This window comes from Muscardinus avellanarius, assembly GCF_963383645.1.
Source record: "Muscardinus avellanarius genome assembly, chromosome: 19".
In the NCBI taxonomy this organism is placed as follows: Eukaryota; Metazoa; Chordata; class Mammalia; order Rodentia; family Gliridae; genus Muscardinus; species Muscardinus avellanarius.
In genome coordinates, this window is record NC_137805.1 from 47,199,276 (window position 1) to 47,270,722 (window position 71,447).

Here is a 71,447-nt window from a genome sequence, read left to right on the forward strand (position 1 = left end):
GCGTCCTCCTCTGTCCAGGAGGGATAGGTTCCCAGACCGCAATGAATGTCTGAAACCGTGGACAGTACCAAACTTTATAAACACTTGTGTTTTTTCCCCGGACATACATGCCTATTAATTAATTTATAGATACAGCTCAGTAAGAGATCAGAACGTTGAACACCTGTAATCCCAGTACTTGGGAGACAAAGAGAGGAGGAGCTCAGGTTTGAGGCCAGCCTCCCCAACTTAGTAAAAATCCTAGTTACAAACTAAAAATAAAATAAAATAAGATAAGGATAGCCGGGCGTGGTGGTTCACGCTTGTAAGCCCCGCGCTTGGGAGGCTGAGACAGGAGGATCGCACAGGTTCAAAGCCAGCCTCAGCTACTTAGTGAGCTCTCAGCAACTTAGTGAGACCCTATTTCCAAAATAAAATATAAATGGGTCTAGGAGTATAGCCTGGAGGTAGAAAGCCTCTGGGTTCCACCCTCAGTACCACCAAAAAAATAAATAAATAAAATAAACTAAGGATCAACAATTTTAATAAAATAGAAAAATTATAACAATATAAAAAATATACTGTCCTAAGTTGTGTGAATGTGGTCTCTCCCCAAAAATTCTTTGGTTTTTTTTTTTTAATCTGTGTGGCACTGGTGATTGAACTATTCCGAACTACACCCAGCCCTATTTTATTTTATTTTTATTGTGTGTGTGTGTGTGTGTGTGTGTGTGTGTGTGTGTGTGTGTGTAATTGAGAATTAAACCCCAGAGGCGTTCTACCTCCAACCTACACCCCCAGGCCAATGTTGTTTCTTATTTGGAAACAGGATCTCACTAGATTGATAAGAGTCTCCTACTTGCAGAGGCTGTCCTTGAACTTGTGATCCTCCTTTTTCAACCTCTCTAGTACTAGGATTACAAGCATACACCACCATGTCTGGCTTTTTATTCTTATTTTTAAACAGGTGCTAGCTAGGTTAATGAGTCTCACTATTTGCTAAGGCTGTCCCTCCAACCTGCAATGCTCCTGTTTAAGCCTCCCAGTACTGGGATTACAAGCATGTGTCACCACCTCCGGCTTCATCCTTCTTTTCCTTTTCTTTTTTATTTTTTCTTTCTTTTTTATGGTACTGGGGATGGAACCCAGGGGTATTCTACTTCCAAGAGACACCTCACCTCTATTTATAAATTTTTATTTATTTATTTATTTATTTATTTTTCGGGTCTGGGGATGGAAACCAGGGGCATTTGACCTCTGAGCTATACCCCCTGCCCTGTTTTTTATTCTTTATTTTGAAACCGGGTCTCAGTGAGTTGCAAAAGGCCTCACTAAGTAGCTGAGGCTGTCCTCAAACCACGATCCTCCTGTCTTGGCCTCCTAAATGCTGGGATTACAAGCGTGCGCCATCACGCCTGGCTTTATCCTTTCTTTCTTTCTTTCATTTATTTACTTATTTATTTATTTATTTATTTGTGTATTTATGTATTTATTTTTGTAAGTCTGGGGACGGAACCCAGGGGCACTTGACCTCCGAGCTACACCCCCTGCCCTATTTTTTATTCTTTATTTTGAAACCAGGTCTCACTGAGTTACAGAGGGCCTCACTAAGTAGTTGAGGCTGTCCGTGAACCGCAATCCTCTGGTCTCAGCTTCCAGAATGCTAGGATTACAAGCGTGCGTCACCACGCCCAGCTCTCATCCTTTCTTTTTAATCATTTTAGCTTTCACAAATGTGGCCAAAGCTTCTTCATTAAAACAGCCTTTCTAGTAATTTTTTTTCTTTTCTTGTGGTACTGGGGGTTGAACACCCAGAGGCATTCTAACTCTGAGCTACATCCTCAGTCCTATTTGTTTTTTTTTTTTGTTTTTTGCTCGTAATGGGAGCCCTATTTTTTATTCTTTTATTTTGAAACAGGATCTCACTGAGTTGCAAAGGGCCTCACTAAATAACTGAGGCTGTCCCTGAACAGGGATCCTGTCTCAGCCTCCCAAATGCTGGGATTATTATTTTATTTTATTTATTTATTTATTTTTGTGGTACTGGGGTTCCTGGAAACCCTTCTACCTCTGGGCTACACTCCCAGACCTTTTTTTTTTTTTTTAATTTGGAAACAGGGTCTCTTAAACCAGAGAAGCTGGCTTAGAACCTGCGAGATACTCCTGTCACTGCCCCAAACACAGGGATTACAAGTATCACCACACCCAGCTCCTATTTTTTTGTTTGTTTGTTTGTTTGTTTGTTTTTGTGTTACTAGGGATGGAACCCAGGGGCTTTTTACCTCCTGGCTATACTCCCAGACCTATTTTATATTTTATTTGGAAACAGGGTCTCACTAAATTGCTGAGAGCCTCACTAAGTAGCTGAGGCTGGCTTCAAACCTGTGTGATCCTCCTGTCTCAGCCTCTCAAGCAAAGGGATTACAAACATGCGCCCGGCTCCTATTTTTTTTTTTCTTTATTTAGTCTTTTATTTTGAAGCAGAGCCACATGAAATTGCTGAAGATAGCCATGAACTTATAATCTTCCTGTCTCAGTCTCCCAAATACTAGTATTAGAGGTGCCACCATGGTATCTCCAGGATTTTTTTTGGGGGGGGGGTACTGAGGATGAAACCCAGAGGCATTCTACCTCCAAACTTCACCCCCATTCCTATTTTTTATTCTTTATTTTGAAACAGTGTCTCACTGAGTTGCAAAGGGCCTCACTAAGTAGTAGCTGAGGATGTCTGTGACCTGTGATTATCCTGTCCCAGCCTCCCAAATGCTGGGATTACAAGATTGCACCACCACGCCCGCAGGAATTTTTACTTTTCAATCCAGACCTTTTCCTGAATGTGCCAAATCATCTTCTTGCAGTAAGTGGCAGGATGTCACTCCTTTCAGGAGACCCCCATTGAAGTTTAGTACAGGTGCCTTCTCCTTCTAGGACAATACATTGTTGTCAACAAGATTATCTTTTCATTTATTTGTTTATTTTAATTTGTGGAGCTGGGCATTAAACCCAGAGTACTACATGCTAGGCAAGCACTGTACCACTGAAAAAACACTCTGAACTGTGTGTGTGTGTGTGTGTGTGTGTGTGTGTGTGTGTGTTACTAGAAATGGAACACAGTGGCATTCTACCTGCAAACTGTACCTCAAGCCCTATTTTTTATTATTATTATTATGTATTTATTTATTTATTTTTGTGGTACTAGGGATGGAACCCAGGGGCATTCTACCTCCAAGCTACACCCCCTGCCCAAGTTCTTTTTTTGTGTTGTGTGGTACTGGGGGTGGAACCCAGAGGCTTTCTACCTCCAGGCTATACTCCCAGACCTTTTTTATATTTTATTTGGAAACAGGGTCTCACTAAGTTGCTGGAAGCTTCACTGAGTAGCTGATGCTGGTTTCAAACCTGTGTGATCCTCCTGTCTCAGCCTCCCAAACGCGGGGATTACAAGCCTGCGCCACCACGCCCGGCCCTGCCCTACTTCTTATTCTTTTTTTTGGAACCGGGTCTCAGTGAGTTGCAGAGGGCCTCACTAAGTACTGAGGCTGTCCGTGAACCGCAATCCTCAGGTCTCAGCCTCCCGAATGCTGGAATTACAAGCATGCACCACCAGGCCAGGCTTAATTCTGTATTTTGAAACAGGGTCTCACTGAGTTGCCAAGAGCCATAAGTAGCTGAGACTGGCTGTGAACCTGGATCCTCCTGTCTCAGCCTCCCAAATGCTGGGATTACAAACTTGTGCCACCACGCCCAGCTCTAGGCATTTTTTTTACATTTTACTTTTAATTTTATTTAAAATTTTTTTTTTTTTTTTTTTTTTTTTTTTTTTGGTGGTACTGGGGATGGAACCCAGAAGCTTTTCTACCTCTGGGCTATACTCCCAGACCTTTTTTATATTTTATTTGGAGACAGGGTCTCACTAAGTTGCTGAGAGCCTCACTAAGTAGCTAAGGCTGGCTTCGAACCCGTATGATCCTCCTGTCTCAGCCTCCCAAGCGTGGGGATTACAAGCGTGCGCCCCCACGCCCGGCTTATTTTTTAAATTTTTAAATTGTTATATGGAGCATATTGAAAAGGACATACATTCAGACTATGCTTGGTATCTTTTTTTTTTTTTTGGTACTAGAGATGGAACCCACGGGTATTCTACATCCGAGCTACACCCCCAGTCCTATTTTTTTATTCTTTATGTTGTTTATTTGTTTGTTTGTTTGTTTTTAGTGGTACTGGGGGTGGAACCCAGGGGCTTTTCTACCTCTGGGCTATACCTCCAGACCTATTTGAATACTTTATTTGGAAACAGTGTATCACTAAGTTGCTGAAAGCCTCACTAAGTAGATGAAGCTGGCTTCTAACCTGCCCGATCCTCCTGTCTCAGCCTCCCAAGTGCTGGAATTACAAAGGTGAGCAGAGCCAGGTGTGGTGGCATACACTTGTAATCCCAGCATTTGGGAGGCTGAGACTGGAGGATGCGGTTCACGGATAGCCTCGGCTACTTAGTGAGGCCCTTAGCAACTCAGTGAGACCCTGTTTCAAAATAAAGAATAAAAAATTGGGCAAGGGGTGTAGCTCAGAGGTCAAATGCCTCTGGGTTCCATTCCCAGATGCACAAAAAAAGAAAAAAAGAAAAGAAAAAGAAAAACAAAGGTGTGCCACCACGCCAGGCTTATTCTTTTTTTTTTTTTTTTTTTTTTTTTTTTTTTTTTGGTGGTACTGGGGGTGGAACCCAGAGGTTTTCTATCTCCGGGCCATGCTCCCAGACCTTTTTTTTTATTTTTTATTTGGAAACAGGGTCTCACGAAGTTGCTTGAGAGCCTCACTCAGTAGCTGAGGCTGGCTTCAAACCTGTGAGATCCTCCTGTCTCAACCTCCCAAGCGTGGGGATTACAAGTGTGTGCCACCACACCTGGCTTTATTTTTTTCTTTTGAAACAGGGTCTCACTAAGTTGCAGAGGGCCTCACTAAGTAGCTGAGGCTGTCCAGGAACCATGATCCTCCGGTCTCAGCCTCCTACATGCTGGGATTACAAGCGTGCACCACCACACCGGCTCTTCATTATTATTTATTTATTTATTTATTTATTTGTGTAGTAGAGGGGATGTAATCCAGGGGCATTTTCCCTCCAAGTCACATGCCCGGCCCTATTTTTTATTTTTATTTTATTATTTTTTTTTTTTTTGCAGTACTGGGGATGGAACACAGGATCATTCTACCTCCGAGCTAGACCCCCAGCCCTGTTTCTAATTCTTTATAATAACAAGCCTTGGGAGGCTGAGACAGGAGGATCATAGGTTTCATAGGTTCAAGAACAGCCCCAGGAAGTAGTGAGACTTTCATCAACCTATTAAGACCCTACTTCAAAGTAAAAAAAACCCCAGCCAGCCAGGCGTGGTGGTGCATACTTGTAATCCCAGCATTTGGGAGGCTGAGACTGGAGGATCGTGGTTCGTGGACAGCCTCAGCTACTTAGTGAGGCCCTCTGTACCTCAGTAAGACCCTGTTTCAAAATAAAAGAATAAAAAATTGGGCAGGGGGTGTAGCTCGGAGGTCAAATGCCCCTGGGTTCCATCCTCAGACCGAAAAAAAAAAAAAAAACCTCAAACCAGACGTGGTAACACACGTTTGTAATCCCAGCGCTTGGGAGGCTGAGACAGGAGGATCACACAGGTTCGAAGCCAGCCTCAGCTACTTATTGAGGCTCTCAGCAACTTATTGAGACCCTGTTTCCAAATATAAAAATATAAAAATAGGTCTAGGAGTATAGCCCAGAAGTAGAAAGCCTCTGGGTTCCACCCCCAATACCACCAAAAAAAAAAAAAAAGGGCAGGGTGTGTAGCTTGGAGGTGGAATGCCTCTGGGTTTCATCCCCAGTACTGCAAAAAAAAAAAAAAAAGCCAAGCATGATGACCAATTCTTCTAATCCCAGTTTTGGAAAGCTGAGACCACAGGATTCCAGGTTTGCAGCCAACCCCTGTCCTAAAACAGGGCCTCACTGAGTAGCTGAGGCTGGCTGTGAACCGCTATTCTCCAGTCTCAGCCTCCCAAATGTTGGGATCACAAGTTTGCCCCAGTATTTGGAAACAGGGTCTCACTAAGTTGCAAAGGGCCTCACTAAGTACCTGAGGCTGGCTTTAAACCTGCTCTCCTCCTGCAGCCTACCAAATACTGGGATTACAAATGCCTCACTAAGACCTGAGGCTTGCTTTGAACCTGTGATCCTCCTCACAGCCTCCGAAGTACTGGGATTACAAGTGTGTGCTGCCACGCTGGCTCCCAGCCTGTTTTTGTTGTTGTTGTTATTGTTGTTTTGTTTTGTTTTTGTGGGTCTGGGGGTGGAACCCAGGGGCATTCAACCTCCAAGCTACACTCCTGCCCTATTTTTTTATTCTTTCTTTTCTTCCTTCCTTCCTTCCTTCCTTCCTTCCTACCTTCCTTTATTTTTGTGGTACTGGGGGTGAAGCCCAGGGGCCTTCTACCTCCAGGCTACACTCCCAGACCTATTTTATATTTTATTTGGAAACAGAATCTCACCGAGTTGTTGAAAGCCTCACTAAGTAGCTGAGGCTGGCTTCGAACCTGCATGATTCTCCTGTCTCAGCCTCCCAAGTGTAGGGATTACAAGTGTGCGGCACCACACCCAGTTTATTCTTTATCTTTTTTTTATTTTTTTACTTTTTTGGTGGTACTGGGGTGGAACCCAGAGGCTTTCTACCTCCGGGCTATACTCCCAGACCTTTTTTATATTTTATTTGGAAACAGGGTCTCACTAAGTTGCTGGAAGCCTAACTGAGTAGCTGAGGCTGGCTTTGAACCCGTGCGATCCTCCTGTCTCAGCCTTCCAAGCGCGGGGATTACAAGCGAGTGCCACCAAGCCCGGCATTATTCCTTATTTTGAAACAGGATCTCACTGAGTTGCAAAAGGCCTCACTAAGTAGCTGAGGCTGGCCGTGATCCTCTGGTCTCAGCCTCCTGAATTACAAGTGTACACTACCACGCCTGGATCGATTCCGTTTTCCTTTTTTTTTTTTTTTCTGTGGTACTGGGGATAGAACATAGGGTCATTCTACCTCTGAACTCCCAGCCCTATTTTTTATTCTTTATTTTGAAACAGGATCTCAATGAGTTGCAAAGGGGCTCATTAAGTAGCTGAGACTGTCCATGAACCTGTCTCAACCTCCTAAATGCTGGAATTACAAGCAGGTACCACCATGCCCAACTCTATTCCTTATTTTTTAAAGAGTCTTTACTAAACCAGCCATGGTAGCACACACTTGTAATCCCAACATTTGAGAGGCTGAGACCATAGGATCCAGATTCATGGACAGTCTCAGCTACTAAGCGAGGCCCTTTGCAACTCAGTGAGACCCTGTTTTAAAAATAAAGACAAGGCCAGAGTCGGTGGTGTAAGCTTGTAATCCCAGCATTCGGGAGGCTTAAACAAGAGGATCTGGGTTCCTGGCCAGCCTCAGCTAGTTAGTGAGGCCCTCTGCAACTCAATGAGACCCTGTTTCAAAATAAAGAATAAAAGCTGGGCATGAGCCGGGTGTGGCGGCCCACTCTTGTAATCCCAGCATTCAGGAGGCTGAGACTGGAGGATTGTGGTTCACCGACAATCTCAGCTACTTAGTGAGGCTCTCTGCAACTAACTCATTGAGACCCGGTTTCAAAATAAAGAATAAACAGCAAGGCAGGGGGTATAGCTTGTAAGTTGAATGCCCCTGGGTTCCATTCCCAGACCTTCAAAAAAAAAGCCGGGCTTGGTGGGGCACACTTGTAATCGCAGCATTTGGGAGGCTGAGACAGGAGGATTCGGGTTCGTGGCCAACCTCAGCTCTTTAGTGAGGCCCTCTGCAATTTAGCAAGACTGTTTCAAAATTAAGAATAAAAAAATAGGGCTGGGGGTGTAGCTCAGAGGCCGAATGCCCTGGGTTCCATCCCCCAACCCCCACACACAAAAAAAAAAAGTATATAAATAAAAGTTTAAAAAGCCAGTTGTGAGCCGGGCGTGGTGGCGCTTGGGAGGCTGAGACAGGAGGATCATACAGGTTCGAAGACAGGGAGTATAGCCCGGAGGTAGAAAGCCCCTGGTTTCCACCCCCAGTACCACCAAAAAACAAAAACAAACAAAAATAAATAAAGAAAGAAAGAATAAAAAATAGAGCTGGAGTTAGCTGGGAGTTAGAATGTCCCTGGGTTCCAACCCCAGTACTTGCCAAAAAATAAAATAGACAGCTGGGTATGGTGGCGCGTGCTTGTAATCCCAGCATTTGGGAGACCGAGACAGGACATCCTCAGCTACTTAGTGAGGCCCTTTGCAACTCAGTGAGACCCTGTTTCAAAATAATAAAAAATAGGTCTGTGGGGTGTAGCTCGGAGGTAGACTGCCCTTGGGTTCCATCCCCAGTACCAATAAGTAAATAAATAGGAAAGAAAAAAATCGTTGAATGCATCCTGTTGATTCAGTGCCTCCTGTATGTGGCAGTTCGTTTTCCAGGATGAACACATTTTCCCTGCCATCCCAGGTGTCGTTCTACTGACCGCGGAACAGCTCAGGTCCTGGGCGGATCCTGGCTGCCCTGACCTCGCAGAGGAGGCGGCCGTGGCGAAAGTGCGGCTGCGGATCGCGGCGGCGGCGGGGCGGATCGCGGCGGCGGCGCCATGGGCTGCCTGCACTGCACGCAGGACCCGGTGCCCGAGGCCGTGGGCGGCGACATGCAGCAGCTGAACCAGCTGGGCGCGCAGGTGGGCACCCGAGCTGCACGCGAGCGCGGGGCAGGGGGTGCCGAGGCTGGGCCTGGGGAGCCCAAGGCGGGGCTGGGAGCCGGGAGCCGCGGCCCGGCCAGCCGTGGGTGGGGGCCGAGGAGGGTCCGCAGCCCAGGGGCTGGAAGCTGGCCGCCGCTGTGGGTGTCAGTGAGGGCAAGAAGCCATGCACCCAGTCACAGAGGAGGCCGCAGTCCTGGGTGCCCTGGAGCCAGCGCAGCCTGTTCTGGCCACTGAGACCTCGGGAGCCAGTGAGTCAGGAACCTCGGGGGCGCCCTGCTGGTTCAGACGCCTCGCCAACCCGGCGAGGGGGTCGCACGCCTGTAATCCCAGTACTTGAGAGCCTAAGACAGGAGGATCACAGGTTTGGTCTGGGGATGGAACCCAAGGGCATTCGACCTCCAAGCTCCGAGCTATACCTCCTGTCCTATTTGTTATTCTTTATTTTTTAAACAGGGCCTCACTAAGTAGTTAAGGCTGTCTGCGAACTGGGATCCTCCTGTCCTAGCTTCCCGAATGATGAGACTACAAGCATGTAACACCATGCCTGGCTTTAGATCTTATTAAAAAAAAAAAAAAAAAAAAAAGCTGGGCGTGGTGGCTCACGCTTGTAATCCCAGCATTCAGAAGGCTGAGACCAGCGGATCACAGTTCGCTGGCAGCCTCAGCTACTTAGGCCCTCTGCAACTCAATGAGACCCAGTTTCAATATAAAGATTAAAAAATAGGGCAGGGGATGTAGCTCGGAGGTCAAATGCCCCTGGGTTCCATCCCCAGACTAATAATAATAATAATAATAATAATAATAATAATAATAATAAAATAAAAATGCTTGTGTAGTATAGCTCAAAGGTGGAGCACTCTTATGTCCTGATTCAATCTCACTACCAAAAATGAAAACGAAAACGCCAGGCCTGTACTCCGAGTATTTGGGAGACTGAGATTGGAATATCATAGGTTCAAAGTTAGCCTCGGCAACTTAGCAAAGCTCTCAGCAAATTAGGGAGACCCTATTTCAAACAAAAAATTTAAAAGGGGCTCTGAGAAAGCCAGATGTGGTGGCCCATGCCTGTAATTCCAGTATTTCGGAAGCTGAGATAGGAAGATCCCAGGTTAGAGGACAGCCTCAGCAATTTAGTGAGGCCCTTTTCAACTTAGCAAGACCTGTTTCAAAGTAAAAAATAAGACAGGGCTAGGTGTGTAGTCCAGAGGTAGATTGCCCTGGGGTTCCATCCCCAGTAGCACCAAAATAAATAAAATAATAATAATAATAATAATAATTAAATAAAAGAAAGAGATAGACATGGTGGTGCACACTTGTAATTCCAGCATTTGGGAGGCTGAGACCTGAGAATCCCGGTCCCGGTTCCCTGACAGCCTCAGCTACTTAGTGAGGCCCCCTGCAACTTAGTGAGGCTCTGTTTCAAAATAAAAAGAATAAAAATAAAGCCGGGCCTACTGGCACACACTTGTAATCCCTGCACTTGGGAGGCTGAGACAGGAGGATCGCACAGGTTCGAAGCCAGCCTCAGCTACTGAGTGAGGCTCTCAGCAACTCAGTGAGACCCTGTTTTCAAAATAAAATATAAAATAGGTCTGGGAGGATAGTCCAGAGGTAGAAAGCCCCTGGGTTCCATTCCTGGTACCACAGAAAAAAAGAAAAAAAGAATAAAAATAGGGCTGGGGGTGTTGCTTTGCGAGAGAATATCCCTGAGTTTAATCCTCAATACTGCGGAAAAGAGAATAAAATACAGGGCTAAGGGTGTGGTTTGGAGGTAGAATGCACCTGGAATCAATCTCCAGTACAGCAATAAAATAAAAGATCTGACTACTTGCTTTGGTAGCACATATACTAAAATTGGAACAATACAAAAAAAAAAAAAAAAGATTACCATGGCCCCTTTGCAAGGATGACATGCAAATTCGTGAAATATCCTTTTTTTTTTTTTTTTTTTTTTTCGGACCTGGGGATGAAGCCCAGGGGCATTTGATCTCTGAGGTACACCCCCTGCCCTATTTTTTATTCTTTATTTTGAAACAGGGTCTTACTAAGTTGCGGAGGGCCTCACTAAGTAGCTGAGGCTGTCCACGAACCACAATCCTCCAGTCTCAGCCTCCTGAATGCTGGGATTACAAGCATGCGCCACTATGCCAGGCTATCCCATATTTTTATAGGGCTGGGGGTGTTGCTCCTGGGTTTAATTCCCAGTACCACAAAATAAAAATAAAATAAAATCTGAGCCAGGCTTTGTGGCACTTGCTTCTAATTCCAGTATTTTTGGAGGCTGAGACAGGAAGATCACAGATTTGAGACCAGCCTCAGCAAGTAGTGAGGCTCTCATCAACCTAATGAGACCCTGTTTCAAAATAAAAGCCCAGCATGGTGGTGCAAACTTGTAATCCCAGCATTTGGGAGGCTGAGAACAAGGATTGTGGTTGGAGGACAGCCTTAGCTACTACTTAGTAAGGCCCTTTACAACTCAGTGACACCCTGTTTCAAAATAAAGAATAAAAAATCGGGATGGGGCCTGGAGTGGTGGTGCACCCTTGTAATCCCAGCATTCTAGAGGCTGAGACAGCAGGATCACAGTTTGCAGACATCCTCAGCTACTTAGCAAGGCCCTCTGCAACTTAGTGAGACCCTGTTTCAAAAATAAAAAGACTAAGCCGGTCGTGGTGGCACACACTTGTAATCCCAGTCCTTGGGAGGCTGAGACAGAAGGATCGCACAGGTTCAAAGCCAGCCTCAGCTACTTAGTGAGGCCCTCTCAACTTAGACCCTGTTTCAAAATAAAAAGAATAAAAATATAGGGCAGGGGGTGTAGCTCGGAGGTCAAATGCCCCTGAGTTCCATCCCCAGACCCGCAAAAAATAAAAAATAAAAATGAATAAATAAATAAATAAATAAATAAATATTGAAAAAATAGAAAGACTAAGCCGGGCATAGTGGCAGAAGCTTATAATCCCAGCATTTGGGAGGCTGAGACCAGTTTATGGACAGCCTCAGCTACTTAGTGAGGCCCTCAGCAACTCAGTGAGACCTGGTTTTAAAATAAAGAATAAAGCCGGGCGGGCGTGGTGGCCCATGCTTGTAATCCCCGCCCTTGGGAGGCCAAGACAGGAGGATTGCACAGGTTCAAAGTCAGCCCTGCTGGCTTAAGAGACCGTTTCCAAAAATAAAAAGTATAAAATAGTTCTGGGAGTGTAGCCCAGAGGTAGAAGGGCTTCCAGGAACCCCAGTACCACACACACAAAAAAAAGAATAAAAAATAGGGGGATGTAGCTCAGAGTTCAAATGCCCTGGGTTCTATCCTCAGACCCGCAAAAATAAAAAATATATCTATTTTTAATAAAAAATAAAAATATATTTATTTTTAATGTGTTTCTTAAAACTGGGGATTGAATCCAGAGGCCTTCGATCATGAGTTATACCCCCAAATCTTTTTTTTTGTTTATTACTGGGGATTGAACTCAGAGGCATTCTACTTCAAAGTTATACCCACAACAGATTTTATTTCTTTTTTTAAATTTAATTTATTTAATTTATTTTTTTGCAGGTTTAGGATGAAACCCAGGGCATTTGAGCTCTGACCTACACCCCTGCCCTATTTTTTATTCTTTATTGTTACAGATTGGGAGAATATAGTTGTGGGGAAATTGTTCCCCGGGGACCTCTGCTAGGGTCCCAGACACACTTTCCCCCAACCCATAACAAAACCCAAAATGACCAAAAACAAAATTACCACGGGTTCTTGTCCTAAGCTAAGAATAAATATGCATAGCTTGGACAGTTGCTGAAGATTTAAAGAAGTTTATTAGAAAGATAGAAATATAGAAAATAGAAATACAGCCCCATGCCAAAATGACTTGGGGGGGTGACTTGAAATTAATATACCCAACTGATTTTATTTCTTATTAGGAAACAGGGTCTAAGTTGTGGAGAGCCTCACTAAATTGCCGAGGCTGACTTTGAACCTGCGATTGTCCTGTCCAAGCCTCCAAGTACTGGAATTACAGGTGTGCACCACCATGCTTGGCTCCATCTTGGTTTTGGAACTGGGCCTCCCTAGGTTGCCAAGAGTTTTGGTAAATTGCTAAGGCTGGTCTCAAATCTGCTATCCTCCTGTCCCAGCCTACCAAGTACTGGAATTGCTCACATGGACCTATAGGCCAGGCCTAAAATTTTAGTTTTTTGCTGAGTATGGTGGTGGTCTCTTGTAATCCCAGTATTTGGGAGACTGAGCCTGGAGGAATAAAGGTTTGTTGCCAGTCCCAGTTACTTAGTAAGGCCCTCTGCCATTTAGTGAGAACTTTTTTTTTTTTTTAAACAGGTCTGGGGATGGAACACGGAGGCATTTGACCTGAGCTACAGTACCCTTTTCTCTATTTTTTATTTTCTATTATTTATTTATTTATTTATTTATTTATTTTTGCGGGTCTGGGGGTGTAACCCAGGGGCATTCGACCTCCGAGCTACAGCCCCTGCCCTATTTTTTATTATTTATTTTGAAACCGGGTTTCTGAGTTGCAGAGGGCCTCACTAAGTAGCTGAAGCTGTTTGCAAATTACGATCCTCTGGTCTCAACTTCCCGAATGCTGGGATTACAAACTGGGGATTACAAGCTTGCACCACCACACCCGGCAGACCCTGTTTTAAAATAAAGAATAAAAAATAAGGCCGGGCGTGGTGGCGCTTGCTTGTAATTCCAGCATTCAGTAGGCTGAGACCTGAGGATCACAGTTCGCGGACAGCCTCAGCTACTTAGGGAGGCCCTCCGCAACTCAGTGAGACCCTGTTTCAAAATAAAGAATAAAAAAAATAGGGCAGGGGCTGTAGCTTGGAGGTCAAATGCCCCTGGGTTCCATCCCCAGACCCGCAAAAAATAAAAAATAAAAAATAGGGCTGAGAATGTAGCTCAGAGGTTGAATGCTCCTGAGTTCAATTCCCACTACTGAAAAAAATACAATTTTTTTTGTTTTTTTTAGCAGCAAAAATCTTTTTTTTTTTTTTTTCCAAATGGAAGTCTCCCAAAATACAGTCATGCCAAGTAAAAGCTAAGTTGTCTCCCCAGTCTTTGAAGTCAGACATCCGGTCCTGATTTCCTGGCTCCATAACTTCCTGGTTGTCTGACCTTAAACAGGTCATTTATTTCCTTGCACATTTTTCTTTTCTGTAAATGGGAATGAATAGTAATAGCCCCTAGTCTTTCGGGCTTTAACAGATAAACACTTGAAACAGTGCAGGACAAATGCTTTGAAAATAACTGATTTTTTCTGTTCTTTTAGTACTGAGAAGCACACCTGGGGCCTAGAGCGGGCTATTAAAGGGTCTACAACTGAGCCTGAGCTATATGCCTCAGACTCTGAAACAACTCTTTTGATTCAGCAGCCCTGTGATTAAGTTTTCTAATCTGTACAGTGAAAATAATAATAGTAATACCTACTAAGGTGACTGAAAGGATTCAGTGAGTTAACGGTGGGAAAGCATTTAGCAGTAAGCAGTGTCCAGTGGCCCGTGCCTGCAATGCTAGTACTTGGGAGGCTGAGGCCAGATGAAGCAAACGTGAGGCCACACTGGGCAATTTAGCTACACCCAGTATCAGAATAAAAAATAAACTGGGCTGGGAATGGTGGTGCACTTTTGTAATCCCAGTATTTGGGGGACTGAGACAGGAGGATTACAGGTTCAAAGCTAGCCTCTGAGCCCAGTGTGGTGGCTCTCGCTTGTCTGGTTGTTGCTGAGCTTGTCCTCAAACCTGTAATCCTCCCCAGTGTAACCTGTGGTCAACAGCTTTCTGGTTTTTTTCCATCCCTGATGTCCTGAAACCTTTTTTGTTTTGAGATCTGATAAATTGAACATGGTATCTCCTTGTTTTGCATTCATCCAACCTAGAATGCCTTTGAGCATCTCTTCCAGTGTTTGCTGGTTGGAATAATTAATTTTTTTTTTTTTTTTTTTTTTTTTGGTGGTGGTGGTTCTGGGGGTGAAACCCAGGGGCCTTCCACCTCCGGGCTTTCCTCCCAGACCTATTTTAAATTTTATTTGGAAACAAGGTCTCACTCACTAAGTTGCTGAGAGCCTCACTAAGTAGCTGAGGCTGGCTTCTTCTGTTTTTTGTTTTTTTTGTTTTGGTGGTATTGGGGTTCCTGGAAACCCTTCTACCTCCAGGCTACACTCCCAGACCCATTTTATATTTTTATTTGGAAACCAGGTCTCTTAAGCCTGAGAGGCTGGCTTCAAACCAGCAGGATCCTCCTGTCTCCGCCTCCGGGGGATTACAAGCGTGCACCACCGCGCCCCGGCTGAGGCTGGTTTCTAGCCTGTATGATTGATCCTCCTGTCTCAAGCTCCAAGCACTGGGATTACAAGCTTGTGCCACCACGCCCGGCAGTAATTAAGATTTTTGATATGCATGGATAGTAATGGGTGGGTGGGTATTTCCTGGAGATGCAGCTATGTGGGAAGATATAGTTAACAAATATTTATTGCCCTTATCAAAGTTGAAAATTTGCCTGAGCGTGGTGGTACACAGTCCTAGTTCCAGCATTTGAGAGGCTGAGACAGGAGGATTTCTGTTTGCAGACAGCTTCGGCTACTTAGTGAGGACTTTCATAACTCAGGGAGGCCCTGTTTCAAAATAAAGAATAAAAAATAGGGATGGGGGTAGAGCTCGGAGATTCGATGCCTCTGGGTTCCAACCCCAGTACTGCCAAAAAAAACCAGGTTGAAAATTCTAGGTGTCCCTAGGTAATGTTGTAAGAAGAAGCAGCCTCAGAAGATGAGAATCTGGACAGCTTGCTTTCTTCCTTTTTCTGTGTGTGCTGGGATTGAACCCAGGGACATTCTACTTCTAAGTTACACTCCTAGCCTTATTTTTTGTGATATATATATTTATCAAAAAGTTAAATGATTAGATTCTAGCTAATTAACAAGTGCATTATTGGGCTTGCTGGCCCATGCCTGCAGTCTTGGGAGGCCAAATAGAGGTTCTCAGGTTCAAGGCCAGCGTCTGTTATGGTGGGAATCTCGGCCGGGTGTGGTGGAGCACACTTGTAATCACTGTACTTGGGGAGCTGAGACAGGAGGATTCCAGGTTCTGGGCAGCCTCAGCTACTTAGTGAGGACCTCTGTAACTTAGTAAGACCCTGTTTCAAAATAAAAAGTAGGGTTGGGGTGTAGCTCAGAGGTAGAATGCTCCTGGGTACTACAAAGAAAAAGAACCTCACCTACCTAGTGAGGCCTTGTGGCCTTAGCCTCTAACCTGGCTCAGTGCTAAAGCTTTACATATACCCCTTAGTGTCATTCTAGAAGTGTAATTTTCGTGTGTGTGTGTGTGTGTGTGTGTGTGTGTGTGTGTGTGTAGGATTTAACCCAGAGCATTACACATGGTTGGCTAGTGCTCTACCACTGAGAAACACCCCTAGCTCTCCTACTGCTAACTCCCTATGGGAGTTAGACAAAGGGACTGAGTTATTTGACCTAAGTTACAATAGTAGACAATAGCAGAACTGGACTGTGTGTGTGTGTGTGTGTGTGTGTGTGTGTGTGTGTGTGTGTGTTTTTGCAGGTCTGAGGATGGAACCCAGAGGTACTGTACCTCCGAGCTACAACCCTGCCCTATTTTTATTCTTTATTTTGAAATAGGGTCTCAGCTGGGCATGATGGTGCACACTTGTAATCCCAGCATTCAGGAAGCTGAGACTGGAGGATCGTGGTTTGCAGACAGCCTCAGCTACTTAGTGAAGCTTTTGCATCTCAGTAAGACCCTGTTTCATAATAAAAAAATAAAACATAGGGTAGGGGGTGTAGCTCGTGGGTCGAATGCCCTCCCTGGGTTCCATCCCCAGACCCGCAAAAAAAAAAGGAAAAAAAGGAAAAGAAACAAGGTCTCAGTGAGTTGCAAGGGGACTTATTAAGTAGCTGAGTCTTGTACACAAACTGGGATCCTCATGTCAGCCTCCCAAATGCTGGGATTACAACAGTGCGCTACCACCCCAGGCATGTGTGCGTGTGTTTTACCCAAAATTGACCGATTGAACACAGGGATGTTCTACCTCTGATCTAAACTCCCACACTCCCAGTCTTTTTTTGGGGGGGGGTATTGGGGATTGAACTCAGGCATTCTACCTATGAACTATACCCCTACCTCCATTTTTTTTTTTTTTTTTTTTTTTTTTGTGTGTGTGTGTGGTACTGGGGGCGGAACCCAGGGGCTTTTCTACCTCTGGTCTATACTCCCAGACCCATTTTATATTTTATTTGAAAACAGGGTCTCACTAAGTTGCTGAGAGCCTCACCAAGTAGCTGAGGCTGGCTTTGAACCTGCGTAATTCTCCTGTTTCAGCCTCCCAAGAGCTAGAATTACAAGCATGCACCACTATGCCCGGCTCCTAGCTCCATTTTTTATTTTTATTTATTTTTATTTTTTGGTGGTACTGGGGATGGAACCCAGGGGCCTTCTCATCCTCCCAAGCATGGGGATTACAAGCGTGCGCCACCATGCCGGGCTCATTTTTTACTTTTTATTTTAAACAGGTTCTCACTTGCTGGGCCGGTGGCACAAACTTGTAATCCCACACTTGGGAGGCAGAGACAGGAGTATCGCGCAGGTTCGAAGCCAGCCGCACTGGCTTAAGAGACCCTGTTTCCAAATAAAAATATAAAATAGGTCTGGGCGTGTAGCCCGGAGGTAGAAGGGCTTCCAGGAACCCCAGTACCACCAAAAAAAATAAATAAATAAAATAGGGCTGGGGATGTAGCTCAGAGGTAGAATGCCCCTGGGTTCCATCCCCTGTACCACAAAAGAAAAAAAAAAAAAAAAAGATATAAAAGAAAAAACAGGTTCTCACTAAGTTGTGGAGGGTCCACAAGTAGCGGAGGCTGGCCGTGAACCTGCGATCCTCCTGTTTTAGCCTCCCAAATCCTGGAATTATAAGCGTACACTTTCATGCCTGACCCACAGTCCTTTTTCTCGCTCGCTCTCTTTTTTTTTTTTTCTGGTGGTACTAGGTACATAACCCAGGGGTATTCTACCTCTAATCTATACCCGCAGCCATATTTTATTTTATTTATTTATTGGTACTGGGTATTGAACTTAAGAGGCTTTCTACCTCCAAACTATACCCCCAGCCTAATTTTATTTATTTGAAAACAGGGTTACCTATAGAATCGTGGTTCACAGACACCCTCTGCTACTTACTGAGGCCTCTTGCAACTCAGTGAGACCTGGTTTCAAAATAAAGAATAAAAAATGGGGATAGGGGTGTAAGTTGAGGTACAATGTCCCTGGGTTCCATCTCCAGTACTGCAAAAAAAAAAAATAATAATAATAGGGTCTATTTATGTTGCTGAGAGCCTGATTAAATTGCCATGCATGGCTTTGAACCTAAGATTTTTCTGTCTCAGCCTCTCAAGTACTGAGATTAAAAGTGTGCATCAAAGCTGGGCATGGTGGTGTAGGTTTGTAATCTGAGTATTTGGGAGGCTGAGACAGGAGGATCACACAGGTTCAAAGCCAGCCTCAGCTACTTAGTGAGGCTCTCAGCAACTCAGTGAGACCCTGTTTCCAAGTAAATTATAAAAAAAGGTCTGGAATATAGCTCAGAGGTAGAAGGCCCCTGGGTTTCATCCCCAGTACCAAAAAAAAAAAAGAAGAAGAAGAAGAAGAAGAAGAAGAAGAAGAAGAAGAAGAAGAAGAGGAGGAGGAGGAGGAGGAGGAGGAGGAGGAGGAGGAGGAGGAGGAGGAGGAAGAGCCGGGCATGGTAGCACATGTTTGTTTGTAATCCCAACATTTGGGAGGCTGAGACAGGAGGATCGCGAGGAAGCTACTACTTAGTGAGGCCCTTTGCAACTTAGTGAGACCCTGTTTCAAAATAGAGAATGAAAAATAGGGCTTGGGGTGTAGTTCAGAGGTAGAATGCCCCTGGTTTAAAAAAAAAGAAAAGAAAAGAAAAGAAAAAATCATGCAGCACCATGTCTGGCTCTATTTTATTTTTATTTGGAAGCAAGGCCTTGCTTAAGTTTGCTGAATCCCTAAGTTGCTGGGGCTGGCTATGAATCCAGAAACTTCCTGTCTCTGACTCCCAAATACTAGATTATAGGCACCAGCATACTCAGCTATTAATTGTTTAAAGCACTGGAGATAGTACCTACAGGCCTTCTACCTCTGTGTCACACCCTTCCCCTTTGTCCTGACCTTTTTGACTTTTTTTTTTTTTTTTTTTTGCAGGGTCTAGGATGGAACCCAGGGGCATTTGACTTGGAAGCTACACCCCCTGCCCTATTTTTTACTTTACTTTATTTTATTTTTTTGTGGGTCTGAGGATGGAACCCAGGGGCATTCGACCTCTGAGCTACACCCCTTGCCCTATTTTTTATTCTTTATTTTGAAAAAAGGTCTCACTGAGTTGTGGAGGGCCTCACTAAGTAGCTGAGGCTGTCCATGAACCACGATCCTCCTGCCTCAGCCTCCCAAATGCTGGGATTCCAAGCTTGTGCCACCACACTCAGCTCCTTTATTCTTTATTTTGAAACAGGGTCTCACTACGTTGTGGGGGGCCTCACTAAGTAGCTGAAGCTGTCCCGCAAACCACTATCTTCCAGTCTCAGCCTCCTGAATGCTGGGATTACAAGCATGCACCTGCACACAGGCTGACATTTGTTTTAAAACAAGGTCTCTTGCTGGGTGTGGTGGGGATGCAATAATCCTAGCACTTGGGAGGCTGAGACAGGAGAATATCAGTTCAAAATACCTTAGCTACTACTTAGTGAGGCCCTTTGCAACTCAGGGAGACCCTGTTTCAAAATAAAGAATAAAAACTAGGGCTGGGAACCGGGTGAAGTGGTGCACAATTGTAATCCCTGCGCTTGGGAGGCTGAGACAGGAGGATCATACAGGTTCAAAGCCAGCCTCAACTACTTAGTGAGGCTCTTAGCAACTTAGTGAGACCCTGTTTCCAAATAAAATGTAAAAAAAAAAAAAAAAATAGGTCTGGGAGTATAGCCTGGAGGAGGAAGAAAAGCCCCTGGATTCCACCCACAATACCATGGAGGGGGGATAGGGCTAGGGGTGTATGTAGCTTGGAGGTAGAATGCCCCTGGGTTCTATCCCCAATATGGCAATAATAATAATAATAATAATAATAATAATAAATAAAAATAAATTTTGGCTGGAGAGTATAGGTCAGAGGTAGAAAGCCCCTGGATTCAATCCTCAGTAACAAAAACAAAATAAAAAGTTAAACAGGGCTGGGCTCAGAGATAGAACACCCCTGGGTTTGATCCCCAGTACTGCAACATGAATGAATGAGTGAATGAATGAATGACATAGAGCTAGAATCGTGACTGTGAGGTAGAATGCCCCTGGATCCAATTCCCAGTACTGAAAATCAGTATAAAGGGCTGGAGGTGTAGCTCAGTAGTAGACTGCCCTGGTTAAGTTCCCAGTACCACACATGCACACAAAAGATGATTAAAACATGTACCTAAAATGTGCATGGTGGTGCACACCTATAATCCCAGTATTTGGAAGGCAGAAGTAGGAGGATCACAGGTTTGAGGCCAGCCTCAGCCACTAAGCGAGGTCTCTCAGCAACTTAGTTGGACTCTGTTTCAAAATAGAAAAGATGGCTGCACATGGTGGCACACGCTTGTAATCCCTGCGCTTGGGAGGCTAAGACAGGAGGATCCACAGGTTCGAAGCCAGCCTCAGCTACTGAGTGAGACCCTGTTTCCAAATAAAGTATAAAATAGGTCTGGGAGTATAGCCCGGAGGTAGAAAGCCCCTGGGTTGCCGGGCGTGGTGGAGCATGCTTGTAATCCCAGCGCTTGGGAGGCGGAGACAGGAGGATCTGGCAGGTTTGAAGTTTGAAGCCAGCCCTGTTTCCAAAAATAAAAAAATAGGTCTGGGCGTGTAGCCCGGAGGTAGAAGGGCTTCCAGAAACCCCAGTACCACCAAAAAGAAGAAGAAGAAGAAGAAGAAGAAGAAGAAGAAGAAGAAGAAGAAGAAGAAGAAGAAGAAGAAGAGGAGGAGAAAGAAAAAAAGCCCCTGGGTTCCACCCTCAGTACCACAAAAAAAATAAAAATGAAAAAAGAGCAAAATAGAAAAGATCTCTCTGTGACCTAGTGAGATCCTGTTTCCAATAAAAAATAAAATCGGGCTGGCTGGGAGTATAGCCTGGAGGTAGAATCCACTGGGTTTAATCCTCAGTACAAAAAATAAAATAAACAAAAAAGGGCTGGGGGTGTGGCTGGGAGCCTGAATACCTCTGGTTCAATGGCTAGTACCACAAAATAACTAAACAAACAAAACAGGTGCTAGCACGCGTCTCTTATCCCTTCTCAGGGGTCTGTAGTGGGGTGAGGTGTGGCACCCTTTCCTGGAAAAGTTGTGCTGATATTCTGTGTTCTCTTACAGCAGTTCTCAGCCCTCACAGAGGTACTTTTCCACTTTCTATTGGAACCAAAAGAGGTAAGCTATTTGATGATAAGAAGTGCTCCTAGAAGGGCAGGGCGTGGTGGCAGGGGCTTATGGCTTTTGGGAGGCTGAGACTGGAGGATCAAGGTTCAAGGACAGCCTCAGCTACAACTTAGCCCCTGTACAACTCAGTGAGACCCTGTTTCAAAATAAAGAATAAAAGCAGGGCATGGTGGTGCACGCTTGTAATCCCGCACTTGGGAGGCTGAGACAGGAGGATCGGGCAGGTTCAACGCCAGCCTCAGCTGGTTTAAGAGACCCTGTTTCCAAATAAAAATATAAAATAGGTCTGGGAGTGTAGCCTGGAGGTTGAAGGCCCCTGGGTTCCATCTCTAGTACCACCAAAAAATATATAAATAAAATTTAAAAAAGAATAAAAAATAGAGCTGGGCATGTTGGTGCATGCTTGTAATTCTAGCATTTGGGAGGATGAGACAGGAGGATCATGGTTTGTGGCCAGCCTCAGCTACTTAGTGAGGCCCTTTGCAACTCAGTGAGACCCTGTTTCCAAATAAAGAATAAAAAATAGAGCTGGGGTGTAGTGCGGAGGTAGAATGCCTCCCTAGTACATGCACACACAACACACAAAGAAGCGCTCCACGCATAGCTCTGGGGGTCCGAGAATCTCAGAAAGTGAAGGCCTGGTTTGTGCTATTCCCTCTCTGCAGGTGGAAAGGTTCCTGGCTCAGCTGTCTGAATTTGCCAACACCAACCAGATCAGCCTTAGTCCTCTCAGAAGCATCGTAAAAAGCCTCCTCTTGGTGCCAAATGGTGAGTACCTCTCAGCAGCTGTGGCCAGAGACCGCCTAAGTGTTCCTCGAGTCTATGGGGTCCTCCAAGTGTGCGCTGGGCCCTGAGCCAGGGCAGTCAGCAAGGAGCCAGGATGGGCTCACAGTCCAGGAAGGGCCCGGCAAACAGGCACATGTGCAGTCGGCGTCCACGTCCTTAAGTTCCACATGTGTGGATTAATTCAGACAAGGATAGAAAGTATTTGTCAGGCAGGACACAGTGGTGCACACCCGTAAGCCCAGTACTTGGGAAGCTAAGACAGGAGGATCTCGGGTTAGAGGCCAACGCATAGTAACTTATCTAGACTCTTTTTTTTTTTTTTTTTTTCTTGCGGGTCTGGGGATGGAACCCAGGGGCTTTTGACCTCCGAGCTATACCCCCTGCCCTATTTTTTATTCTTTATTTCGAAACCGGGTCTCACTGAGTTGCAGAGGGCCTCAATAAGTAGCTGAGGCTGTCTGCGAACTGTGATCCTCCAGGTCTCAGCCTCCCGAATGCTGGGATTACAAGCGTGCGCCACCACGCCCGGCTTATCTAGACTCTTTAAAAAAATAAAATTTACCAGTTGGTGGTGGTACACGCTTATAATCCCTGTGCTTGGGAGGCTGAGACAAGAGGATCGCACGGATTCGAAGCCAGCCTCAGCCTCTTAGTGAGGCTCTCAGCAATTTAGTGAGACCCTGTTTCCAAATAAAATAAAAAAAAAGGTCTGGAGTATATCCCGGAGGTAGAAAGCCTTTGGGTTTCACCCCTAGTACCACCAAAAAAATAAAATTTGCCAGTTGTGGTGCATGCTTGAAATCCTAGTACTTGTAAGGCTGAGACAGGAGGATTGAGTAGGTACTAAGCCAGCCTCAGCTACTTAGTAAGGCTCTCAGCAATGGAGTGAGACCCTGGGTTCCATCTCCAGTACCACCAAAATAAATAAATAAATGATAATAATAATAATAACAATAATAATAATAATAATAATGGTCTGAGAGTATAGCTCAGAAGTAGAATATCCCTGGGTTCAGTGTTCAATGCCAGTACACACATGCATGTACACACATACACATATATACACATGTATGAAAAAGAACTGTAATGAACAGTATAGACTTTTTTTCTGCTCAATATTTTCTAAGCAATATAGTATAACCTGAGATTGCAGTTTGTAACTTTCTTGGCTCATTCTTATCCTCCTTAGCTTGCTTAGCTTGCTGCCTGGTTGGAGCATTACTGTCTCCATGTCTACTTTCCCATCCCACATTCCATTTTGCCTTGGAGTCTTCTCTTCAACAAAACTTCAATCTCAGCCGGGTGTGGTGGCACACGCTTGTAATCCCAGCATTTGGGAGGCTGAGACAAAAGGATCTGGGTTTGCAGACAGCCTCAGCTACTTAGTGAGGCCCTCTGCAACTCAGTGAGACCCTGTTTCAAAATAAAGAATAAAAAATAGGGCAGGGGGTGTAGCTCGGAGGTCAAATGCCATTGGGTTTCATCCCCAGAACTAAAACAAACAAAAACTTCAATCATGTCTTTCTTCCAACTACATACTTTGTTGTTTGTTGTTTGTTTGTTTGTTTGTTTGTTTTGAGGGTCTGGGGATAGAACCCATGGGCATTAGACCTCTGAGCTACACCCCAGCCCTTTTTTTTTTTTTTTTTTTTTTTTGTGGTACTGGGGGTGGAACCCAGGGGCTTTTCTACCTCTGGGCTACACTCCCAAGACCTATTTTATATTTTATTTGGAAACAGGGTCTCACTAAGTTGCTGAGAGCCTCACTAAGTAGCTGAGGCTGGCTTCGAACCTGTGCAATCCTCCTGTCTCAGCCTCTCAAGCATAGGGATTACAAGCATGTGCCACCATGCTGGGCTCTGGCTCCTAATCTATCTATCTATCTATCTATCTATCTTCCTTTTTTCCTTCTTTCCTCCTTTCTTTCTTTCTTTCTTTCTTTCTTTCTTTCTTTCTTTCTTTCTTTCTCTTTCTTTCTTAGTGGTACTGGGGTTCCTGGAAACCCTTCTACCTCCGGGCTATACTCCCAGACCTATTTTATACTTTTTATTTGGAAACAGGGTCTCCTAAGCCAGCAAGGCTGGCTTCGAACCTGCGTGATCCTCCTGTCTCCACCTCCCAAGTGCGGGGATTACAAATTGCACCACCACGCCCTGCTTATTCTTTGTTTTGAAACAGGGTCTCACTGAGTTGAAAAGAGCTTCACTAAGTAGTAGCTGAGTCTGTCCTCGAACCATGATCCTCCTGTCTCAGCCTTCCAAATGCTGGGATTATAATAAGCATGTGCCACCACACCCGGCTATTTTTTATTTTGAACAAGTTCTAAATTGCTGAGAAACTTCCCAAATTTTTGAGGCTGGCCTCAAACCTGTAATCCTTTTTTTTTTTTTTTTTTTTTTTTTTTTTGGTGGTACTGGGGATGGAACTCAGAGGCATTCTACCTCTGGGCTATACTCCCAGACCTTTTTTATATTTTATTTGGAAACAGGGTCTCACTAAGTTGCTGAAAGCCTTACTAAGTAGCTGAGGCTGGCTGTGAACCTGAGATCCTCCTGTCTCAGCCTCCCAAGTGCAGGGATTACAAGCATGCACCACCACACCCGGCTCAAACCTGTAATCCTTCTGTGTCAGTCTCCCAAGTACTGGGAGTACAGGTGTACACCGCCATGCATGGCTTTATATTTAATTTTGAAACAGCGTCTCACTATATTGCTGTCTCCCTATATTGCTAAGGTTGACCTCAAACCAGCAATCCTTCTGTTTCAACCTCCTAAGTACTGGGATTACCAGGGTGTGCCACCACACCTGGCACTTTTTATTTTTTATTTTATTTATTTATTTATTTATTTATTTATTTATTTATTTGCGGGTCTGAGGATGGAACCCAGGGGCATTCGACCTCTGAGCTACACCCCCTGACCTGTTTTTTATTCTTTATTTTGAAACCGGGTCTCACTGAGTTGCAGAGGGCCTCACTAAGTAGCTGAGGCTGTCCGCAAAAGGCGATCCTCCGGTCTCAGCCTCCAAAATGCTTGGATTACAAGCGTGCACCACCACACCGGCTTTATTTTTTATTTTGAGACAGGGTTGCCCTAAATTTCCTAGGCTAGTCTCCAACCTAGTATCCTCTGTCTCAGCCTCCCAGTACTAGAGTGTGCCGGGGTCCAGCCTCAGCCAGTCCAGGGGTCTTGAAGGAGATGTAGGGTTGGCAAAATTGAAGAATGAGAGATGCCGGCCTTAGTAGCAGGGGGAAGGCATCTCTGCCTGTGCCCTAGAATACACTGTATTTACACATGCGTCTAACAGATTACAGCAAGCCACATCTTACGTATTTTGTTTTTCAAAACCACATTACACATACATTGTTTTCCTTTTTTTTTTTTTTGGTGGTACTGGGAATGGAACCCAAGTGTATTTTCTACCTCTGAGGTACACCCCCAGTCCTATTTTTTTTTTTTTTTACTATTTTTTGGTGTGTGTGGTACTGGGGGTAGAACCAGGGTATTTTCTCTTTTTTTTTTTTTTGCAGTCTGGGGATGGAACCTAGGAGCATTCACCTCCAAGCTACACCCCCTGCCCTATTTTTTTTAATTCTTTTTTTTTTTTTTTTTGGTGGTACTGGGGATGGAACCCAGGGAACCTCTATCTCCGGGCTACACTCCCAGACCTATTTTATATTTTATTTGGAAACAGGGTCTCTTAAACCAGGCAAGTCTGGCTTCAAGCCTGCGCAATCCTCCTGTCTCAGCCTCCCAAGCTCTGGGATTACAAGTGTGTGCCACCATGCCCGGCTTTTATTCTTTATTTTGAAACAGAGTCTCACTAAGTTGCAGAGGGACTCACTAAGTAGCTAAGGCTGGCCTCGAACCTGGATCCTCCTGTCTCAGCCTCCCAAATGCTAGGATTTCAGGTGTGCACCACCACGCCAGGTTTATACCTAATTTTCTATAACGCCTATTAAATTGTTTGCTAAAAGAATTATTTTATGCTTTTGTGAGCAGGCACCAAGGAGGTCCCTGCCTACCCAACCTTCTATAGGAATGGCAGAATCTTGGTGTCATTTCCCTTAACCCTTGCTATCCATTCTCCATCCTTATTACTCTTATGAAGGGTGGGGGCTGTGTATCGATTGGCTCTGGCTCCCTGAAGTGGCACCATGGATGCTCTTTAATCTTTTAAGCTGGCACAATTAGTTTTGCAGGCATCACCTCAGGCTTTTCCTCAAAAGGCTCAACATCTATAAACGACTGTAATTGTTTCAGTTTCTCCTAGTCAGATTCTTACTATTTGGGACTTTATGAATTTCTGAGCCATTCCCAGGTTTCTAAATACCCTTTTTCCTGTAACATCTTCATATGCAAAGAACAGCTTGTCTCATTGAGACCACCCAGCTCATGTGTCTTGATTAATAGTCCAGTTAGGACACAGAATACAAAACAGGGTGAATGTGAGTGTAGTCCTGTCCTCCTGCCTTGCAAGAGTCCTCTCTTGCTGGGACCTTGTCTAACAGCTGGAGGGACCCAGGGACCCAGGCTCAGAGTGTTCTCCACAGGTCCCCACCTCTCACTCCCAGTTCAAACTGGATTTAATAGGCAAATAATCAGACATATGGTTAAATACTATCTCTAAAAGATAATCATACTATCTGAAGAGAAAATATGCATTTGGTATGTAGATATCTCCATTATCTGACGCATGGTATTTGATTCAATCTGGAGTGATATAGGGCCCCACTTGCAGCCCCACTTGAGCTGAGTCACTCACTGGGTGACCCTCTTTGATTGTTTTGCGGGTTTGGGGATGGATCCCAGGGGCATTCTACCTCTAAGCTACACTCCCTGCCCTATTTTTTATTCTTTAGTTTGAGACAGGGTCTCACTGAGTTGCACAGGGCCTCACTAAGTAATTGAGGCTGTCCGCGAACCACAGTCTTCTGGTCTCAGCCTCCCCAAATGCTGGGATTACAAGTGTGCGCCACCAGGCCCGGCTTTTTATTCTTTCTTTTCTTTTTTTTTTTTTTTTTGGTGTGTGTGTGTGTGTGTGTGTGTGTGTGTGTGTGTGTGTGTATGTGTTACTCTATTTTTTATTCTTTTTTTTTTTTTTATTGCGGGTCTGGGGATGGAACCCAGAGGCATTTGATCTCCAAACTACACCCCTTGCCCAATTTTTTATTCTTTTTTTGAAATATGGTCTAACTGAGTTGTGTAAGGCCTCACTAAGTAGCTGAGGCTGTCCGCAAACCGCGATCCTCCAGTCTTAGCCTCTGGAATGCTGGGATTACAGGCTTGCACCACCATGCCGGGCGATCCTCCTGTCGCAGCCTCCCAAGCGCGGGGATTACAAGCATGTGCCACCACGCCCGGCCACAAATCTATTTTTAAAGTCTGGCTAGCTTCAGAGTAGAGCCTGCAGCCTGGTGGCCTGCCTTGCCCGCATTGTGACGGCACTGCTTGGCTATGGCACTGAGGCCTGAACTGCATGGAGTGGTCCTGGGAAGAAAAAGTAACTTTTTTTATTTTTCAAATAAAAAACTACAGGAAGTTGGGCAGGGTGACACACGCTTGTAATCTCAGCATTCAGGAGGCTGAGACAGGAAGATCATGGTTCAAGGACAGCCTCAGCTGCTTAGTGAGGCCCTCTGCAACTAAGTGAAACCCTGTTTCAAAATAAAGAATAAAAAAAGCTGGGTGTGGTGGCTCACTCTTGTAATTCCAGCATTTGTGAGGTTGAGACTAGAGGATCTAGGTTTACAGACAGCCTCAGCTACTTAGTGAGGTCCCTTGCAACTCAGTGAGACCTTATTTCAAAATAAAGAATACAAAATCAGTCTGCGGGTGTAGCTCGGAGGTCGAATGCCCCTGCGTTCCATCCCCAGTACCACAAAAAGTAAATAAATAAAAAAACTACATGAAAGAAAAGAAAAATGATGTACATTTTCATCCCCTCGGTATTAAAGAGAAAAAAAGGCCCTAATTACATGGTTAAGAAAAATTTTAGAGCCGGGCGTGGTGGCACACACTCATAACCCCAGCATTTGGGAAGCTGAGACAGGAGGATCGCGGTTCGCGGACAGCCTCAGCTACTTAGTGAGGCCCTTTGCAACTCAGTGGGACCCTGTTTCAAAATAAAGAATAAAGGTCTGGGGATGTGGCTCAGTGGCAGCGCTAGCCTAGCACACGCAAAGCTCTGGGTTCGATCCTTGGCCCCATAAAAAACAATTGAAAAAAGTATAAAAAAAATACAAAATCATGCCGGGCGTGGTGGCGCACGCTTATAATCCCAGCATTAGGGAGGCTGAGATCTGGAGGATCACAGTTCGAGGACAGCCTCAGCTACTTAGTGAGGCCCTCTGCAACTCAGTGAGACCCGGTTTCAAAATAAAGAATAAAAAATAGGGCAGGGGGTGTAGCTCAGAGGTCAAATGAAGAATAAAAAATAGTGCAGGGGGTGTAGCTCGGAGGTCAAATGCCCCTGGGTTCCATCCCCAGACCCGCAAAAAAAAAAAAAAAAAAAAAAAAAAAAAAAAAAATATATATATATATATATATATATATATATATACACAAAATCAAAATAAAGAATAAAAAACAGGGCAGCGGGCCGGGCGTGGTGGCACACTTGTAATCCCGGCGCTTGGGAGGCGGAGACAGGAGGATAGCGCTGGTTCGGAGCCAGCCTTGCTGGCTTAAGAGACCCTGTTTCCACATAAAAAGATTAAAAAATAGGTCTGGAAGTGTAGCCCATGGGAGTGCATCCTGGAGGTAGAAGGGCTTCCAGGAACCCCAGTACCATCAAAAAAAAAAAAAAAAAAAAAAATAGGGCAACGGGTGTAGCTGGAGGTCGAATACCCCTGGGTCCCATCCCCTGAAAGAAAATAAAAGGGGACTAGGGGAATAGTTTAGTGGTGGGATATTTCGTTGGGTGGGCTGAGAAGTCGCCTTTCTCAAGTGCCTTTATGGCGGAGGGTTCCTGGGGTCTTGCCTTTTATATTTTCCTGTGGCTTCCTTGCCTAGTCTGATTTTGGAGATAAAAGATTTCCTCTCTTTGTTTATGTAGTTGATTTTTACAAAGCAAACAGCTTTTAGGATTGTTTTTCTGGATTGAGGTGGGGCTGGTACTTGGACGTAGGGTGTAGGCTTGGGAGCCTCCCTTGATGGTGTGGGTATCTTCTGTGACTTCAGTTAACTGTTCTCTAGTAAAGTTGAGTGGCCATTTTTAAAGTGATTTACAGCTGGGTGTGGTGGTGCACATTTGTGATCCTAGTGCTTGGGAGGCTGAGACAGGAGAATCACAGGCTGATGGCCAGCCTCAACTATTTAGTGAGACCCTGTTTCAAAATAAAGAATAAAAACTAGGGCTGGGAGTTTACCTCGGAGGTAAAATGTCCCTGGGTTCAATCCCCAATACCACAAAAAAATAAAAATAAGAGCGATTACCAAATTGTGACTCTACCCTGCAATCTGGGTTAAAGGCTGAGAAGGTCACTGTGTTTTGGATTGGAGCCCACTAGCAAAACAGAGAAGGCCCTCAGGGGTGGCTGTGGACACAGGAAGGAAGCGCCCACTAGAGTCACTTGTGAATTATACCCCCATCTGGGTATATTGCAGAAAAGCCGATTTCCTGGGAGGGCTCTCTCTAGTGGGACTTTCTCTGCAGAGAGAAGTGGCCTCTGGACATCCATCTCAGTGGTCTCTGGCCCTGTGTAGCTATTAAGCACTTGAAATAGCTAGTGCAGCTGAGAAATGTGGGGTTTTTTTTTGTTTTGTTTTGTTTTGTTTTGTTTTGTTTTGTTGGTAATGGGAATTAAACCCAGAGGCATTCTACCTCTAAGCTCATCCCCAACCCTATTTTATTTGGAAATAGAGTCTTAATAAATTGCTGAGAGCCTTGCAAAATTGCTGGGGCTGGCTCCAAACTTGCAAACCTCCTGTCTCAGGCCAGGCATGGTGGTGCAGGCTTGTAATCCCACTACTTGGGAAGCTGAGACAGGAGGATCGCACAGGTTCCAAGCCAGCCTCAGCTACTTAGTGAGGCTCTCAGCAACTTAGTGAGACCCTATTTTCAAATAAAATGAAACTAGGTCTGGGAGTTTAGTCTAACAGTAGAAAGCCTCTGGGTTCCATCGAAAGAAAGAAAGAAAAAGAAAGAAAGAAAGAAAGAAAGAAAGAAAGAAAGAAAGAAAGAAAGAAAGAGGAAGGAAGGAAAGGGAGGGAGGAAGGAAGGAAGGGAGAAAGAGAGAAAGAAAGAAAGAAAAGAAGGAAAGAAACCTCCTGTCTCAGCCCCTCTGGGTTCCATCCCCAGAACCACACAAAGAAAGAAAGAAAGGAAGAAAGAAAGAAAAAAAGAAAAGAAGGAAAGAAACCTCCTGTCTCAGCCCCTCTGGGTTCCATCCCCAGAACCACACAAAGAAAGAAAGAAAGAAAGAAAGAAAGAAAGAAAGAAAGAAAGAAAGAAAGAAAGAAAGAAAGAAAGAGAAAAAGAAAGAAAAGAAGGAAAGAAACCTCCTGTCTCAGCCTCCCAATTACTGGTATTACAGGCATGCACTACCACAAAGCAAAGGCTTTTTTTTTTTTTTTTTTTTTTGTGACTGTGGATGGAAACCACTGGCATTCTACCACCTAGCTACATCCCCAGGCCTATTTTTTTTATTCTTTATTTTAAAACAGGGTCTCATTGAGTTGCAAAGGGCCTCACTAAGTAGTAGCTGAGGCTGTCCTCGAACTGCAATCCTCTGTCAGCCTCCCAAATGCTGGGATTACAAGCATGTGCCACCATGCCCAGCTATTTTGTATGTGTGTATAGTACTGAGGATGGAACCCAGGGGCATTCTACCTCTGAAACAGGGTCTCGCCGGGCGTGGTGGTGCACGCTTGTAATCCCCGTGCTTGGGAGGCTGAGACAGGAGGATCGCACAGGTTCGAAGCCAGCCTCAGCTACTCAGTGAGGCTCTCAGCAACTTAGTGAGACCCTGTTTCCAAATAAAATATATAAAAAGGTCTGGGAGTATAGCCTGGAGGTAGAAAGCCTCTGGGTTCCACCCCTAGTACCACCAAAAAAAAAAAAAAACAAAACAGAAACAGGGTCTCACTGTGTTGCAAAGGGTCTCACTGTGTTGCTGAGCCTATCCATGAATCCGGATCCTCCTGTCTCAGCCTCCCAAATGCTGAGATTACAAACTTGTACCACCACGCCTGGCTTGGCTAGTTCTTTATTTTTATTTATTTATTTATTTTTGCAGACAGCTTCAGCTACTTAGTGAGGCCATCTGGAACTCACTGTGAACCTGTTTCAAAGAATAAAAAATAGGGCTGGGAGTATATAGCTCAGAGGTAGACTGTCTCTGGGTTCCATCCTCAGTATCACACACAAAAATAAAAAATAAAAAATAGGGCTGGAGGTGGGCTCAGAGGTATAGTGCCCATGGGTTCTATCCCTAGTATTATAAAAAAAAATGATGATGATGGTGAAGAAACTCTGTTGGGCTCTATACCCCATTTTGTGTGTGTGTGGTACTTGAGGTAGAACCCAGAGGCTTTCTACCTCCGGGCTATACTCCCAGACCTATTTTATATTTTATTTGGAAACAGGGTCTCACTAAGTTGCTGAGAGCCTCATTAAGTAGCTGAGGCTGGCTTCAAACCTGTGCAATCCTCCTGTTTCAGCCTCCCAAGCGCAGGGATTACTAGCGTGTGCCACCACGCCTGGCTGGTTGGGTGTTTTTGTTTTTGTTTTTGTTTTTTGGTGGTACTGGGGGTGGAACCCAGAGGCTGTCTACCTCCGGGCTATACTCCCAAACCTTTTTTATATTTTATTTGGAAACAGGGTCTCACTAAGTTGCTGAGAGCCTCACTAAGTAGCTGCAGCTGGCTTCGAACCTGTGATCCTACTGTCTCAGCCTTGTAAGCGCAGGGATTACACACCCGCCCGGCTGGTTGGGTTTTTATTGGAGCTGTTTCCTGCTGTCCTCTCTGTTTGTAGGTTGTAACTGTTAAATACTAATGCCGCTGTCTTCATGCATTTGCACTCACGGTTTTCCCATGCTTCCCAGGGGCATTGAAGAGGAGTCTCTCTGCTGAGCAGGTCCGGGCGGATTTTATAACTCTGGGTAGGTCATTCCTCAAGGTTGCTGGAGAGGGCCTCTGGGCTTTCTGTTATGTTAATATATCTTTCTGCTCACTTACAGGACTGAGTGAGGAGAAAGCCACTTACTTTTCTGAAAAGGTATAATTCCTCTTAATCAATGTTAAGATCATTTGCTTTTATTTCCTGAAAAGAAAAAAAGAAAAGGGAAAAATGCTGACCAAAAAAAAAGCCTTCAGCCTAATGAGAATGTAGCCCTGACCTGCTGCTGAGGCGCCTCCGGTACTTCTAGTTCCGTTTTTGTGTTGTTTTTGTTTATTGGTACTAGGGATGGACCCAGGGGCATTCTGCCTCTTAGCTACACCTCCAGCCCTATTTTATTTTTTATTTGGAAACACTGTTGATGATGTTGGCTTTGAACCTGTACTCCTCCGGTTTCAGCCTTCTAAGTAGAAATTATAGGCTTGCAACACCATGCCTGACTTCTTTCTGTGATTTGACTGAATGTAAATATCAGACAGTTTGTATTTCAACAGGGATTAAATCCTTGAATTAAAGAAAATGTTTGTTCATTTACTGGAGATGCAACCCAGGGGCCTCCCACTTTTTTCTATATGCTTTACTTAATATATATATATATATATATATATATATATATATATTTTTTTTTTTTTTTTTTTTTTGGTGGTACTGGGGGTGCAACCCAGAGGCTTTCTACCTCCGGGCTATACTCCCAGACCTAGTTTATATTTTATTTGGAAACAGGGTCTCACTAAGTTGCTGAGAGCCTCACTAAGTAGCTGAGGCTGGTTTTGAACCTGTGCGATCCTCCTGTCTCAGCCTCCCAAGCGCGGGGATTACAAGCGTGCGCCACCACAACCGGCTTTTTTTTTTTTTTTTTTTTGGTGGTACTGGGGGTGGAACCCAGAGGCTTTCTAGCTCCGGGCTATACTCCCAGACCTTTTTTATATTTTATTTGGAAACGGGGTCTCACTAAGTTGCTGGAAGCCTCACTGAGTAGCTGAGGCTGGCTTTGAACCTGTGCAATCCTCCTGTCTCAGCCTCCCAAGCGTGGGGATTATAAGCGTGCGCTACCACGCCCAGCTCTATTTAATTTAATCATTTATTTAAGGTACTGAGGATTGAACCCATGAGCATTCTATCTACAAGCTACACCCCAACCCTATTATTTATTTATTTATTTAGTGTGTGTGTGTGGTACTGAGGGTGGAACCCAGGGGCTTTTCTACCTCTGGGCTAGACTCCCAGACCTATTTTATACTTTATTTGGAAACAGGGTCTAAGTTGCTGAGAGCCTCACTAAGTAGCTGAGGCTGGCTTCGAACCTGTGGGATCTTCCTGTCTCAGCCTCTGAAGCACTGAGATTACAAGCCTGTACTACCACACCCAGCTATTTATTTGTTTACTTATTTATTTATTTATTTATTTTGCTTAATGGAGATGGAACCCATGGGTATTCTACCTCTGAGCTACACCCCCAGCCTGATTTATAATTCTTTTGTTTTATTTTGTTTGGTTTGGTTTGGGTTTTGTTTTTTTTTGCAGGTCTGGGAATGGAACCCAGGGGCATTTGACATCTAAACTACACCCACTGCCCTATTTTTTATTCTTTATCTTGAAACAGGGTCTCACTGAGTTGCAAAGGGCCTCACTAAGTGACTGAGGCTGTCCAGGAACTGCAATCCTCCTGTCTCAGCCTCCCAAATGCTGGGATTACAAGCATGAGCCACCACACCTGGCTTTTTCTTTATTTTTAAACAGAGTCTCACTAAGGGAGGGCCTCACTAAGTAGCTGAGGCTGGCCAGAAACCTACTTTGCTTCTGTCCCACCTCCCAAGTACTGAGATTACAAGCATGTGCCACCATGCCCAGTTTACAGCATTATTTTTCATTTTGAAACTGTCTTACTAAGTTGCTGAGGGTCTTGTTAAGTTGCTGAGGCTGTCTTTGAACCTGCGATCCTCCTGTCTCAGCTTCAAGTAATAGGTTAATAGGCATGCAATAGCATTCTAGGCTGACATAAAACATTTATGTTGTCTTCTGTGACAATATAAATTCTCCATACACCCCTTTCCCTAGCTTGTACATAGAGGCTTACCTCTTATGTTGGTGTTTGGGGCAGAATGGACAGGGAGAGATTTCTCCCTTTTTATGATCTTGACTTTTTGCCCTTGCTCCAGTGGAAACAGAACGCCCCCACCCTTGCTCAATTGGCCATAGGTCAGACCCTGATGATAAACCAGCTTATCGACATGGAGTGGAAGTTTGGAGGTGAGTAGTTAGAGCCGGTCCCAAGTCCTTTGGGTGCTGTGGGGTTGGATTACAGAGGTGTTTGGAGACTCCTGGGGAAGGTGGCCTGTTGTCTGTAACACTGTGGGCAGCAGCTGCCTCTCTGCCTGCCGTCCTTCAGCAGGTGCTCCTTCCGGTCACTCCCTGGGTGGCTTCTGACGAGCAAACTTGCTCTCCTAAGTTGGGTCAATCAGTCACTTCATGTTTTTCTCCTTTGTTTCACAGTGACATCTGGGAGCAGCGAATTGGAGAAAGTAGGAAGTATTTTTTTACAAGTAGGTTTTCTCCTGATCTTTGAAAAGGTGGACACTTCTGAGTTGGTTAAAAATTAGTAAGCTGAGCCAGGCGTGGTTGTGCATACCTGTAATCCTAGTACTTGGGAGGTTGAGACAGGAGGTTCACAGGTTCAAGGTCAGCCTTAGCAAGTAGTAAGACTCTCATCAACCTGGAAGACCCTTTTTCCAAATAAGAAATAAAGTTGAGCCGGGCAAGGTGGCACATGGTTGTAATCCCAGCATTTGGGAGGCTGAGACAGGAGAATTGCACAGGTTTGAAGCCAGCCTCACCTTCTGAGTGAGGCTCTTGGCAACTTAGTGAGACCCTGTTTCCAAATAAAGTATAAAATAGGTCTGGGGGTGCACGCTTGTAATCCCAGCATTTGGGAGGCTGAGACCAGAGGATCGCGGTTCGCGGACAGCCTCAGCTACTCAACCCTCTGCAACTCAGTGAGACCCTGTTTCAAAATAAAGAATAAAAAATAGGGTAGGGGGTGTAGCTCGGAGGTCGAATGCCCCTGGGTTCCATCTCCAGACCCGCAGGAAAAAAAAAGTAAATAAAATAGGTCTGGGATTATAGCTCGGAAGTAGAAAACCTCTGGGTTCCACTCCCAGTACCACACACACACACATTAAAAAAAAAAAAAAAAAAAGAATAAAAAATAGGGCTGGGGATGTAGCTCAGAGGCAGAATGCATCTGGGTTCCATCCCCAATATGGAGGGGAAGAAAAATGGGCTGGGGTGCAGCTCAGTGGTAGAGTATTTGCCTACCAAGCAGGAGTCCCTGGATTCCTTCCCCAGTACAGAATACCAGAGAACATTGTGCTCTGCACCGTTGTGGTCACTGAAGCCTACTTGCAGATGAATAGATCCTAATATTATTCATAAAAGTTGAGTTCTTCCTGTAATCCTGGGACTTGTTAGAATCTGGTGATAAGCCGGGTGTGGTGGCGCATGCTTGTAATCCCAGCTCTTGGGAGGCTGAGACAGGAGGATCGCCAAGTTCAAAGCCAGCCTCAGCTACTTAGTGAGGCTCTCAGCAACTTAGTGACACCCTGTTTCCAAATAAAGATAAAATAGGTCTACCTGGAGGTAGAAAAGCCCCTGAGCTCCACCCCCAGTACCACAAAAAAAAAAAAAAAAATTTTTTTTGGTGATAGCTGATGTAGACTCTGGAAGCTGGTGATAGGCTGGGAGTATAACGCAGCAGTAGGGCACAGGCTTAAATGCTTTAACTTTTTTTTTTTTTTTTTTTTGATGGTACTGGGGTTCCTGGAAGCCCTTCTGCCTCTGGGCTACACTCCCACGGGCTACACTCCAGACCTATTTTATAATTTTTAATGTGGAAACAGGGTCTCTTAAGCCAGCTCATCTGGCTTAGAACCTGCGCGATCCTCCTGTCTCCACCTCCCAAGCGCGGGGATTACAAGCGTGTGTGCCACCACGCCCGGCTAAATGCTTTAACTTTTGACTGAGTGAAAGGCAAAAGGGGTTTTGAGAATTTCTTTGTCATCATTTAATTTAATTTTTACTCTTCTATTTTTAATTAGTTAAAGTTGGTGGTCAAGAAAGGAAATCAAACTGAAAATATATATATAGGTGAGTCTGGATTCCTGCTGGAGTCTTCCTGCTTTTTCCGAGTTCTCTTTGGTTTCCACCACACAAGGTCTTTCCATAGAGAGGGTTCTCAGCAGGCTGTGGGGTAACCACTCCACCTCCTCGCTCTCTGAAAAGACTGGCACCTGGAGCCAGGCATGATGTGCAGGCCTGTCATCCCAACACTTGGGAGGCGGTTACAGGAGTGTCTAGGTTCCGGGAGAGCCTCAGCAACTTATTAAGACCCTGTTTCAAAACAAAAAAATTAAGCAGGCAGAGTAGCGCACGCTTATAATTCCAGCACTGGAGAGGCTGAGACCAGAGGATCATGGTTTGCAGCCAACCTCAGCTACTTACTGAGGTCCACTGCAATTTAGGGAGACCCTGTTTCAAGATAAAGAATAAGAAATAGGTTTGGGGGTATAGCTCAGAGGTTGAATGCCCCCGAGATCCATGCCCAGTACTGCAAAAGTAAATAAGTAGGAAAAACAATCGTTGGCCTGGCGACATCGCTCAGTGATGGAGGACTTACTAGCGCGGGCAAGGCCCTGGGTAGGGGTTGGAAACTTACGTGAAGGTGCATTTTCTCTCTCCAGAATTAACCCTGCCTCAGTTCTACAACTTCCTGCATGAGATGGAGCGAGTCAGAACCAGCATGGAGTGTTTCAACTGACTTCTGTGCCCCCGCCCCCAAGACGCTCCTTCCTCAGCCTGTGGGCACTCTGCGGCCCCCTGGGTTCTCCAGGGCCCTATGCAAAAGGTTTCTGAAAAACAATAGGATCAAGTCTCTAAAGAGCCATGCAGCCTGGCATGTAACCCAGTACTTGGGAGGCTGAAACAAGAGGATCGCAGGTTCACGGCCAGCCTCAGCTAACTAGTGAGGTCCTCCACAACTTAGTGGGACCTTGTTTCAAAATAAAGACTAAAAAATTGGGCTGGGGTGTAGCTCAGAGGAAGAATGTCAATCCTTAGCACCACAAAAAAAAGCCATACACATGTCCCCTGTCAACTTCTTGTTAAAGGAAGCTATTGTCTGGTCTTCATTTTACCTTCCAGAGTAAACCAATGAATGGTGTTATCACTCAGGACAACACACTGATAACCCTCCATCCCCACAAAAAGCAAGAGCTTGTGGGTGGCTTGTGGAAAGGCAGATTGTTCAGATGATGAGGGGCACCCAAGGGTTTCTTTTTTTTTTTTTTTTTTGGTGGTACTGGGGTTCTTGGAAACCCTTCTACCTCCGGGCTACACTCCCAGACCTAATTTTTTTATATATATTTTTTAAATTTGGAAACAGGGTCTCTTAAGCCAGCGAGGCTGGCTCCGAACTGCGCGATCCTCCTGTCTCCGCCTCCCAAGCACGGGGATTACAAGCGTGTGCCAAGGATTTCTACTCTGTTCTGAAGTCCTGAGTCACCAGTCATTTTCAATAAGGAACCTGGATGTAAATAAGCACTTGGTCTTCTCTGAAGAGAACTCCAGCCCCATTGCTGTCTCGTTCTGTTGCATAGTAACGAGGCAGCCTTTAGAGGGTCTCGCTTGCTTGGGTTCCAGCTGACCATTCTATCGATTAAGATAAATAAAAAGATTCAAGAGAAAAGATCTGGATCCACTTGTCTTCGTGCGTGGATTACAGGGTCTCTGCCTTGCAGGCAGATAGTGCTCATCTTTAGAAATTATCTTCCTAAACTGGGCATCATGACCCATGCCTGTAGTCTCAGATACTTGGGAGGCTGTAATAGGAGGATTGTAGGCTCAAGACCACCTTCGACAATTTAGCAAGACTCTTCATCAACCTAGTCAGAGTGTTTAAAAAAAAAATCTGGGCGTGGTGGTGCACACTCATAATCCTACCCTTCAGGAGGCTGAGGCAGGAGGATCTCAGTTCGCAGAAGGCTCAGCTACTTAGTGAGGCCCTTCGCAACTCAGTGAGACCCTGTTTCAAAATAAAGAATAAAAAATAGGTCTGGGGGTGTAGCTCGGAGGTAGAATGCCCCTGGGTTCCATCTCTAGTATGACAAAAATAAAAAAATAAACGAAGGCCGGGCGTGGTGGCGCACGCTTGTAATCCCTGTGCTTGGGAGGCGGAGACAGGAGGATCACGCTGGTTCGAAGCCAGCCTCACTGGCTTAAGAGACTCTGTTTCCACATAAAAATGTTTAAAAAAATAGGTCTGGGAGTGTAGCCCGTGGGAGTGTATCCCGGAGGTAGAAGGGCTTCCAGGAACCCCACTACCACCAATAAATAAATAAATAAACAAACAAACAAACAAATGACCCGGGCGTGGTGGCGCACGCTCACAGCCTCACTGCTTGCTGAGCCTGGCTGCGCACCTGCGATCCTCCTGTCTCAGACTCCAAAGTAGTGGGATTACTGATCCACCATAACCCGCTTATGTTTTTTTATTTTTGTAAGGAACCCCGGAGTGTTCTACCTCTAAGCTACACCCCCAGCCCTAATTTTTAGTCTTTATTTTGAAATGGGTCTCGCTGAGTTGAAAACGGCCTCACTAAGTAGTAGCTGCCGCTTCTGCGAACTGCTCCTATCTCAGCCTCCCAAGTACTGGAATTACAAGCGTGCACCACCATGCCTGGCTATTTTTATTTATATTGTATTTTATTTTAATACCAGGGATGGAACTCATGAGCATTCTACCTCTAAGCTACACTCCCAGCCCTATTTTGTTATACTTTATTTTTACTTTTTAAAATTAATTAATAACCAGGCATGGTGGCGCACCCTTGTAATTCCCGCACTTGGGAGGCTGAGACAGGAGGATCGCACAGGTTCGAAGCCAGCCTCAGCTACTTAGTAAGGTTCTCAGAAACTTAGTGAGACCCTGTTTCCAAATAAAGTATAAAATAGGTCTGGGAAGACGGGCGTGGTGGTGCACGCTTGTAATCCCAGCATTTGAGAGGCTGAGACAGGAGGATCTTCAACTACTTAGTGAGGCCCTTTGCAACTCAGTGAGACCCTGTTTCAAAATAAAGAATAAAAAATTGGGCAGGGGGTGTAGCTCGGAGGTCGAATGCCTCTGGGTTCCATCCCCAGACTCGCAAAAAATGAAAATAAATAATAAAATAAAAATAGGTCCACCTTCAGGACCACACACAAAAAATAATTTATGTATGTATTTATTTATTATTTTGCAGTACTAAAGATTGGACCCAAGATCATCCTACATCTGAGCTACACCCCTAGCCCTATTTTTCATTCTTTTTTATTTTTATTTTTTCTTTTGGTACTGGGGATAAACCCAGGGACATTGTACCTTTGAGTTACATCCCCCAGCCCTATTTTTTGTTGTTTTTTGCTTTGTTTTATTTATTTTATTTATTTATTTTGCAGTACTGAGGGTGGCACTCTCCCTCCGAGCTACATCCCCAGCCCTATCTATATTTATTTATTTATTTTTCTTTTTTTTTGTGTGTGGTACTGGGGGTGGAACCCAGAGGCTTTCTACCTCCGGGCTATACTCCCAGACCTACTCTATATTTTATTTGGAAACAGGGTCTCACTAAATTGCTGAGAGCCTCACTAAGTAGCTGAGGCTGACTTCGAACCTGTGTGATCCTCCTATCTCAGCCTCCCAAGTGCGGGGATTACAAGTGTGTGCCACACGGCTGGCTGGCTTTCTTTCTCTCTCTCTTTCTTTCTTTCTTTCTTTCTTTCTTTCTTTCTTTCTTTCTTTCTTTCTTTCTTTCTCTTTTGTGGTCCTGGAGATGGAATCCAGAGGCATCTACCTCCGAGCTACACACCCCGACCTATTTTATGTGTGTGTGTTGTGTGTGTGTGTGTGTGTGTGTGTGTGTGTGTGTGTGGTACTGGGGTTTGTGGAAACCCTTCTATCTCTGGGCTACACTCCCAGACCGTTTTATATTTTTATTTGGATACAGGGTCTTTTAAGCCAGCACAGCTGACTTCGAACCTGCGCCATCCTCCTGTCTCAGCCTCCCAAGCGCGGGGATTACAAGCATGCACCACCACACCCGGCTTTATTTTATTTGGAAACAGGGTCTCAGTAAATTGCTGAGAGCCTCACTTATTAGCTGAGGCTGACTTAGAACCTGTACAATCCTCCTGTCTCAGCCTCCCAATTACTGGGATTACAAGTCTGCGCCACCACGCCTGGCTTTTATTCTTTATTTCCAAACAAGGTGTCACTAAATTAGGAGAGCCTCACTAAGTAGCTGAGGCTGTTGGCAAACCTGGATCCTCCTCTCTCCACCTCTCAAATTACCGGGATTATAAGTGTGCACCACCATGCCCTGCTCATCCAGCTATTTTTAATTTTGAGATAGCATGTTTCTAAATTTTCTCTGCTGGGCCCGGTGTGGTGGCGCACGCTTGTAATCCCAGCATTCGGGAGGCTGAGACCTGGAGGATCACGGTTCGCGGACAGCCTCAGCTACTTAGTGAGGCCCTCTGCAACTCAGTAAGACCTGGTTTCAAAATAAAGAATAAAAAATTGGGCAGGGGTTGTAGCTTGGAGGTAGAATGCCCCTGGGTTCCATCCCCAGACCCATAAATAAATAAATAAATAAATAAATAAATAAATAAATAAATAAAAATAAATAAAATTTTCTCCGCTGGTCTGGAACTTGAGATTCTCCTGCTTCAGCTTTCCAAATTGTTGGAATTCTAGGAATAACCACTGCACTCAGCTGAGCCCATGAGCTGCTGCTGCTGCTGCTCCTCCTTCTCCTCCTCCTCCTCCTCCTCCTCTTCCTCCTCCTCCTCTTCCTCCTCCTCCTCTTCCTCCTCCTCCTCTTCCTCCTCCTCCTCCTCCTCCTCTTCCTTCTCCTTCTCCTTCTCCTCCTTCTTCTTTTTTTAGCAGTTTGATAAGAAATTTGTAGGCTAGGCATGGGATTGTAGTTTGTAGCCAGCCTCAGCTACTTTTGAGATTCTTTGCAACTTGATTTTGAAGACCCTGTTTCAAAATGAAGAAAAAATAGGGTTAGGGTATAGCTTGGAGGTCTAATGCCCCTGGGTTCCATCCCCAGTATTTCAAATAAAAAGAAATGGAGCCCGGCGTTGTGGTGCACGCTTGTAATTCCAGTATTTGGGAGTCTGAGACAGGAGGATCCCGGTTCCTGACCAGCCTCAGCTACTGAGTGAGGCCCTCTGCAACTCATTGAGACCCTGTTTCAAAATAAAGAATAAAAAATAGGGCTGGGGGTGTCACTCAGAGGTAGAATGCCCCTGGGTTCTATCCCCAATACCAAAAAAAAAAAAAAAGAAAAGAAAAAAGAAATGGACTTGTATAACCAGGTGTGGTGGTGCATGCTTGTAACCTCAGTACTTGGGAGGCTGAGACAGGAGGATCACAGGCTGGAGGCCAGCTTCTGCAACTTGTGAGGCCTTCAGGCTGGAAGCCTGGCATGGTGGCGCACACTTGTAATCCCAGCGCTTGGGAGGCTGAGACAGGAAGATCGTGCAGGTTCAAAGTCAGCCTCAGCTACTGAGTGAGGCTCTCAGCAACTTAGTGAAACCCTGTTTCCAAATAAAGTATAAAAAAGGTCTGGGAGTGTAGGTCAGAGGTAGAAAAGGCCCTGGGTTCAACCCTCAGTACCACACACACACAAAAATAATCGGGCTGAGGGTGTAGCTCAGAGGTCAAATGCCCCTGGGTTCCATCCCCAGTACCAAAATAAAATAAAGAATAAAGCCAGGTATGGTGGTGCAAGCCTAGCATTGGGATCCAGAGGATCGCATTTCACGGACAGCTTCTCAGCTACTTAGTGAGGCCCTTCACAACTTAATTATTTTCATTTTGATGAGTCTCACTACTTACTGAGGTTGTCCTTGAACCTGTGATCTTGTCTCAGCCTCCCAAGCGCAGGGATCACAAGCATGCGCCACCACGCTTGGCACTTATTTTTCATTTTGAAATGGGGTCTCACTAGATTGATGAGAGCCTCACTACCTGCTGAGCCTCCGAAATACTGAGATTAAAATCATGTGCCACCACACGGCTAAATACATCTTTTTTGGGGGGAGAGTCTGGGAATGGAACCCAGGGGCATTCTACCTCTGAGCTACAGCCCCTGCCCTATTTTTTATTTATTTTGACACAGGGTCTCACTAAGTAGCTTAGGCTGTCCGTGAACCATGATCCTCCAGTCTCAGCCTCCCAAATGCTGGGATTACAAGCGTGGGCCACCACGCCTGGCTAAATACATCTTTAATAAACAAAACATAGCCATGCATGCATGGTGGTGCCCACGTGGAAACAGTGCATGGTGGTGCACACTTGGAAAACCATGCAGGTTCAAAGCCAGCTTCAGCTACTTAGACTGTCAGCAGCTTAGTGAGACCTTGTTTCAAAACATAAAATAGGAGCCGGCAGTGGTGGCGCACGCTTGTAATCCCAGTACTTGGGAGGCTGAGACAGGACGATCATGCAGGTTCAAAGCCAGCCTCAGCTACTTAGGCTCTCAGCAACTTAGTGAGACCCTGTTTCCAAATAAAATAAAAAATAGGTCTGGGAGTATATATAGCCCAGAGGTAGAAAGCCCCTGGGCTTCATTTCTGTATTAAAAAAAAAAAAAGAATAAAAAATAGGTCTGGGCGTGTAGCTCAGAGGCAGAATGCCCCTGGGTTCCATTCCCAGTACAAAAAAAAAAATAGGGTTGGGGATCTAACTCAGAGGTAAAATGCCTAGGTTGAATTCCCAGTACCACAAAAACAAAAAGAAAAGAAACTCAAGCAATATACAGGAAATCGTAAATCCATGTAGACAGGCCCTGGGTGGTGTAGGAGGGCGCTGAGGGGAGGGGCTCTCTGCCCAGCCCTGTAGGCTGGAGTCAGCCAGGGCTGCTTCGCCCTGACAGGTGCAGGAGGGGCTTGGCTCGCCCTCCCACGGCCTGGGAGCAGAGGGAGATCCTGAAGCTGCCTTGGCCTCCCCTCTGAGGCCGCTCACCTACTGTTGACTAAACAGAGGCTTAGCGAGGCTTATGGATAAGGCTGCTTTCACATCGAAGGCTCTTACAGCACAGCTTGGTGATGAATTAAGTACAAACGGATCAGAAACAGATGGACTCAATTTCCTAAAAAATACCCCTGGGCTTCAGCAAGAACCATTGTGGGTTTTTGCAGATCCTGAAATAAGCTCAATGATTTTGCCTGAAACCGAGCTGAGATGTTGGGAGTGTGTCAGGCTCTGTCATTAGCATCTCAGCCAATTCCCTGCAGCTCTGCACCAGGCACCAGGGCAGCCCCCCCCCCCCCCGAGGAAACCGCCCGAGCTGGGGCGCTCTGTGGCAAGGCCAGCGCAGGAGGGACCAGCAGAGGGTCCTGCTGCCCAGCCCGTCGCTTGCCTGGCTATTAAGCTCAGAAATGAATTCAGCACTGGTGTTCTGTGAGTGAAGATAACAGCGATCATTGCCAGTATTTGCTGAATGATTCCTTGTGCTAGGTAAGCACTGCTTAAGCGCTTACGCACAGTAGCTTAGTTGACTGCTTTTTAATTTTTTAATATTTATTTATTTATTTTGCAGGTCTGGGGATGAAACCCAGGGGTGCTCTACCTCCGAGCTACACTCCCTGCCCTATTTTTTATTCTTTATTTTGAAACAGGGTCTCACTGAGTTGCAAAAAGCCTCACTTAAGTAAGAGCCGGGCGTGTTGGCGCGTGCTTGTAATCCCAGCACTTGGGAGGCTGAGACAGGAGGATCATGCAAGTTCGAAGCCAGCCTCAGCTACTTAGTGAGGCTCTCAGCAACTTAGTGAGACCCTGTTTCCAAATAAAGTATAAAAAAATATATCTGGGAGTGTAGCCCAGAGGTAGAAAAGCCCCTGGGTTCCACCCCCAGTACCACACACACACATACACACACACACACACACACACACACACATGCAAAAAGCCTCACTAAGTAGCTGAGGCTGGCTACAAACCAAGATCTTCCTGTCTCAGCCTCCCAAATGCTGGGATTAGAAGTGTGCGCCACCAGGCCTGGCTTATTTTTTTAGTTTGGAACCAGGGTCTCAATAAGTTGCTAAGGGCATTAGTAAATTGGTGAGGCTAGCTTCAAACCTTCAACCTTCCTGTCTCAGCCTCCAGAGTACTGGAATGCAAGGTCTGTATCACCATGCCCTACCGACCTCTGCTTTTTTTTTTTTTTTTTTTTTTTTTGACACCAAGGATTGAACCCAGGGACATTCTACCTCTTAGCTATACCTCCAGTCTGATTATTTATTTATTTATTTATTTATTTATTTATTTATTCTGGTGGTACTGGGAGTGGAACCCAGAGGCTTTCTACCTCCAGGCTATACTCCCAGACCTTTTTTATATTTTATTTGGAAACGGTCTCACTAGGTTGCTGAGAGCCTCACTAAGTAGCTGAGGCTGGCTTCGAACCTGTGCGATCCTTGTGTCTCAGCCTCCCAAATGCAGGGATTACAGCGTGTGCCACCACGTCAGGTAATGATTTTATTTCTTATGTGGAAATAAGGTTTCACTAAGTTGCAGAGGGCTTGCTAAATTGCTGAGGCTAGTCTCGAACTTGTAATCCTCCTGTCTCAGCCTCCCAAATATTGGAATTACAAATGTATGCACCTGCCGGGTTCTGACCTTAATGGGCTGCATGGTTTTAATGTTCAGAACACTTGATTCTATTATCTGAATATATTCTTGTTTCTTGTGGTCCTGGGGATTGGACATTCTACCTCTAAGATACACCCCCAGATGTAGTGAGACAGGGACTTCTTAAATTGCCTAGGCTGGCCTTGAACCTGTAATCCTCTAGTCTCAGTCTCCCAAGTACTGGGATTACAGGCCTGTGCACCGCTGCACCCAGCCGGCCTTGGCTTTTAATGGAGGCCTGAGCGCTGGTGGGCACTTGGAAACGCTGCCTTCATGAAGGTCTCACCTCTGTTATGAAGGAGCAAGTGTTTGAAGACGTCTACCATTCCTGGGAGCTCGGAGGATTATAGAGATGATGAGAACGAGCTGGCATGGTGGTGACCCAGGACTTGGAGGCTGATACTTGAGGATCAGAGATTGAGACCAGGCCCAGCAACTCAGGGAGACCCTGTTTCAAAATAATGAATAAACCAGGCATGGTGGCGCATGATTGTAATCCCAGCATTCGGAGGCGGATACTGGAGGATTCTGGTTTGCAGACAGCCTCAGCTACATAGTGAGGTCCTCTGCAACTCAGAAACCGTTTCCAAATAAAGAATAAAATATAGGACTGGGAGCCAGGCATGGTAGCACATACTTGTAATCCCAACATTCGGGAGGCTGAGACCAGAGGATCGTGGTTCCCGGGCAGCCTCAGCTACTTAGTGAGGCTCTCTGCAAGTCAGTGAGACCCAGTTTCAAAATAAAAAATAAAAAAATAGGGCAGGGGGTGTAGCTCGGAGGTTGAATGCCCCTGGGTTCCATCCCCAGACCCACAAAAAAATAAATAAAATAAAATATAGGACTGGGGGTGTAGCTCGGAGGTAGAAAGCCCCTGGGTTTTCATCCCCAGTACTGCGAAAGAAAGAAAGAAAGAAAGAAAGAAAGAAAGAAAGAAAGAAAGAAAGAAAGAAAGAAAGAAGGAAAGAAAGAAAGAAAGGAAGGAAGGAAGAAAAAAGTAGGACAGGGGGTATAGCTCGGAGGTTGAATGCCCCTGGGTTCCATCCCCAGGACTGCAGAAAAAAAAAAAAAGACTGGGGTTATAGTTTGAAGGTAGAATGCCTCTGGGTTCCATCCAAAGAACCTTAAATAAATAAATAAATAAATAAATAAATAAATAAATAAATAAATAAATTCAGGCTGGGGGTGTAGCTCAGAGGTAGAATGCTCCTGGTTCAGACTCCCTACTCCACCCTCCCTGTCTTGTGCTCTTCTGAACCTCTCTCAACATCAATTAAGCACAAACAAATGAACAAGAGGTTTTCTGATTATTTAAATGGTTAACTAAGAAGTACAGCTAGAGCCAGGCGTGGTGGCGCACGCTGTAATCCCTGCGCTTGGGAGACAGAGACAGGAGGATCGCACAGGTTCGAAGCCAGCCTCAGCTACTTAGTGAGGCTCTCAGCAACTTATTGAGACCCTGTTTCCAAATAAAGTATAAAATATGTCTGGGAGTGTGGCCTGAAGGTAGAAAAGCCCCTGGGTGCCAGCCCCAGTACCACCAAAAAAAAAAAAAAAAGTACAGCTAGAGAAAAGAGGGGCTAGAGCACCATTCAGAGGTGGTGTTACTTGTTTACAGTGAGAAGTCATTCAAATATTAAGTGTGAGCCGGGCGCAGTTCAAATATTAAGTGTGAGCCGGGCGTAGTGGCGCACGCTTGTAATCCCAGCATTCGGGAGGCTGAGACCCGAGGACTGTGGTTCGCAGACAGCCTTAGCTACTTAGTGAGGCCCTCTGCAACTCAGTGAGACCCGGTTTCAAAATAGAGAATAAAAATAACAGGGCAGGGGTGTAGCTTGTAGGTCAAATGCCCCTAAGTTCCATCCCCAGACCCTCAAAAATAAATAAATAAATAAATAAATATCCGGGCATGGTGGCGCAAGCTTGTAATCCCCGCGCTTGGGAGGCAGAGACAGGAGGATCGCGCAGGTTCGAAGCCAGCCGCGTGCGCTGGCTTAGGAGACCCTGTTAACAAATAAAAATGTAAAAATAGGTCTGGGAGTGTAGCCCGGAGGTAGAAGGGCTTCCAGGAACCCCAGTACCACCAATAAAATAAAATAAAATAACGACATCAGTATGGACTCATGATTGTTTAAATAAATTAATTAAAATTAAAATTAAAAAATTAGAGTTTAGGGTGTATTTCAGAGGTAGAATGCCCCTGAGTTCAATCCTCAATACCACAATAAATAAATAAAAATAAAAGGTTTGTCCCCAGTCTGCCCTCCTCATTAAAAAAAAAAAAAAAAAAGTAAGCCTCAGCAGGGGGTGGTGGCATGTGCTTGCAGTCCCAGTACTTAGAAGGCTGAGACAGGAGGATCACAGGTTCACCACCAGCCTCAGCTACTCATTGAGGCCCGGCTTCTTTTTTTTTTTTTTTTTTTTAAATTTGGTTCTCACTTAATTGCAAAGGGCCTCACTAAGTTGCTGAGGCTGGCCTCAAACTTGTGATCCTCCTATCTAGGCTTCCCAAGTACAAGGATTAAAGTGTGTGTGTGTGTGTGTGTGTGTGTGTGTGTGTGTGTGTGTGTGTGTGTGTCTGAGGATGGGATCCACAAGCATTCTAAATCTGAACACCTCCAGCCCCCTTTTTTTTTATTATTATTTATTTATCTACTTTTGCAGTACTGGGATGGAACCCAGGGGCTTTTTACCTCCGAACTTTCCCTCACTCAGCTCTCTCCGAGCAGCACGGATTCCCGGGGGCTGAGCTGGCCTTTCTTACGAGGTCTCATCCTCCTGGGAAGCCCGCGTGGGAGCCGAGGGCGAGCCGGGCGTCTGGCTCTGTGGCTGCGGACCGTGGTTAGGTGAGCCAGGAGGAGCTGGGCTCTGGGGAGGTGTCATTTTTTATGAATGATTTCCTGACAGGTAGAGGAGCTGACTCAGCCGCAGCCCCGGGCAGCGGCTGGGCCTCCTCTTCCGGAGCGAATACTAATCTGCCTGGGGCAGCCGGCTGCAGGGACTGCAGAGGAAGCGCAGCCCGTGCGGCAACTGCAGCTGTGTGCCCTGGGCGGTTTTTCTTAGGGGTCCGGGTGGGCTGGGTGCCCCCCTTTCCTTCTCCCCCGGCTCGGCCTGAGTGGCCCCCTGCGGACCTGTGGGCAGACCTCCACTCCACAGCGAGAGCCTCGGGGGAAGACCCCCGCTCTCAGGAAAGCCGAGGCCGAGGCGGGAGGGCTTCTTCCTCCTGTAAAAGCCCCTCCACTCTCTCCCGGACATTCCAGCACTGGCTCTGTGGTCCCTTACCAAGGTCAGAGAAATCATCCCTAAGAGAAGCCTCAGGCTGGTTGCTGGCTTATCTCAAAGCCCAGGCTCGGAGCTTGGGTGTTATCTGCCATCAGAAAGGGAGAGCTACGGCAGGGACCCTGGGAATGTCTGAGTACTGGCCTCAGGCATGCCTGCCCTCAGCCTCTGCTGCCAGCAGCCAGTGGAGCCCTCCATCTGTACACATTGAATTCTTTTTTTCTTTGTGGGTCTGGGTATGGAACCCAGGGCCATTCGACCTCCGAACTGCACCCCCTGTCCTATTTTTTATTCTTTATTTTGAAACAGAGTCTCACTGAGTCGCAAACGGCCTCACTAAGTAGTAGCTGAGGCTGTCCTCGAACCATTTCCTGTCTCAGCCTCCCAAATGCTGGGATTACAAGCATGCACCACCACACCTGGCTCCCCCTGTCCTATTTTTTATTTTTATTTTGAAACAGGGTCTCACTTAAGTTGCGGAGGGCCTCACTAAGTAGCAGAGGCTGTATGCCAACCGCGATCCTCCAGTCTCAGCCTCCCAAATGCTGGGATTACAAGCATGTGCCACCACGCCCGGCTCCTATTTTTAATTCTTTATTTTGAAACAGGGTCTCATTAAATTGTGGAGGGCCTCACTAAGTAGCTAAGCCTATCCGCAAACCACTGTCCTCTGGTCTCAGCCTCCCAAATGCTGGGATTACAAGCGTGTGTCACCACTCCCGTCAAGACATTGAATTCTTACTACAACATTAGGAAAAGCTGTTATTTTTCTTACTTTTCCAAATGAAGAAATGGATTCAGAGAGGATTTATTTGTCTAAAGCCACACAGCAATTAAGTATGGAACTGTAGCTTCAAACCAAGTCAGCCCAGCCCTAAAGCCAGGTCTGACACTTCATTCCCGCTTCTTGAAAGAGCAGCCCATGAAGGCAAATGGAGGGCCAGACACGTGGCTCAGAGGTACAGCTCTTACCCAGCATGCTTGAGGCCCTGGGTCTGGTCCCCAGCACTATAAGAATGTGAACTGGGAGGAAGAGGCCCTCTTATTGGGCACCAGAAGAGAAGTAGGGGGTGAGGGAGCCAGGAGTTTGGGGTAACCTGCTGTGTGATCCTGGGCAGGCTGTGTCTCTTTCTGTGTCCCTTCACTACCCCATGTGCACCAGGTTGGGTTTAAGCAGGATGCTTGAGAGATCCCTGCTAATGCCGGTGTCCTTCCTCTGAAGCGACCTCACCCGGGCCTTGAGCTTTGAGTGGGCTGGCCACCTTTGCTTGGAGACTGCCTGCCAGGGCACCTTCCTGTACTTAGTCCTTCCCTAGCCCTTTGAGACTTTGAGGCTTAGCCCGAAGGGTCTGCGTGGCCTTGGGCAAGCCGCTGACCTGCCAGGCCTCACTAAGTAAGCAAGCACCCTGACTCATGTCCTGCCTGCATCCCAGAGCTCAGGGGAGATGGTGGATGCCCAAGGGGCTCATTTACAGAAGGAGGAGCCTCCGCCCTTTTCTCCCCCTCAGATGCTGATTGGATCGGCTGTTCTAATCACACTTGGAAGCAATTTGCATGCTGCTCTAGGGCTGTACCCCTGGGAGCCGCCTTTGGAGGCCTCAAGAATGTAGCTGCTAGCCAGGCACAAGTTTGTAATCCCAGCATTCTGGAGGCTGAGATAGGAGGATGGCAGTTTGCAGACAACCTCAGCTACTTAGTGAGGCCCTTCGCAACTCAGTGAGACCCTGTTTCAAAATAAAGAATAAAAAAATAGGGCAGGGGGTGTAGCTCAGAGGTTGAATGCCCCTGGGTTCAATCCCCAGACCCACAAAAAACCAAACCAAACCAAAACAAAACAAAAACCTAGCTGCTAGCCTGGCGTGGTGGTGCACACCTGTAATCCCAGTACTTGGGAGGCTGAGATGGGAGGATCTGGATTTGTGGACAGCCTCAGTTAGTGAGGCCCTCCACAACTTACTGAGACCCTGTTTCAAAAATAAAGAATAAAAAACTGGGCTATAGCTTGGAGGCAGAATGCCTCTGGTTTCCATCTCCTGCACACACACAAAAAACTACCTGCTCTAGGATCTGGTATCTGGTGCAAACCTCCCCCTCCTCCTCCTCCGGCCCTCCTTCTCCTTTTCCTCTCCTCCTCCTCCAGTTGCCCTCCTCCTCCTCCTTCCCTTCGCCTCCTTCCCTCCTCCTCCTCCCAGGGCCAAATCTGGCCTGCTTCTCCATCCTGGTCTTTGTTCCAGTCTCCACCCCCTTTGTTCTAGAGCCGCACCCTGCTGGCTGCCAGCGGGAGAAGCGTCCAGGGCTGGTGATGCTGGCAGCCCGAGCAGTTTCCCTGGAGAGCTGGCTTAGGGGCACAGCTGATGGTGCAGCTGTCCTCTTCCAGCCCTCCCTTTCGCCGGGGCCTGGGGCAAGGCTGGCCCTTCTGTGCCTTGGTTTTGCCATCTCTAGAACGGGAGCAAGGCCTGGTCTGGGCTGTGCGGGTGGGGGCAGCAAAGGGCCTGCGTGGCACTCAAGCCAGCCTCAGCCAGGGCAGCCATCGCTGACCACTGGGGGTGGCGGTGTCGCTTTTGCATGATGCTAGCAACTGACCCTCACATGGAAGTGGCCATCTGTTGTCCCCTCAGTTCCCAGAGGGGCCCCATCCAAGCACCAGAGGCTGCATGCCTGACTTCCATACACCTCTCCCCTGCTACAACTGAACTGTGGGATTCTGACCCATCCTAGAGCTGACACCCCCTTTTTTTTTTTAAGTTTTTTTTTGTGTGTGTGTGGTACTGGGGGTGGAACCCAGAGGCTTTCTACCTCCGGGCTATACTCCCAGACCTTTTTTTTTTATATTTTATTTGGAAACAGGGTCTCACTAAGTAGCTGAGGCTGGCTTGGAACCCGTGCGATCCTCCTGTCTCAGCTTCCCAAGCGCGGGGATTACAAGCGTGCGCCACCACGCCCGGCTTGACACCCCCTTTTCTTGGTGGTACTGAAGATAGACTCTAGGGGCATCTACCACTAAGCTGTCTTCAAGCCTCCTCTACCCCCTCCCTTTTTTCTGGAGTACTGGAGATTCCAGACACATTCTACCTGTGAGCTGCACCCCAGCCCTATTTTTTTATTATTTTTTTTCAGTACTGGGGATGGAAACCAGGAGCATTCTATCTCTAAGCTACATCCCCAGCCTTATTTTTTTATTCTTTTTTTTGTGTGTGTGGTACTGGGTGTGGAAACCAGGGGATTTTCTACCTTTAGGCTACACTCCCACACCTATTTTCTATTTTATTTGGAAACAGGGTCTCACTAAGTTGCTGAGAGCCTCACTAAGCAGCTGAGGCTGGCTTCGAACCCGTGTGATCCTCCTGTCTCAGCCTCCCAAGCGCGGGGATTACAAGCATGCACCACCACGCCCGGCTTTATTCTTTATTTTGAAACAGGGTCTCACTGAGTTGCAGAGGGCCTCGCTAAGTATCTGAGGCTGTCCAAGAACCGCGATCCTCTGGTCTCAGCCTCACAAATACTGGGATTACAAGCGTGCGCACAACACTCAGCTGCCTCTCCCCTTTCTTGAAGTACTTGCTAAATTGACTAGGCTGGCCTCAAACTTGGAGTCCTCCTTCCTCAGCCTCCTGAGTCAATGGGATTAGCGGTGTGAGCCAGTGCACCTGGTGACACAGCAGAAGCAGCAGCAGCAGCATCACTATTACTATTGGCAATGGGGACGGAACCCAGGGCATTTACCTCCCATCTACATCCCCAACCCTATTTTTTATTCGTGTGTGTGTGTGGGGGGGGTATTGGGGCTGGAACCCAGGGGGCTTTTCTATCTCTGGGCTATACTTTATTTGGAAACAGGGTCTCACTGATTTGCTGAGAACCTCCCTAAGTAGCTGAGGCTGGCTTCGAACCCGTGTGATCCTCCTGTCTCAGCCTCCCAAGCACTGGGATTACAAGCCTGCGCCACCACTCCGGACTGTTTTTTTTTTGTTTTTGTTTTTTGAAACAGTGTCTCACTAAATTGATGAGGTCAGCCTTGAGCCTTGATCCTCTTGTCTCAAACTCCCAAGCACTTGGGATTATAGGCATGCGCTATCATGCCTGGAGACCTGTTATTTATTTATTTATTTTTATTTTTATATTTATTTATTTATTTATTTATTTATTTATTTATTTATTTATTTATTTATTTTGCGGGTCTGGGGATGGAACCCAGGGGCATTTGACCTCGGAGCTACATCCCCTGCCCTGTTTTTATTTTTATTTTTTATACTTTACTTTTTTGCGGGCCTGGAGATGGAACCCAGGAGCATTCTACCTCTGAGCTATACCCCCTGCCCTATTTTTTATTCTTTATTTTGAAACCTCCCTAATGCTGAGATTACAAGCGTGCACCACCATGCTCGGCTCCCTGCCCTATTTTTAATTCTTTATATTTTTGTTTGTTTGTTTATGGTACTGGGGATGGAACCCAGGGGCATTCTACCTCGAGCTACACCCCTGACCCTATTTTTTATTCTTTATTGTGAAACCAGGTCTCACTGAGTTGCAAAGGGCCTCACTAAGTAGAAGAGGCTGTCCTTGAACTGTGATCCTCCAGTCTCAGCCTCCCAAATGCAAATGCTGGGATTACAACATGCGCCTTCCTCTTCTAAGACTGTCAAAATGTTTTCCCAAAAATAACATGTTCGCCGGGCGTGGTGGCACATGCTTATAATCCCAGCATTCGGGAGGCTGAGACCTAGAGGATTGCGGTTCGCAGACAGCTTCAGCTACTTAGTGAGGTCCTCTGCAACTTAGTGAGACCCAGTTTCAAAATAAAGAATAAAAAGAAAATAGGGCAGGGGGTGTAGCTCGGAGGTAGAATGCCCCTGGGTTCCATCCCAGACCCGCAAAAAAAAAAAAAAAAAAAAAAAAAAATGTTTAGCCTGGTGTGGTGGCACACGCTTGTAATCCCAGCATTTGGGAGGCTGAGACAGAAGGATCGTGGTTTGCAGATAGTCTCAGCTACTTAGTGAGGCCCTCTGCAACTCAGTGAGACCCTGTTCCAAAATAAAGAATAATAAATAGGGCAGGGCCAGGCTTGGTGGTACACACTTGTAATTCCTGCGCTTGGGAGGTTGAGACAGGAGGATCACTCAGGTTCAAAGCCAGCCTCAGCTACTTAGTGAGACCGTGTTTCCAAATAAAATATAAAATAGGTCTGGGAGGCCCCAGTACCACCAAAAAAGAAAGAAAAAAAGAAAGAAAGAAAGAAAGAAAGAAAGAAAGAAAGAAAGAAAGAAAGAAAGAGAGAAAAAAAGAAATAGGGCAGGGGGTGTAGCTCAGAGGTAAAGTGCCCCTGGGTTCCATCCCCAGTGCCGCCAAAAAAAATAAATAAATAAAAGGGGAGGGAGGGAAGAGGGGCATGGTGGTGTACCTTTGTAATCCCAGCATGCCAGCATTTGGGAGTCTGAGACAGGAGGATCTCAGTTCGTCAACAGCTTCAGCTACTTAGTGAGGCCCTTTGTAACTCAGTGAGAGACTGTTTCAAAATAAAGAATAAAAAATCTGTCCGGGCTTGGTGGCGCATACTTGAAATCCCAGTATTTGGGAGGCTGAGACAGGAGGATCGCGCAGGTTCAAAGCCAGCCTCAGCTACTTAGTGAGGCCCATTGCAAATCATTGAGAACTTGTTTTCAAATAAATAATAAAAAACAAGGCTGGGGGTGTCTCTCGGAGGTAGCATGCCCCTGGGTTCCATCCCTAGTACCGCAAAAGAAAAAAAAAAAAAAGAAGAAGAAGAAGCGGCCTGAGGTTCCTCTTCAGCAGGGAGGTGCCAGGCGGATGCCCCCACATTGCCTGGGGAAGAGCAGGGCTGCAGACCCTGAGCTTCCTCTTCCATTCACACCTGCCACATCCTGAACTGGTGGTTTCTGTTCCTCTGCACAAACTGATAACCCCCACCTCTTAGCCACACCCATCCACCTACCCTCGCTGGGTTTTCTAGAAAGACCCAACCTAGGAAGTGCATCTTTTTTTTTTTGTACTGGAGGTGGAACCCAGCGGCTTTTCTACCTCCAGACTATACTCCCCAGACCTATTTTATATTTTGCTTGGAAACAGGGTCTCACTAAGTTGCTGAGAGCCTCACTAAGCAGCTGAGGCTGGCTTCAAATCTGCGTGATCTTCCTGTCTCAGCCTCCCAAGTGCTGGGGTTGTAGGCATGCTCCACCACGCCTGGCCCAAAACAGCATCTAATTAGCTTGAGGGGTTAGAGGCAAAGATGTATGCGAAGGGACAGAGGCAGAAAGACAGAGGGCTCAGAGCGCACTCAGCTCCAGGCCTGGGTTTTCTCTGCTTTTCCTTCCCTCCCTTCCTTCCTTCCTTCCTTCCTTCCTTCCTTCCTTCCTTCCTTCCTTCCTTCCTTCCTTCCTTCGTGGTACTGGGGATGAAATATGGTGACATTTTACCTCCAAGCTACACTTGTAGCCCTTATTTATTTATTTGGCATTGGGGTTGAATCCAAGGGCATTCTACCCCTTAGATACATACCAACCCTATTTTATTTTTTACTTCACTACATTGCTGAAGCTGCCTTTAAACCCCTGATCCTCCTGTCTTAGCTGCTCAAGTACTGGGATTACAAGTGTGCACCACCATGCCTGGCTAGTTTTTAAAAATTTAAAACAAGGCCTTGCAAAATCACTCGGCGCTGGCCTCAAACCTACAGCCCTCCTGTTTCAGACTTCCAAACACTGGGACTGCAGGTGTACGCCCGGCAACTGGCCTGGGATTTATTGCACTTATTTAGTTTACGCTCTCATCGCTACCAGTGCTGGGTGTGCCCTTGGCTGTGCGGAGGGTGACCCCATCTGGTCAGAGGCATAATGAGTAATGTTTTTTGGTCACAGGCATAATGAGTTATTTTGTGTGTGTGTGTGTGTGTGTGTGTGTGTGTGTGTGTGTGTGTGTGTGTTAGGGATTGAACCCAGAGACATTCTACCTCTAAGCTACACCTCCAGCCCTATTTTTTAATTCTTTTTTCTTTTTTGCGGTACTACAGATGGAACCTAGGAGCAGTCTACCTTCAACTTACACCCCCAGCCCTATTTTTTTGTTCTTTATTTTGAAATATGGGCTCACTGAGTTGCAAAGGGCCTCACTAAGTAAGTAGTAGGTGAGGCTCTCTGTGAACTGTGATCCACCTGTCTCAGCCTCCCAAATGCTGGGATTATAAGTATGTGCCACCACGCCTGGCTTATTCTATTTTTGAGGGGGGGTAGTGAAGATGAAACCTAGGGGCATTCTACATCCAAGCTACACCCTTAGACCAATTTTTTTTTTTTTTTTTTTTTTGCGGGTCTGGGGGTGGAACCCAGGAGCATTTGACCTCTGAGCTACACCCCCTGCCCTATTATTAATTCTTTATTTTGAAACTGAGTCTCACTGAGTTGCAGAGGGCCTCACTAAGTAAGTAGCTGAGGCTGTCCGCAAACCGCGATCCTCGGGTCTCAGCCTCCCGAATGCTGGGATTACAAGCATGTGCCACCACGCCCGGCTAAATTTTTTATTTTTTATTTTGAAACAGGGTCTCACTGAGTTGCAAAGACCCTCACTAAGTAGCTGAGGCTGTCCGCGAGCCACGATGACCCTTTTGTCTCAGCCTTCTAAATGCTGGGGTTACAAGCGTGCGCCACCACCACACCTGGCTAGGTTTGTTCTTTATTTTATTTTACTTTATTTTATTTTATTTTATTTTATTTTATTTTATTTTATTTTATTTTATTTTATTTTTTTCCGGGTCTGGGGATAGAACCCAGGGGCATTTGACCTCCGAGCTACACCTCCTGCCCTATTTTTTATTCATTATTTTGAAACAGGGTCTCACTGAGTTGCAGAGGCCTCACTGAGTAGCTGAGGCTGTCCTTGAAGTGTGATCCTCTGGTCTTAGCCTCCCGAATGCTGGAAGTACAAGATTACAAGCGTGCGCCACCACGCCCGGCCAAATGGATTTATAGTATCTGCTTATGATGAGGCCCAAGAAAGACATTGTACCAGTTTAGTTCCAAACTCCAAAAAGCTGAATTGTAATTGAGGAGTTGGAGACTGGACAGAAGCCAGTCTCCAGGGACCACAGAAAGCTCCTTGTTGGAACGGCTTCTTCCTTTCTTTGAGAGGGTGGTTGTTTGGGAGGAAGACTGAGTCTCAAAACATATACTTATTATCTCTCATAAGAGCTTTGAAGCCATCCCTAATAACACACACACACACACACACACACACACACACACACACACACACACAGCTCTGAAAGCTGGGCATGATAGCACACACCTGTAATCCTAGTACTTGGGAGGCTGAGACAGGAGTATTACAGGGTAGAGGCCAGCCACAGCAATTTAGGCCTCAGCAACTAAATGAGACCCTGTTTCAAAATAAAAATAAAATATGGCTGGGAGTATCCCTTCGAGGTAGAAGGCCCCTGGGTTCCATCTCCAGGACCACACAGAAATAACTGAAAAAGTTTTCTTTTTTTCTTTCTTCCTTCCTTCCTTCCTTCCTTTCTTTCTCTTTTCTCTCTCTCTCTTTCTTTTTTTTTTTCAGTACTGGGTTTGGAACCCAGGGGCATTGACCTCTGAGCTACACTGCCTGCCCTATTATTTATTTATTTATTTAGTGGTACTGGGGATTGAACCCAGGGACATTCTACCTCTAAGCTAGACCTCTAAGCTACACCCTCAGTTGTTTGTTTTGTTTTGTTTTGTTTTGGGTTTTTTTTGTGTATGTGGGTCTGAGGATGGAACCCAGGGGCATTCGACCTCCAAGCTACACCCCCTGCCCTATTTTTTTATTCTTTATTTTGAGACAGGATCTCTCTAAATTGTGGAGGGCCTCCCTAAGTAGCTGAGGCTGTCCACCAACCGCGATCCTTCAGTCTCAGCCTCCCAAATGCTGGGATAGGAAGTGTGCGTCTCTACCTCTGGCCACCCTCAGTTTTTCTTTACTTTGAAACAAGTCTCATTAAGTTGTGAGGATCTCACTAAGTGGCGGAGGTTAGCCACGAGCCTGAAGTTCTATGTCTCAGCCTCCCAAGTACTGGGATTACAAGTGTGTGCCACCACACTTTTTATTAAAAAAAAAAAAAAAAAAAAGCTTTGAGGGTAGGTTGGAGTGAGTGGCTAGAGTGGCTAGAATATTTTGGGGGAGGGATGGGTACTGTCATTTGTTTCTGTCACTTAAAATCCAGGCATCAGCCGGGTGTGGTGGCGCACGCTTATAATCCCCGTGATTGGGAGGCTGGTACAGGAGGATCTCACAGGTTCGAAGCCAGCCTCAGCTACTTAGTGAAGCTCTCAGCAACTTAGTGAGACCCTGTTTCCAAATAAATTATAAAATAGGGCTGAGGGTATAGCCCAAGAGGTAGAAATCCCCTGGGTTCCACCCCCCAGTATAACAACAAACAATTTAAAATAAAAACAGAGCCAGGCATGGTGGCGCATGCTTGTAATCCCAGCATTCGGGAGGCTGAGGCCGGAGCTACTTAGTGAGGCCCTCTGCAACTCAGTGAGACCCGGTTTCAAAATAAAGAATAAAAAATAGGGCAGGGGCTGTAGCTCGGAGGTCCAATGCCCCTGGGTTCCATCCCCAGACCCGCAAAAAATAAAATAAAATAAAATAAAACAGGACTTGGGGTATAACTGAAATGTAAAATGCCCCAGGCCTCATTCCCAAGTACCATAATACATACATACATACATACATACATACATACATACAATCCAGGCATCATGGGCTAAGCAGACCCCGCAGCCCATGGCCCAATAGCGCCTCCTGGTGGTTAATTCTAAAATACAGAATCTATTTTGGCTCTTTTTTTTCTCTTCCTTATTTATTTAATTACCATTATACAGGACTAAATCCAGAGGCATTCTATCTCCAAGCTACAAATCTACTTCTTTTTATTTCTTAAATTTTTAATTTTTATTTTGTGTAGTACTGAGGATGGAACCCAGAGGCATTTCTACTTCCAGTTTATACTCCCAGATCTATTTTATACTTTATTTGGAAACAGGGTCTCACTAAGTTGCTGAGAGCCTCACTAAGTAGCTGAGGCTGGCTTCGAACCTGTGCGATCCTCCTTTCTCAGCCTCCCAAGCACAGGGATTACAGGCGTGCACCACCACGTCCGGCTTTCCAGACTGAGTTTTTATTCTTTTTTTTTTTTTTTTTTAAGTACTTGGGATGGAACTGAGGGGCATTCTGCTGAGCGACAGCCCCCAGCCCCATTTTTTATTCTTTACTTTGAAACAGGGTCTCACTGAGTTGCAAAGGGCCTCCCTAAGTATCGGAGGTTGTGAACGGCAATCCTCCTGTCTCAGCCTCCCAAATGCTAGGATTACAAGTATGTGCCACCACGCCCAGCTTATTTATTTATTTATTTATTTACTTGTTTATTTATTTATTTATTTATTTATTTATTGTGGTACTGGAGATAGAACCCAGGGCATTCTACCTTCAAGCTACATCTCTAGCCCTACTTTTTTATTCTTTATTTTGAAACAGGGTCTCACTGATTTGCACAGGGCCTCACTAAGTAGTAGCTGAGGCTGTCCATGAACCATGATCCTCCTGTCTCAGCCTCCTGAATGCTGGGATTACAAGCTTGAGCCACCACGCTTAGCTTTAATTTTTATTGTGAAATCAAAGTCTTGCTAAGTGAGAGTCTCACTAAATTTCAGGGCCTGGCCTTGAACCTGTGGCCCTTGTATCTCACCTCTCAAGTACTGGGATTACAGATGTGCACCACCATGCTTAGCCATGCCTGCTTTATTTTTTATTTCGAAACAGGGTCTTATCAAATAGCCCAAGTTGGTTTCGAACTTGTAATCTTCCTGCTTTGGCCTCCTGGGTATTAAAGACCTGTCCTGGGTCAGAGACAGTGGTGCACACCTAAAATCCTAGTACTTGTGAGAATTAAGACAAGAGGATTTAGGCTCAAAGCCAACTTCAGCAATTTAGCAAGGCGCTCAGCAATTTAGCAAGACCCTCTTTCTAAATAAAACCCAAAATATAGCCGGTGTGGTAGCACACACTGGTAATCCCATTACTTGGGAGGCTGAGACAGCGGATTCAAGTCAGCCTCAGCAACTTAGTGAGACCCTTTTTTCAAGTAATAAAATAAAAATGAAGCCGGCATGGTGGCACACGCTTGTAATCCCAACATTTGAGAAGCTGAGACAGGAGGATTGTGGTTCACAGACAGCTTCAGCTACTTAGTGAGGCCCTTTGCAACTCAGTGAGACCCTGTTCCAAAACAAAGAATAAAAAATAGGGCTGGTGGTGTAGCTCAGAAGTAGAATGCCCCTGAGTTCCATCCCCAGTACTGCAAAATAAATAAATAAATAAATAAATAAATAAATAAATAAATATAAAAAAGGCTGGGGATGTAGCTCAGAAGTAGAATGCTCTTGGATTCAATCCCCTGGACCACATAAACAACAACAATAAAATCAAAAAAAGTATGAGGAGCCGGGCATGGTAGCTTGCACTTGTAATCCCAGCATTTGGGAGTCTGAGACTGGAGGATCATGGTTCGAGGACAGCCTCAGCTACTTAGTGAGGCCCTTTGCAACTCAGTGATACCCTGTTTCAAAATAAAGAATTAAAAAAAAAATAGGGCTGGTGGTGTAGCTCAGAGGTAGAATGCCCCTGGGTTCCATCCCCAGTACTGCTAAATAAATAAATAAATAAATAAATAAATAAATAAATAAATAAAGGCTGGGGATGTAGCTCAGAAGTAGAATGCCCTGTTCCATCCTCAGTAACAAAAAACAAAAACAAAAACAGTATAAGGAGAGCCAGGCATGGTGGAGCACGCTTTTTTTTTTTTTTTTTTTTTTTTTTTTTTGGGTGGTACTGGGGTTCCTGGAAGCCCTTGAACCTCCGAGCTACACTCCCAGACCTATTTATATTTGTATTTGGAAACAGGGTCTCCTAAGCCAGCGCGCGCGGCTGACTTCGAACCTGCGCGATCCTCCTGTCTCTGCCTCCCAAGAGCGGGGATTACAAGCGTGTGCCACCACGCCCGGCTGGAGCACGCTTTTAATCCCAGCATTCAGTAGGCTGAAACGGAGGATCATGGTTCGTGGCCAGCCTCAGCTACTTAGTGAGTGATAAGTAAAATAAAAAATTAATGTGAGTAAAATAAAAAATAATGTGAGTATGATGGAGTGTGAAAAACACGAGAGAGGTCCGGTACACATGGCATGTAAAGTTTTAATGGCACGGCTCTCCCGGGGATCAGGGCAAGGCACCGTGGGGCCCGCGCACCTGTCCGAAGCTTGAGGACGTGGGCTCTCCTTTTCAAGGTATGCATCTCGCGAGATGAGGGTTTGCTCGCAGGAACGCCCAATTCTCACGGGGGTTTCAGCCCCTCCCTTGCCCTGCAGAGGTCATGTGACACAAAGTCACATGAGTGCAGGACCCAACTTATCATCCCGGCCTTTTGATGGTAGGGATAAAGGATGACGATTGGACCCTCTAGCTTCTTCCTGCTGTCAAGGGGCGTCGTCAGGGGCCCCAGGCCGGGAGGAGTCCGGAGTCCAGTCCCCCAGAAGGGGGTGCAGGTGGGTGCATAGCTGCAGTGTGAATTGGAGGTTACCCTGGACAGCTTAGTGATGTGCGCTTGAGGAGGCTTGAAGAGGCAAGGGCTATTAAAGAAAAAAACAAATCATGAGATTGAGCAGGCGACCAAAAAGGAGACTGGCTTACTCAGTACCTGGAGAGCTACCCTGAGCTGGCAAAGAGGATGGAGGTTGAGGGATCCAGGAGCCGTCAGTCTTCAGCCAGGCTGAGTAGGGCCAGCGGCGGGGCCTGGTCTGGAAAGGTGCTCCCCCTGTGTTGAGGCACCTGGGGCTCATCCTTTTCCAAGGGCACTGTTCCAGTGGCCCTCCTGGTGGCACGCCGGGCACAGTCTGATTGGTGGGCGTGGCTTCGCCCCACTTCAGGCAGGCTCCTGGAGGTAGTCGTCGTTGCAGTCCTCCACACCTAGGTGGCGCTCCAGAGGGCTGAGCCGCCACCGCCAGCCAAAGGGCAGCTACCAGGGATCCGCTTTTTGGCAAAGTCGGAGTGTATGCTCCATCTCCGCCTGTTTCTCTCTGGAATTAAAACTTTAGATGCCATGTTAAGGTTCTGTCAGCTGTGACGGATCTACACTCACACACAAAGAGTGCGTCCCAGGGCGGGTGTCCGGCAAGAATGGCAACACAGACTCCCCATAGGCAGACAGAGGGTGTAACCCCAGCCCCGGCCTGGCCCCGGCATTTCCTGCAGCACCTAGGGCGTGCCCAAGCGGGCCGGAAAGGGAGCCAGAAGCCAAGCGCATTTAGGACCGTGCGGAGCGGCTGGGCAGCCGCCCAACAAAATTGCAGTCTGGCGCGGGCCAAGATGGCGACTGTGACATCACCAGGCAGCGACTACGCGCCATCACAAAATGGCAGCTGGCGGGAAAATAAATGGAAGCTGATGGGGGAGAGCATTTGGAGGGATACCAGACCGCTTATAAAAGTTCCTAACTATTCCTGGGCCACCGCAACCCATTTCCCAACTCGTATCAAGGCAGACAGGCGCTCAGGGCATCTGCTAGTATAAAGGTTCGACTTCCCATAATTGGTTCGAGGGCAGAAACGAAGAACAGGAAATGGGCGTCCCCGATTTCCCTACTCAATCGTTCGGAAACGGAGGTTAAGAGATAGGGAAGAACGTCTTCATCCCTTCTCAAAACCGGAGGATGACCTGGTCATCCGCAGGGTGGTCCCAGTGGACCAGGGGACAATGGGTCACCAAGCGCTTGGATTTTGGGGTCCCAGTGGACCGGAAGACCCAAGTCCAGAACTCGCTAACCAAGGGAAGGAGGCAGTTTACCGGAGTATAGTGTTGTCGGCCAGCGCTGGCTGTGACAGAAGCGCTGAGAAGCTGCTGAGGGCGCGGTGGAGCCCGGGCGCGTGGATGCCGGTGGTTGGTGTGGACGGCACTGGCGGCTGGCGCAGGTGGGATCAGTGGGGGTGCGCAGGCGGCATGGCTTGCCGGGCCCGTGGCGTGGAGACAAAATGGCTTCCAGGCACGTGCCAGACGCTGAGGCTGGGCCCCGAGGAGCACCGCCAGTGAGCCTGGCTCGGGGCGGGTGGGGCAAACCGGCCAGAGGTCCCGGCGGTGACTGGAGCGCCGAGCCGGAACAGCGGTTTTTGGAGGTCCAAGTGGCAGGCAGAGGTCCTGGCCCGTGCAGGAGGTCGGCAAGCAGAGCAGGTGCCAGCATCACCCAAGGAGCCTGGCTCGGAGCAGGTGGAACTGGCAGCCTGGCGGCCGGCAGAGCCTGCACGCCCCGGCGGTGGTGGCCGCAGCCGCGGTGGCAGTGGAAAATGGCCGCCGGCGCTCTGGAAGAGAGCACGTGGGTGGGAAAAGATGGCCACTGGCTCTCAGCAGAGCGCAGGGCCGGAATGATGGCCGCAGACTCTCAGCAGAGTGCGGGATCAGAAAGATGGCCACTGGCTCTCAGCAGAGCGCGGGGCCGGAAAGATGGCCGCGAGCTCTCAGCAGAGCGTGGGGTCGAAAAGATGGCCGCGAGCTCTCAGCAGAGCTCGGAGCTGGAAAGATGGCCACCGGCTCTCAGCAGAGCGCGGGGCCGGAAAGATGGCTGCGAGCTCTCAGCAGAGCTCGGGACTGGAAAGATGGCCGCGGACTCTCAGCAGAGCCCGGGGCAGGAAGAAGGCCGCCAGCTCTCTTGGAGAGCGCGGGGCTGGGGAAGAAGGCTTACGGTCCGGGCAGGCACGGGGCGGCAGCGGCGGCAGTGGTGGGAGCAACGCCTGCAAGCGGAGCACTGGTGTGGGACCTCACAGTCGAGCTGCTGGCGGGTTGGAGAGTTCGGGGCTCAAAAAGAGAGTAAAAATAAAAAGAGAAAAAAGGAAAAATAAAAAGGAAAAAAATGGGGAGGGACCCAAGAGTTCTCCCGGTGCGGCACCAAATGATAAGTAAAATAAAAAATTAATGTGAGTAAAATAAAAAATAATGTGAGCTGGACATGGTGGTGCATGCTTATAATCCCAGTACTTGGGAGGCTGAGACAGGAGAATCGCAGGTTCATGGCCAGCCTCAGCTACTTAGTGAGGCCCTCTGCAATTTAGTGACACCCTGTTTTAAATTAAAGAATGAAAGCTGCTGGCCAGGCATGGTGGCACATGCTTCTAATCCCAGCATTTTGGAGGCTGAAACAGGAGGATCACAGTTTGTGGCCAGCCTCAGCTACTTAGTGAGGCCCTTTGCAACTCAGTGAGACCCTGTTTCAAAATAAAGAATAAAAAATAGGGCTAGGGGGATGTATTCATTTCGAGTCACCCCCCCCATGCCATTTTGGCATGGGATTGTACTTCTATTTTCTGTATTTCTATCTTTCTAATAAACTTCTTTAAATCTTCAGCAACTGTCCAAGCTGTGCATATTTATTCTTAGCTTAGGACAAGAATCAGCGGTAATTTTCTGTGTTTGGTCGTTTGGGGATATTGTTATGGGTTGGGGGAAAGTGTGTCCGGGACCCTCACAGGGGTCCCCTGGGGAACAGTTTCCACAAACCATATTCTCCCAATCTGTAGCATAACATAATTTGGTGTCCAACGTCTTGGGGCAACATGGGGCACATGGCTCTATATTTTTCACGGGACCTTTTAGCCAGTGGGTCGGTGGGCAGCAGCAGCTTTAGTTCCAGCTGTTGAGCTGTTGAGCTTTGAAACAACTATAGAGCAGCCTTTGTGTCACGGCAGCTCTGAAAGTGACTTCCAGGGCATCTCGCCTGTGGTCCTAGTACCACTGCACCCCAAAAGGTATGTACCTTCCTAGAGCAATAAGGAGTTCCCCCAGAATGACCGTGATCATCCGGTGTCTGGGAGGCAATTCTGGTTCACGGGGAACCCCCGACCAAGAGATTAGCCCGCAGTCGAATCCCCTCCAGGAAGAAACCAGTTTAAATAGCATAGGCTTGATAGGCCCAATGAGCGCCTATCCATTCTGCCCACATCACAGATGGGACACTTTTAAAATCCCTATACAAGGTTAAATCTAAGAGAAATGCCCATGGCCCACCTCCAGAAAAATTCCCAAACAGGACAGGAGACGCTAGCCAGCAACCATTTCTAAATAGCAGTGAGTGTTGCCCCCCCCCCCCCCCCCCCCCCCGGCAATGGGAAACAAGTTCTAGGGAGATAAGCTAGTTTGTTTTTAGCAGCAGGGTCTAGGAAGCGTGGCCATTAGCAACTGCGGCCACGTGCACCCTGTTGGTCGCTATGGCAGGTTGTAGTCACCGGCAACTAGTGGAAGCCATAATGGGTAAGCTTTTCCAAAAGCTCAAAAAGAAAAAAAACCTGGTAAAAGTTTTTGCCAGGCAGGTCTGCTGGGTGATGGCCACACCCGGGAGACTTTGTCAGGCATTCAGCAGGCAGTCACAGCTCCATTTGCATAAGAAAAGCCCTCAGGGAGGAGGCAGCTCAGTAGGAGGCCACGCCTGGCCAATGGCAGGTTGAGATTCTTAGGCCTCTCAGACATTGAAATAGTTATAGGGAAGCAAATTAATAAGACCATTTTTTTTGGAAAATGGCAATATTGTCAGCTAGAAAACCTTGTTGAGAGATGGGATAGGCACTGTGAAAGTCATGTGGGCAGAACAGGAGGGAGGTGGCTTTTAACTCTATATCTGCCCCGGCTTTCTGGTGGACAGGGACACCACTAAACTGCTCCATGCGGTCCACGCTGGATGCCCCCAGCTGGACCACTGTCTTTAGGAGTGCAGGGAATAAGATTCTAGCAATATCCTAAATGCTAGGTTCATTGGGTTTTAAAGTGGGAGGCTCTGGGGAGGCGGAGGCGACCTGACCCAGACAGGCCACTAAAACCCCACCCTTTCTCTCTCAAGGGGATCCCAGAAGTGTCGGATCTCCACTTACATGTGTTCTCCAAAGCGGAGGAAAAAGCTGGATCCCAATGCTAAAGAAAGCTCTCGTTTTTTTTCTGCACCCAAGTATGGCTGCAGTATGTGCTGGGGAGCAAAGACACATGGCCCAGCCAGGGAGGTTTAAAGTAGCTTATCTTCAGCTGTTCTTTAACTTCAGAAACCCCCAGATTTCTTTAATGATTGCAGGACTGAGACAATTGTGGCAGCATTGGCTGAGGTAGTGTGGGGAGGGAGAGTTTAAAGTTCAATCTGTCCATATGCAGTTCTTTCTTAAGGGTTGAGTATAAGGCTACATCATCGACTCAAACAATAGGTGTTGGCATTCTTAAATCTTTACCCGGTAGAGTGGGAGGCCATCCTCAGACTGCAGGCTGACAATTTGGTTTAACAGGGACTTGAAAAGGGAAAGAGATGGACAAAAGCCATTTAAGAACTCTGGCTGAGCACAGAAGCCTAGGCTCAAGTCTGCTTAAGGATGGAAAGCAAGATTATCACTGGAGTAATGCTCTCAACCAGGAGGCCAGAGAGGCCCTCCGAGGCCTGGCTCACGGTGCAAAGGGAGACCATTATATGGCTGAGTGCCCCCAGTTCCGAAGGGAAATGGGGTCCCCAGACCTAGGTTCCCAGTAAATTACCACCACCTGAGTTGACTAAAAGAGCCTTAGGCGATCACGCAGTGAGATCTCAGAGGCCAGTTCTAAGGCGGTGCCCTTCTTTCCTGGCACAAGGTCCAAAAGCTTAGCCAGGGTGGGGGGGCCTTAACAGGCCAGCCCTGAACCAAACTTTTACTCAAGATTTAGCCTGTGGCGTCCAGAATGACCTTCTGTTCTCCCATTCCTAGCCATAACAAGAGTTTTTTTTTTTTTTTCCTTTTTGCTGGCGACACTAAAGTTATTGCTCAAAAAACATTTTTTTAATCTCAATCAGTCTTAGCTAAAATGGTTACTTCAGAAAAGTTGTCCAATTAGACTCCTGTGAGAGGTGGATTAGATAAAGGCATTTTCTTCTTTGACAAAATCAATGTTTTAAGACACTAGGGATGTTTTTATGATGTCGTGGATTTCTGTGGTCATTTACAACACAGTTTTAAGGTATAAATATGCATTGTCTTTTAATATTACTCCTTTTGCAAAATTAAGGTTATTTATCTAATGTCTTAATTTTCCATGGAATTTATAGTTCATTTATTAAAATGCCAAATGCAATGCTTTAAAATGCTCTTAACTTCATAAGGTTTAAAGTAACACTTAAGTCTTTCAAATGGGTTTCTTTAACTGCTGGTGTATGAACAATATTATTAAATGGTATGCTTTTTGGGGGCTTGCTTGTATGTAACAACAAAAGACAGATTTAGAGAGACTATAGATGTATTTCTTTATATGTTGGTAAATACAGAGAAAGGAAATGTTGTGAGACTAAGGAAGCATGTTGTGAGGTTTATCCTGATTGTCCGAAATGGGAAACAAAGGACCAGGATAGAAAAATCAGAAGATTAAAGTAAGTTGTAAAGCGTTGTTGGAATGTTTGTTTGTTTGTAAGTTTTATCCTAAGATTGTCCCAAATGGGAAAGAAAGGACCAGGTGTGATGAGCCCCACCCATTGCCTGCTAGCTCGAAGACCTAAAAATAGCGCCGAGCGGAAGCTCTGTGAGGCCCATTAAGCAGTAAACAACTTTCAGGAAGTCCGGTAACCGGAGCATGGGGCGCACGGGAACACAACATACCACTGTTTGTAACAAATGAGCTAATTTTGCATGGAGCGAGTGATCTGAGGCTGATTGGCTGCTTGGGATATATAAGCGGGGAGCGGGGAGCGGAGAAAAGGAGAGTATGTAAGAGCCTGGGATAATAAAGAGTCCGAAGAAGATCGTCTCCGGTGTCGTGCTTGAAAGCGGCAAGTGGTGGCCCGTACGGGGAATCTCTCTCAACGAGACGGTCAGAACTTTGGACTTTCCAGGGCAGCCGGCTGGTAAGTTCTCCTGTGAAGAGGGAGGCTCTACAAAGTAGAGGATCATAAGATTGTTCTTTCCCAACTCCGTTTGAGGACGAAGGGGAGCTCCTTTGAGGGGAGGATTTATAGGGTAGTATACTCTCAGGCTGGACCTGAGGCTGAATAGGTATGGGAAATAATCCATCTCATCCAATACAAAAGGCTTTAAAAGCCTTATTAAACGGAAAGGGGTTAAAACTTAGGGATAAGACTATTCAGGGTTTTTTGAGCCAAGTGGATGAGGTGGCCCCTTGGTTTGCAGTATCAGGAAACTTGACCCTGGCAAGTTGGGATAAGTTAGGGAAGGATATTAAAAGGGCAGAGAAAAACAATCAAGTCACGGGAGGAACTTATCCTTTGTGGCGCCTCGTCAGGGCATGTTTGGAGCAGAAATACTACAAACCGCTAGTGCGAGAGGGACAAGTGGCACTTGATCTGTTAAAAGAGGAACGGTCCACTTCCTCTCACCCAGCTAGTGAACTAGGCTCTGAAGGGGAGGGGGACTCGGACGAGGAACTTGCGGCAATAGAGGAGGAAGTCAGCAGATTAACCCTAGCTACGGGCCCCTCGCAGGGCTCTGTTCCTCCGCCCTATAATCCCTCAGCTCCAGGACAAAGCGGAGGCCGCTCCTTTAATGAAAAGGTATGGCGTGAGCCGGAAATGTTACTATCCAGACAGGCTTTCCCCGTGTTTCAACCACAAGGAGGAGGACCTCGGTATCATGAGCCTTTAGATTATAAGCTTGTAAAACATATTGCTGAGTCCGTGCGGACTTATGGTACCAATGCTGCATACACCGTAGCCACCTTAGAAAGCATTTACAGGTATGCCATGACCCCTGGAGATTGGCAGAACTTGGCCCGAGCGGCTTTGACCCCAGGACAGTATTTAGATTGGAAGGCTTTCCTTATTGAGTTCGCAGCAGAGCAAGCAGCGGTGAATCAGGCCGCAGGACAACCTGCCTGGAATTTGGATATGCTTTTGGGACAGGGACAATTTGCTAACAACCAGACCTGTTACCCTCAACAAGTGTATGATCAGATAAACAATTTGGCCACCAGGGCATGGAAAAGTTTGCCTAATAAAGGGGAGATGTCAGGCAATCTTACTAAGATAATTCAAGGTCCCACTGAGCCTTTTTCTGATTTTGTGGCTAGGATGGTAGAAGCTGCTGGACGAATATTCGGGGATGTCGATGCAGCCATGCCACTTGTTAAACAGCTTATTTTCGAACAATGTAATACTGAATGCAAACAAGCTATAAATCCATATAAAAGTAAAGGTTTAGAAGTATGGATGAAGTTATGTAGAGAACTCGGCGGGCCTTTAACCAACTCGGGGCTCGCTGCGGCTATCATGCAAGCATCTGGCAGGCAAAAGGGCAATAACAACACCCGACTAGGAAATTGCTTTTCATGTGGGGCGGCAGGGCATTTAAAAAGAGACTGCCCAAAACGAGGCTCTCTCTCTCAAAAGAGCCCACCAGACCTATGTAAGAGATGTAGAAAAGGCAGACATCCCGCCTCAGAGTGCCGGTCCGTTAAGGATATTGACGGCAATATCCTACCGTCCCATGATCAGTCGGGACAGGGTCGCCCGCTGTCAAAAAACGGGAAACGGGGCCCCCATCCCCAGGGCCCTTACAAGTATGGGGGCCAACAAATGTACAATGCTATAGAGACACACCAAACACCCCAATGGCCCAATCTCCAACCGCCCAAGGAATCCGGAGAGTCACTCCCGGTTCAGCGGGATTGGACCTCTGTGCCACCACCCGGCTGGTATTAACCCCTCGAATGGGAATTCAAATTATGTCGACTGATATGTCAGGGCCATTACCCCCAGAAACGGTGGGCATAGTTTTGGGGCGATCATCATCCACCATGAAAGGCCTAATAACTCATCCTGGAGTTATTGACCAAGATTATGAGGGCGTTATAAAGGTTATGGTCTCCGCCCCCAGAGGAATTGTTGCCATCTCTCCTGGTGATCGGATAGCGCAGCTGTTATTATTACCTAGTCTACATTCTCTCTTCCCTTCAAAAAAGGAACAGCGAGGAGAAAAAGGATTTGGGTCCTCTGGTACTAATATAATATCTCTCGCCTTTGATATGGGAAAACGACCTTTAATTACTTTGAAAGTGGAGGGAAAGCCGATTCTAGGATTGCTTGATACAGGGGCAGATACTAGTGTAATTGCTTCTAAGGATTGGCCCCCCGCCTGGCCCATAAAAAAGGCTGACACACAGCTTAGAGGATTAGGATACATTAAAACACATGATATTAGTGCTAGACCCCTTCATTGGGAGGACCAAGAAAAACATTCTGGGACCTTTACACCCTATATGCTGGAAATTCCGGTCTCCTTGTGGGGTCGAGATCTACTTCTGGACATGGGATTCCGATTACATAATGAGTATTCTCCCCAGGCGCTACATATGTTTAATAAGCAAGGTTTTCATCCATCATTTGGATTAGGGCGAAACCTACAGGGACGGAGGAGCCCTGTCCCCACTGAAGGACAAAACACTAAACAGGGATTGGGTTTTGTGGAGTAGCCACTGGGGAGGCAATTCCCATCACTTGGAAGACGGGGGATCCAGTATGGGTTTCCCAGTGGCCTCTCCCCCGTGAAAAATTGGAAGCAGCAAAAGAGTTAGTAAAAGAACAACTAAAATTAGGACATATCCAATCATCCACATCACCCTGGAATACCCCTATATTTGTAATAAAGAAAAAATCAGGAAAATGGAGACTATTATATGATCTCCGAGCCATAAATGAACAAATGCAAGTTATGGGACCAGTCCAACGTGGACTCCCCCTTCTCTCAACTATTCCAAAATTCTGGCCAATTATAGTGATTGATATAAAAGATTGCTTTTTCTCTATACCATTAAATCCTCTAGATACCCCACGTTTTGCTTTTACTGTGCCATCCCTAAACCAAGAGCAAATTGACCAGAGATATGAGTGGAGAGTGCTCCCCCAGGGTATGGCGAATAGCCCCACTCTTTGTCAACTATATGTGGATGCTGCCTTACAACCTGTTAGGGATAAATTCCCTCCATTGCGTTGTCTCCATTATATGGATGATATCCTATTAGCCTGTGAAAATGAAAAGGTACTGGATGAAGCGTATTGTGTGCTTGTTAAAGCCCTTGAGGAAAAGGGTTTAGTTATAGCATCTGAAAAGATTCAAAAGGGCACCGTCACCCATTTTTTGGGAAATATTCTTTATCCCAATTTTGTCACGCCTCAAAAGGTCACCATTTGTACAGACCAGTTACACACTTTAAATGATTTTCAAAAGTTATTAGGAGATATTAATTGGATACGTCCTGCTTTAGGAATCCCAAATTTTATGCTAAAACCTTTATATGATATCCTCAAAGGAGATTCTTCCTTAACCTCTCCTAGAATGCTGACTGCTAAAGCCCGGGAAGCCTTAAGTTTGGTAGAACAAGCTTTAACTAAGGCTTCCCTTAAGCGCATTTCACCGAGGGATTCTATTTGGGCATGCATACTGGCTACTGAGCTCCAACCCACTGGGGTCTTATGGCAACAAGGACCTCTATTATGGATTCATCCTAAACTATCTCCTCAAAAGGTTATTGAGTATTATCCCTCTATGGTGGCAAAGGTTGCTGTTCTTGCCATACAGCAATGTATTCAACATTTTGGCCAAACCCCTAATAAGCTTATTGTTCCCTATAGTAAACACCAAATATTAATTTTACAAACCTCCCTGGATGATTGGGCTATATTACGATGTGTGTTTAATGGAGAGATAGATAATCACTTACCTAAAGATCCTATATTACATTTTGCAACTCAACATCCTATTATCTTTCCAACCATAACCAAAAGAACACCTATACCCTTCGCTATCAATATTTTTACTGATGGATCAAAATCTGGCCTTGGAGCTTTTATGATAGAAGGACAAAAACCCATAGTTGTTCAATATCAGCATATATCACCTCAGCTAGTTGAACTAAATATTATATTAGAAGTGTTTGAGAGATATGATTCTTCCTTTAATTTGTTATCGGACTCCTCCTATGCTGTAGAGATGATAAAGTCCCTTGAATGTGCGGGGCAAATATCAACACATACGCCCATCCACTACTTGGCATCTAAAATTCAACATTTAATTTTGATGAGGAAAAATCCCTTTTATGTACAACATATTAGGGCACATACAGGCTTACCAGGGCCTGTTGCCCAAGGTAATGATTATGTAGATAAGCTTACAAAGATGCCCATGATTTTCTCTCTCACCCCACTTCAACGGGCACAAGATTTTCATCGCCAGTTTCATGTAAATGCTAAAACTTTACAGATTAAATTTAAAATTCCTCGTTGTCAAG

The 71,447-nt window shown here is 46.2% G+C and overlaps 1 protein-coding gene across 1 annotated transcript; it reads left to right on the top strand.

The window, feature by feature from the left end:
- Nucleotides 1-8,631: 8,631 nt before the first annotated feature.
- COMMD7 (COMM domain containing 7) lies at nucleotides 8,632-36,932 on the top strand (the record flags this gene model as incomplete). Its single annotated transcript, XM_080716533.1, has 9 exons — nucleotides 8,632-8,715; nucleotides 21,149-21,202; nucleotides 21,877-21,979; nucleotides 32,046-32,102; nucleotides 32,181-32,218; nucleotides 34,279-34,369; nucleotides 34,613-34,662; nucleotides 36,214-36,262; nucleotides 36,856-36,932. The coding sequence occupies 9 exons, from the start codon at nucleotides 8,632-8,634 to the stop codon at nucleotides 36,930-36,932; spliced, it is 603 nt and encodes a 200-aa protein (XP_080572659.1).
- Nucleotides 36,933-71,447: the final 34,515 nt, after the last annotated feature.